Below are 52,825 nucleotides of genomic sequence, written 5' to 3'. Positions count from 1 at the left end.
CCTGATTCTGGCAGAAGTCTTACATTGACCAGGGCTCAGGAGCAGACAGCAGCATTAGGGAGAAAGAGGAATCTGAGATAGTGCTGCTGGGTGTCTACAATTTGCAGATGACTGTCCCCCACCAGATCCAAGCAAGAAACCGACAGTCTAGTTGGCCTATTTGAATTTTGGCAAAAACCAAATCACACCCTTGCAGATCTTATCGGACCCCATCCTTCCATGTGGATTGTGAAGCCCCTGTGAATACAAATTTGGGGAATGGGGGAGTTACACTCCTAGGCAAATACCCAAGAGAAATGAAAGCATATATCTACACAGAATTGTACAGGAATGTGCACAGCAAAAGTGTGTGTCTCAATAAAGTTGTTTAAAAAAGTTATCTCTGGGCATAGGCTAAAAAATACCTGAAAAATACTTGTAAAGGTAAGGTAAAGTACATATAAAATTTCAGCTGGAGTATGATTTGATTGTGGTGGATCTAGACAACGTAAAAAGGGGAATGTACAAAAGTTATTCTACTTAAACTTCTAGATCAAGTTTTAACACAATACTGAGATATTTTTGTTTATTACTTTTAAATTGGTCTTATGCACACTACACCTCTCTATTATGAAAAATAAATAATGACACATGTTGAGCTTATTTATTTGTCAACAGAATTTTTTATATCCTTTATTTTTCTTGATGGTATTTACTTGTATTCTCCTCTGCTAGCTTTTATCATGATCTTCCCCTGGGTTCCTATTTTACAGCCAAGTGTTCCAGAAATGCCCCTTGAATGACCTTAGTCAAGAGGTATAGATAATCCTGACCTGACCGTAAACAGCCCTCATTTCCAAATATAATGATGCCTCTGGTGGCCTAGACTAAGCCTAAACAAATAATGCTCCATATATGTCAGGTTTCAAAAATCAATTACTTCTCGGAGTACTATCCCTGACATTAGAAGTCTTATTTGGACTTCACAATGGTGCACCCATGGCAGACAGTGGGATGGTGCCCCTGCAATCAGATCTCGGATTCTTCCAATGCAAGTGAACAGGGGATTTTAATTGGGAAGAACAGTCTTCTATAAATTCACTTTGGCAGTGAGGCATACATACCTTGTGCATAACTTTTATTCTCCAAACATCTCCAAACTCTTGTACTTTGTGTGGCCATTATGTTTCTCCTTCTATGCTTACAAAATGCCTTCTTCATATGTTCAGAGTAAACTCATCTAGGTTTGGTGTTCCTCCCCAGCTGAACAGCACATCACGTCAGAAGAGTCATAAATGTGCCTAGAGAAGAATTTTTCACATTACAAAAGGAACAGAAGGAACAAAAGGAGGAGAAACTGTCAGGGAATTTTCTGTGCTGCTTGTATTCTGTTCACTATAGACAAGACCAAGTGGAGAATCCGAGTAGTCAGATAATATGTATAGAATGAGTTTGGATCTTCATGACCTAAAATACAGGCAATCTGTTTCAAAGTTTAAAACAAATCATAATGGGGAAATGATAGCTGGGAACTTTTTTTGGTTTTTTGTACTCAATCGTGTACCGCTTGTACAATGTTGACATTTATATTTTGTGCAAAAAAATTTATGCGACAGCATAGAACTAAGAAGCTGTGTCTCTCCTCCCCTTGCTTTGTCACTGCATCTCTCTCCTTGTAACTAACTCTCTCCTTTTAGATGTGGCATTCACAACAGCTTGGCAGACTTCACATCCATTCCTAACTCTTTCTCCCTTTCCTTCTTCTATAGAAGCTAGAAAGTTAAACACTCAAGTTTCCTACCCTCCCTTGCAGCCAGGAGTGACCATGTTGTTACCAAGTCCAAACTCATTCTGCTCGCCACACGACAGGCCAATAAATTGGAATACAAGGTATTGGGACCAGGAATAATGACTGTATTCGGAAAGCCGGCAGACTGAGAAGATGGCAGACTGATGTCCTGGAGATGTCCCAAGTCAGAATTCAGGCTCCTTTTATACTAAAAGGGGAAAGGGTATGGTCTTATGGTTGGAATCCTTTGTTCGTGTGGGTCAGGTCATGTTGTCCCTGTAAACCTCCAACAAAATAAATGCTATTTTCTATTCTGCAACTTTTTATCTTTATCTGAATGGAAAACTGTTAATACCCTTAAAATTCAAAGCCTTGAGAATAGGCTATCCCATATATTTCAAACTGTAGGCAGCATTCCTTTACAAAAGGTGCAGAACCAGCACAACTAAGCCCAGGAAACAGAGCACAGGGTTAAAGCCAAAGGAACAGACCTAGTATGGAGTCAGATTTGTTCTTTTTTATTACAGTGTGACTAAGTTTTAGGCAAAAAGATGAAATCACAAGTTCAATGAATAAAAAGAGAGACTCCCAAAGAAAGGGAAGAGATGTAGCTGGCCCTGCCTTGGTCCTTTTGTCCCCTTCTTCCTGCCTTGAATTTGGATGTGATGCCTGAAGGTACGGCAGCCATCCTTCAACCAACCTTCAAGCCAACACCTTAAAAATGGGCAGAAAGAAAGCAGGAGCCTGGGTCTGTGAGGATGGTGCCAGGCCTGGACTGCCAGCTTGCCTGTAAGAAAAATATCATTTGTCTAAACAACTTGTAGCCAGGCTTTCTGGTATTTGCAGCCAACCACATTCCTATATGACACCCGAGAGTTCTTCGGTGTGTTTCTTTCCTTATCTTCTTCAACTCCTCTGTTAGTTCTTTCTCAGTCTCTCCCCCAGGTCCTCTTTCTTGGCCTATGCCTGAATACTGAGGTTTCTGTCGCTTCTGTCCTTGGTCTCTTCTCATTTCTTGAATAATTTTCTCCTTGTGCATAGCTTCAGCTACCCCTTACACACCAATAAATTCCAAATCTAGACTATGAACTTGGGCCTTCATCCTGAATCTGGACCATTATTTTCAAGTGCCTTTAAGACACTTCCCCTTAAAATGCCCTGAAGCAAATTCAGCCTATCCATGATGAAATTCATTCTTTTCCCCCCCTCATTCAAGGCTTATTTTTCTCCTTTCTTATCTATTTTGGTTAGTGGTTTCACCATCCACTCAGTCATCTGAGATAGAAACTTTGAAATCTTCCACCCCTTATTTACCCTCACAGGTCACATCCAATTAGTCACCGGGTGTTACTGAATCCTTAGTCACCAGGTGTTACTGAATCCACCTCCTAAATTCTTCTTAGGTCATCTCCCTCCCTCTTATTCCCTCAGCTGTTGCTCTGGTCCAGGTGCCCATCCTCTTTCACCTGGACTCCGGCCATTGCCTCCTAATTGGTGGTGCTGCCTTCCTACTCTCCCCCTCTAGTGCATCTCAACTGCTGGGATCAACTTTCTACAACACACATCTGATCACCTTGCTCTACTATTTAAAACACCACCCAATGCCCTGCCCCCATTACCTAGGACCAGTGATTCTCCAGTGATTGAAATTTTACTGTGCATCCACATTACACGAAGGACTGTTTAAATACAGATTATTGGGCCCCTCCTCCAGAGTTTCTGATTCAGTAAGTCTGGGCTGGGCCCTAAAGTGTGCATTCCTAACAAGTTTGCGGATGATGCTGAGCAGGGACTGCATTTTGAGAACCAGTGGCCTGGGCTAAAGTTAAAACTTATTAACGTCAGGTTTAAGATAGTTTACAACTGACCTTCCCAGTTTCTGGCTGCTGCTCACCACATACCTTAAGTTATTTCTGAAGTCACCTTCCACTCTTATGTCAAGGTCCTGACTCACTCTTTTCCACCTGCCTGGAATGTACGTCCCCCTTCTTATTCCTGGCCAACTCCCCACCAGTACTTCAGGGAAAGTCCAGCTCCAGCCTTTCCCTTCTGAAGAATTAACTCATGCTTCCTTCTCTACACTCCTTTTGCACTTCATACATAGGGTACTTTTTGGTCTTGCTACTTAAGTGATGGACCTCAACCAACACTAGGGCCATCACTTGGGAGCTTGTTAGAAATGCAGACGTTCAGTCTCCACCCAGACCCACTGAATCAGAATCTGCAACTTAACAGGACCCTCAGGTGATTCCTATGCCAACTGAAGTGTGAGAAGCATTGCTGTGCAGGGTCTTGAGCTATGTATTGTGATAGCCACTCTGATTACAGTATTTCCTTTAATTCCTTCAGCAGTCCCAAGGCTTATTATGATTGTCTACAATTTATAAAAAAGGAAATGGTGGCTGGTAGTAACAGAGCTGGGGTTGAAACCCAGGTCCATCTGGCTTCAAAAATCTGTGCTTGCTCTGCTTACTGTACCCATTGTCTGCTTATTACAGGTCTTCACACATAGCACTGTAATTATCTATCCGTAAGTGTGCCTCCCTGTCCACGTAAGATGCTGAGCAGGGCAAAGTCCTATTGTCTCTAGACCTCAGGAATGAACACCAGACTGAAAACAAGGAAGAACCTTTGTTCTTTCTCACTGTCAACTCCAGTTCTAATAGCAGCTTTAGGTAGGATGAGGCTTTTTTGAAAAAAAATTGAAGTATAGTTGCTTTACAGTGTGTTAGTTTCAGCTGTGCAGCAAAGTGATCCAATTATGCATACATACATATATATATTTTCAGATTCTTTTCCATTATAGGTTATTATAAGCTATTGAATATAGTTCCTGTGCTATACAGTAGAACCTTGTTTAAGGATGGGCCTTTTGAAGGAGTTTACATGAATTTTAAAAATATAACAGCTTTATTGAGATATAATTCATATATCATATAATTAACTCATTCAAAGTGTACAATTCAATGGTTTTTAGCGTATTCACAGAATGTGCAATCATCATTACAGTCAATTTTAAAACTTTTCATCGCCCCAGAACAAAGCACATGTCCATCAGCAGTCACTCTCCTTTTCCACCAGATCCTCCGTCTCTAGGCAACCACCAATCAACCTCTGTCTCTATAGATTTGCCTATTCTGGGTATTTCATATTAATGGAATTGTACAATAGGTGGCCTTTTGTGACTGGCGTCTTTCACTTAGCATAATGTCTTTAAAATTCAGCCATGTTGTAGCATGTATCAGTGCTCCGTTCCTTTTTGATTGCTGGATAAAATGTCCCTTTTTACTTACCCATTCATCAGTTGGTAGACACTTGAGACACACCTTTTGGCTATTACAAATAATGCTGTTATAAACATTGATGTATAAGTTTTTGTGTGGACACATGTTTTCATTTCTCTTAGGTATACCCCTAGGAGCTGGGTTATATGGTAACTCTATGTTTGACTTTTTGAGGAACTAACAGACTGTTTCCCAAAGCAGTTGTACTTTTTTAAATACTCAGCAGCAGTGTATGAGGATTCCATTTTTTCCCACATCCTTGCCAGCATGTTATTATCTGTCTTTTTAAAAAAATTCAATTTGTTTAAACCAACCAACCAAACAAACAAACAAATCGTGTCTTTTTTATTATAGTCATTCTAGTGGGTATGAAGTGGTATCTCATTATGGTTTTGATCTGCATTTCCCTGATAACAAATGATATTGAGCAACTTTGCTTACTGGTCATTTGCATATCTTCTTTGGAGAAATGTCTACTCAGATCTTTTGCCTTTTTTTTTTTTTTTTGAGGACGGTAATTAGGTTTATTTATTTATTTACTTAATGGAGGTACTGGGGATTAAACTAAGGACCTTATGCATGCTAAGCATGCAATCTACAAATTGAGCTATACCCTCCCCCCACTTGACCATTTTTAAATTGGGTTTTTTAGTTTATTGAGTGGTAAGAGTTCTCTATATGTTATGGGTTAAATTATGTCTCCTCCAAAATATTTGTTGGAATCCTAGCCCTTGATACCTCAGAATGTGACTTTATTTGGAGATAAGGTCTTTACAGATGTAACCAAGTTAAAATGAGGTTTTAGGGTGGGCCCTAATCCAATATGGTGGCTGTCCTTATAGAAAGGGGAAAACTCGGACATAGAGAGACATGCACATAAGTAGAACATCATGTGAAGATGAAGGCAGAAAACAGGGTTGATGTAGCAGAAGCTAATGGATGCCAGAGATAAACAGAAAATACCAGAAGCTAGATGAGCAACATGGAACATTTTCTTCCTCTCAGTCCCCAGAAGAAATCAGCCTTGCCGATCTTGATCTCACACTTCTATCCTCCTAAACTGTGAGGCAATACATTTCTGTTGTTCAAGCCACCACCCAGTCTGTGATACTTTGTTAATGGCAGTCTTGGGAAACTAGTACATTGTATATTCTAGATACAAGTTCCTTATCAAATAATATGACTTGTAAATATTTTCTCTCATTCTGTGGATTGTCTTCTCAGTTTCTCAGTGGTATCCTTTGAAGCACAGAAGTTTTTAATTTACATGAAGTTCATTTTCATTTTGACTCCTTTGCAGGGTTGGTTTTTGAGGCCAGTCTTAGATTTATTCTGATCCCAGGAGGCATTTTCTTAGCTGTTTCTTTCCCTGGTTCTCACTGGTAAACTAGCTGGCCTGTGATGTCGTCTGTTGATCTCTTGGAGCTACCAGCCTCCTGTTAACTGTCTACTACTACTGTTCTCAGGAGCTCCCTTAGGCTTGAACATCCTCACACTCTGAAATAAAGTCAGTCAGCTTTACAAGCAGGGTGCTGTGCTGAGGTGGTAGCCTCTGGTCTGCTCGACTTGCCTTTTTTGGTGTGGAACCTCTGCCACACCAGTGGAGCTAGCTGGAGGAAGGGTGCCTCCACCTCTCAGCGATACTCACCTGGAAATTAGCCTAGGGAACCTGGAACGGTGGGGGATGAGAAATGCTGGTGGCCTGCCTTTCCCTTGGAAATATCCTTGCCTGGGGCCAGGTGAGCAGGAGCCCTACCTTCTTGACCACACCCACTTCGAGTGTAGCTTCTGTCATGTTGAGTTGGGATGGGGAGAGTGAGGTAGAAACTGTGAAGTGGCTTAAGTGCTATACACTCTATCTGTTCTTACTAAGTTTCAGTAGATTTTCTTGAATAAATGTTTCTTATTTACACACTTAGGAGAATTTCTAGAGACTTTAAATGTTGTTTTTAAAAATAATTTTCGCCAATTACAATTGTTTTGCTGAAGTGCGGGCCCATGGAACTCTTCACAGCACTATTCTGGAAGTAATTTATGTTATTTTGATTAAAAATGGGATCATTGCAGATGTGGGTACAGGTTGGGGTTAGGGATAGCAGTAGCAGAGTAAGTCAGGAATAAAAGATTAGGTAACAATCCTTTAGGGCTTCCAATTAGCATAACAAGAGAGAAGCAGTAGGTGAGAACCAAACCAGGGACCTCGAAAGAACTTTGGAGGCCTTATAATTTCCCTATTTGTCTATTTTTCAACATACCCCTTCTGCCCACAGTGATTATCAGTCAAATATATTTCATTACTTAATCTGTGCCAGGCACTTTGCCAGGTCCTGGGAATAGAGTTAGGTTAACAAGACAGACCTGGTCTTTGCCCTCGAGGATTAAAAAATAAATCCATTTGGGGAATCAGGAAAGGATTCATAAATGAGGTAGCATTTGATCTGGACTCAGAAGCAAGGAGAGGGTTACTACTGAACCTAAATTTAGACAGAAACCCAAAACCTAATGATAAGGTCAGAGAAAGTCACTGTTATGTAAATGCCAAGAAATCATTAAAACTACTTTAACACATATTGATGAGATTTTTCAGTTCTAGGCAAATTCAAAATAGGCCTTTTGTCATTGGCCCTCTAACAATTTTCTCTCTCCTTTCACTTCCTAGTGAACTTGGGTTTATCAAAACTACCTACAAAGTCATCTTACCCAGGCTGGTCCTCTCCCCTGGATTGGATTTTTGACTAGATTCTTGGACCTCATCAAATAAGAGATGGTTCCTGATTTTGAAGAGTCCATAATCTGGGAGAGAAAGATAAAAAGTCAAGTAAACTGAAAAGTTCTCTCACAGAGGTACATAAAGGAGGCAATGAGGGCACACAAGTGCCATCTAACTCAGACTGGGATGGGAAGAGAATGATCATGGAAGCTCCCCTGAGGAAATGAACCCTATCTCTTTCAGAGAATGTAGGGCAGATGGCTGGAGGCCAGGCTATATTCCAAGAGAAGGAAGCCAAAACAAAGAGGTGGGTAAGTCCATGAAGCATTCCTCCTCGCCCCCCACCCCATCCAAGATTTGGGGAATTCCATATTGTATTTATTTTGGCAAGAAGCAAAGCCTTCCTCTCCCTAAGGAATTCAGATGTCTCCCTTTCTCTCACTTTCCCTCTATCTCCATCTCCCTGGCCCTTAGCAGCCAGTCAGCGACGTGAACTAGTGTCGGCTAATTGTTTCCACTGGCAATTTCAATCAAGGAGTAAGTGAGGTAAAAATAAATTTATTAGCATGGTGGATGCATAGGGATGTTCTATCCAGGTTATTTCTGCTGTCTACTAAAATAAATGCACAGTCTAAAAGTTGAGAGTTATGGTTTATTTGACAGACATTTCTGAGGATTCGAACCCCTTTGAACCCAGGATGACAGCATCCCAGATCGCTCTGAGGGACCGCTCCGAAGAGGTAGGGAAAGAGCCAGGATATATGAGTTTTACAACAAAGACCAGGTAGTCGGAACATTAAAAGATTACTTATTTACTGAAGAAAACCAGACATTTTAAGTTAAAGAATTCAGCATTTTTCTACATATGGGAGGGAGGAAACATTTGGGCTCATTGAAATCATTCCTTTGACAAGCACCTAGCTATCTAGGGCCAGTACCCTGTCCTTTCTCATTCTGAGTCCCTTCAGGCTGCTGAGGCTGGGCTGCCTGCTTGTTTTCACTGTGGAAGGTGGCGGGCAGGGGCTGATAACTTGATAGCTTCAGCATTCTTTGCTTACTGATATGATTTGTAGTATTTTTCATTCACACTGCTTAAAGATCATTGTATGTGTCCTGTTCCCTGGCTCTCTGGAGCTGCCTCAGTTTCTGCCTGTTTTCCAGGTATGACACTTGTCTCACTCATCAACTCTGTGAGCCTCTGCTATCTTCCAATAAATTCCCTGTTCACACAGAGTTGTTTCAATCATATGCCAACAAAGAACTTTGATCTTGGGCAAACCATTTAGAAGGCTCTTCAATATCAGAGCTGATGAAGGTGTGAACTAAGGCACTGGTAGGGAGGATGGGAAGATAAATGGATAGACAACAATATAAAGAGGAAGATTTCCTTGCACAAGGTAGGTATTCAATAAATAACAGGAAAAAATTACTCCTAGATTTCTGGCTTTGATAAGTAGCCAGTTTTGTTGCTATTAACCAGAAAAGAAAATACAAGATAAATATTTTTGGATAAAGAGGTTTTTGAGTTTCAGGTTTTAGTAGTCCCATATTAAGGACTCATACAGACATTTCTGGAAGTCATTTGGATATAAGAATCTAGTCTAAACATTTAGATTTAGGAGTCATCAAATATACTGGAACCATAGCACTGGATAAAATTACCTAGGATAATTATCTACAGGGTAAGAAGAAAGCCTGATGATTGAGAATTTAGGGCCAAGGTGGAGAAAGGGCCCATGAAAGAGAAGTAAACTGAAAAGTGTGATGATAGCCAGGATAGAACAATATCATCAAGGAGCATTAAACTTGTTAAATAAGAAAACGACTTAATTTAGCAACGAACATGTAATAGAGCTCTTGGCAAGTGTGATTTCCGTAGTGCTGTGAGTATGTGAGGCCAATTGTGGTGTATTAAGAAGTGAGGCAAAGGAGAGACTTAAAAAGAAGGTAGAGTTAGAAAGGAACTTGGGGCTGCAGAAAGGATTTTAAAGATGGGAGAGGCTAGAGTATGCTTAAATGCTTCAGGAAAGCGCTCACAGGAAGAGAGGTTGAAAATCAGAGAAGGAGAGAGAAGGAAGTCCTTAAGACACTGGATGAATGGGATTCAGAGTTCAGATGGGGGAGGGGCACCTAAACCCTGAAGAGAGAGGATAGTATAGGAGTGGAGATTCTACTGCATGTCTTTCAATTCTTTGAAAAGAAAGGAAGATCAACTGCTGAGAACAAAAGAGAAGATAGTGGAGTGCTGCAGGAGAGTGGTGAATTAGCTGGTATAGAGATAGGAAAAAGATGAGAGCAGGTTCACACTGAATAAAGCCTGGCTGAGAATATCTTGCCCAGCTGAAGTTGGAGATGACAGAATTTTAGAGGTACAAATTTGCAGCTAATTGATTTTCTCTACCTGTGCTCAATAACTTGGGAGAGGAGCAGAGAGGGCCAATAATTGGGCTGATAAACATGGATGCAGTAGGAGAGTAAGTGAAATGGGAGATCAAAAGGTGAGCAAATCTTGAGTGCTGGTGAGAGTGTTGGAGTGACACTGCAATGATGGAATGCAGGCTGGGAAGGGATAACGGGTACCCCAGGGGCCTGCATGAAGAGATGTTAGAAGACTGGAGATCTGGGTGAGCTCACAAGGAAAGTCATAGAATGAGAGAGGTGGAAGGAAAGGAGGGCTTTAGAGTTTAAGGTTTCATTGGAAGAGTAATTCTGGGTGATGAAATGATCTGAGGAATGGCCTTGTGTGTTGGAGTGAGTGGGAGTGAGGGTCTGTTGACTAGAGGTCAAAACAATGTGAGGTTAGAGCAAAGGGATGGGTCCTATATGCTTAAATGACCCAGGATAATGGCAGAAATCAAATTTAAAGAGCAAGACTATGAGTCATATGTCAAATCTGCTGATAAACAATCTTATGAATGGTAGGTATCCAGAAACCACAGGTTGAGAAGTAGAAAATTTTTTTACTTCTCCAACAAACTAGGACCTTAGTGTAATGTTATTTCTATGTCTCAGTAAGCAGCCCTTCCCTGATTGCTATGTATTTCCTCACTGGACAGAAAACTCTGGAGGGCAGGGCCTGTCTTATTAGATTAGATCCCACAGCACCTTATCCAGTGCTTGACAGCAATTGGAAAGAAGAAAGCATACAATCTCTTTACTCTAGAAAGCGGTGATTCCTTACCATTTGCACCATTCTCGGTACCTGGAATCCTCTAACTTCCTCTATCATACTATATAGAATTTATCTGTTCATATGTCTGCTTCTCCCATCAGTCTGTAAACTTTGAGGACAGGGACTTTCACATTCATTACTGCAGTCCCAGAGGAAATATTCTGTCTGATCCACATTAAGAACTCCAATGTTTGTCAAATAAATAAATGAATACATAAATGAATGAATCTCTCAGCTGTTAATAACTACCATTCCTGATTAAGCCCCATTGCCAATTATTGAGCTTTGGTCTTTTCTCTCTAATTGCTGCCAGACACTGGGTAAGGTGCTGTGGAACTAATCTAAAAGGCAAGCCCTGCCCTCCAGAAGCTTTCGTTCAAGTGAGGAAATAGGTAAAAATCAGGGAAGGGCTGCTTGCTGGGACATTACGTGCTTTTACATTCTAATGTAATCCTCACAAACAAGCCTAAGTAGGAAGAGGGGAAACTGGAGCCCAGAAGGGTTGAATTATCTTGCCCAAAGACAAACAAGCAGTAAATGTTAAAGCTGGCATTTGAACACAATTCTGACTTCAAACTTACTTTCACATTATGTTGCCACCAAGCCTAGCCTAAGTGTAACAACTAAGACTTTTCAGAAAATCAATTTAAGTGGATGGCACCACAGTGCTAGCTTTATCATTAAGGCAATGATTTCCAAGGGATTTTTTTTTTAATTGCTATGTATTTTAGTCCTGTGTCCTCTGAAAAGCAGACACCAAGATGAGATCAAATGTGCAAGAATTTTTAATAAAAACATGCAAGAAAATGCCTATGAGGGAAAACACGGAGGGAGGGAGAGAGAAGCCTGGGAGAACCAGTGGATCCCAAAAGCAAGTGAAGAAGAGAGGGAAAGAAGGTTGGATAGAAGCATCTTACGTTGCCACATAGTCTCATGAAGGTTGGACAAAGCAGAAGGAAAGTCCTGGAGCCCAAATCCACCATCAGAAGAGACCTCTCTCTTAGGAAGAAGTGTGCCTCAGTATCCCTGCTACAAGTCATTGGCTGAAAGTAGCTGGTGGGAGGTGTGGCTTAGCGCAAATGCAAGTGCATAGCAAAGCCAGCAGCGGGGCATTATTTAGTCAACTGTACTCCCTGTGACTGGAGTTCAGGCAGGCCCTTTTCCATAGCTGTCACACTATGCTAGAAAGGCTGCTTTCTCTTTTGTTTTACCTCTTCTGTTTACCTACTTGAAGACAGTGAATTCCTTACTATCTCTAGTGTCATTCACCAAATCTCAGTAGAATGGAGTATGTGTGTTAAGCAAGTAACTATCATTTAAAATCCTCTTTCCTCTTTCCATTTGGACAAGATGCCTCCCTTTGTCACATTTTTCTCTAAATAAAAAGAAACGAATATTCAAAGCCTTGACTTTTTGCACTGATTCCTCTTTAGCACTTTGGTTATATTACATATGTATTATTATGTGTATTAAACTCTGACTCAAAAATCCTGTTTTAAGGACTATACAGGCTCTTGTATAAAAAACAAAATAGTGAAGCATTAAGGACCTCTGTGCTGAGCGTGCTATTAAAATATAATAATGAACAGGTGATTTTTTTTTTAAAACTGAAGTATGGTTGATTTATAATGTGCTGGTTTCTGGTGTATAGCATGGTGATTCAGTTATACATATCCTTTTTCATTATAGGTTATTACTAGCTATTGAATATAGTTCCCTGTGCTATGCAGTAGGAACTTGTTTATCTATTTTGTATATAGTAGTTTGTATCTGCTAATCCAAAACTCCTAATTTATCCCTCCCCCTTTTCCCCTTTGGTAACCATAAGTTTGTTTTCTATGTCTGTAAGTCTATTTCTGTTTTGTAAATAAGTTCATTTGTGTCATATTTTTAGATTCCACATACAAGTGATATCATGATATGTCTCTATATGACTTTACTTATGATGGTAATCTTTATGGCTGAGTAATACTTCATTGTGTATATTGTGGTGTATATATACACCACAACTTCTCATCTGATTATCTGTCAATGGACATTTAGGTTGCTTCCACGTCTTGGCTATTATAAATAGTGCTGCTAAAGAACATCATGTATCTTTCTGAATTAGAGTTCCCTCCAGATATATGCCCAGGAATGGGATTGCAGGATCATATAATAAGTCTACTTTTTGTTTTTTGAGCAATTTCCATACTGTTTTCCATAATGGTTCACCAAACTACATTCCCATCAATATTGTAGGAGGGTTCCCTTTTCTCCACACCCTCTCCAGCATTTATCACTTGCGAACTTTTGTTTTTCATTTTTTCTTGAGTTATAGTCAGTTTACAATGTTGTGCCAATTTCCAGTGTAGAGCACAATTTTTCAGTTATACATGAACATACATATATTCACTGTTGCATTATTTTTCACTGTGAGCTACCACAAGATCTTGTATATATTTCCCTGTGCTATATAGTATAAACTTGTTTATCTATTCTATATATGCCTGTCAGTATCTACAAATTTCAAACTCCCAGTCTGTCCCTTCCCATCTTACTCCCCCCAGCAACCACAAGCTTGTATTCTATGGTTGAGTCTGTTTCTGCTTTGTGTTTATGTTCATTTGTCTCTCTTCCTTCCTTCCTTCCTTTCTTTTCTGTCCTTCCTTTTTTTCTTCCTTTCTTCCTTCCTTCCTGTTTTTTTCTTTTCTTCCTTTCTTTCTCTTTCTTTCTCTTTTCTTTCTTTCCTTTCTTTTTCCTTTCGTTTTTTTAAGATTCCACATATGAGCAATCTCATATGGTATTTTTCTTTCTTTTTCTGGCTTACGTCACTTAGAATGACATTCTCCAGGGACATTCATGTTGCTGCAAATGGCGTTGTCATTTTTAATGGCTGAATAGTATTCCATTGTATAAATATACCACATCTTCTTTATCCAGTCAGCTGTCAATGGACATTTAGGCTGATTCCATGCCTTGGCTATTGTAAATAGTGCTGCTATGAACATTGGGGTGCAGGTGTCTTTTTGAAGTAGAGTTCCTTCTGGATATATGCTCACTTGTGGACTTTTTAATGATGGCCATTCTGCCTGGTGTGAGGTGATACCTTTTGTATTTTGATTCGTATTTCTCTCATAAAATTAAGCATTTTTTCATGTGCCTATTGGCCATTTGTATGTCTTCATTGGAGAATTGCTTTTTTAGGTCCTCTGCTCATTTTTGGATTGGGTGTTGTTGTTGTTATTGAGTTGTATGAGCTGTTTTTATATTCTGGAAGTTAAGCCCTTGTCAGTTGCATCATTTACAAATATTTTCTCCCATTCTGTAGGTTGTCTTTCCGTTTTGTTTATGGTTTCCTTTGCTGTGCAAAAGCTTGTAAGTTTCACTAGGTTCCATTCGTTTATTTTTGCTTTTATTTCTATTGCCTGGGTAGATAGGCCTAGGAGAACATTGCTAAGACTTATATCAGAAAATATTTTGCTTATGTTTTCTTCTAGGAGGTTTATAGTGTCTTGTCTTATGTTTAAGTCTTTAAGCCATTTTGAGTTTAGTTTTGTGTATGGTGTGAGGGAATGTTCTAACTTCATTGATTTACAATGCGGCTGTCCAGCTTTCTCAACATTACTTACCAAAGAGACTGTGTTTTCTCCATTGTATATTCTTGCCCCATCTGTCAAAGATGAATTCACTGTAGGTGTGTGGGTTTATTTCTGGGCTATTTGAACAAGTGATTTGTGTCTTAACTTATAAATGAGACTGAGTGACAACATGGAGGGAGAGGTCAATGCCATTGAAAGAAAACTTTAATGTTACTTACTCAGAGTTCCCCTTGAAGCAAGAGGCACATCATGTCACACAGAGCCCACAGGGGAAGCACCAGTGTCCAGAGGCAGAAAGAAATTAGGAGAAAGCCACAGACTTTCCTGGTGTTTCCATGAGAAAAATCAAGGCATGGCAGGATAAACAGTTTACGATTGGCTTGTTTGAATAATTCCAGGTGGTTTGGGGACAATGGGGGCAGTTCTGTCTTCTGGTACCTGGCCCCAGGGTGATAGAAGGTAGAGGAAATGTTAGCTTGGTGTGCTGAAAGTTAAAGGAAGTGACTGGGGGTTTGGACAGGAGATTGGTTGGTTTATATACCAAAGCTGGGCTCACCCATGAGCTGCTTGCTACCCCTAGGAATTAGCTAGTCCTGGGAGGAACAGTTTCTCCCCAGCCAGCAAGGCTCTCTGAAGATGTCAAAACATCATAAAATATAGAAAATAAAAAAGACCCCAACATAATTAGGAGGAAATCATGCCTTCTGATTTTCTTAGCCTCCATTAGCAGTTAATAGCAGAGAAACAGAAGACAGGTTTAGCTCACTTTGCCCCTGATTCTGTTAAGAGCACACTTTTTTTTTTAAGAGAAAATTTAAAGAGGCTTCTATTCTTTACCCATTATCCGTGATTTTCCAAATATAAGCTAACAATTACTTTTAATTCTTTCAACTTCTTCCCTGATTGTGCATACGGTACTTTTATCCTAAAAACAAAATACACGGAGGAGGAACCAACATTTATATTCTCCTCTTCTGTGCCAGGACTGTTCATTCTTCAACATACATCCCATTATCCAATAAGCCTGTAAGGTGAGTACTATGACTACATTTCCTAGAACAAGGAAAATATGGCTCAGAGAGGTTAAATGGCTTTTTGGCAGAGCACTGGCTGGAATCAGATCTGATGAAGCCCACCCACTTTCCAGAGGAATTAAGTACAATGAAAACACCTTTACTTTTTGTGTGTGTGTGTGTTTCTAAGTTTCCATTTTTTTTTAAATTGAAGTAACAGCTTTAATATTTATTATTTAAGATGCATTCTAACTTGCCATTGTGTTTTGATGGCACAATTCAAAGACTAAGCATAAAAAGCTAAGCATTGCTTGTGCTTCTGTAACATATCTTTTCAAAATTGTACTTTTGCTAATGTAAAATCAGACATCGCCTCTATGGTTGATAATGTGCCCCCTCTTTGACACTTGAAATAAAATTTAAGTTCTTTACTCTTGATATTATTACAGGGGTATTTTTGCGACCCAAATCAAAAGAACACTACAGTGAAAATGTTATGGATCACTTTCCAGGAGTTAAAAACTTCTTTGAATAGGTAACACTTTCATGTGGCTCAGATTAAAGTAGATTATATACATATTTATATATATAATTACACATAACTCTATAGGAGTATACAATGAAGTTGCTTTTTACTTGTCCCTAACCCACCATTTCCTCATACACACCAATGTTTTTAGTTTTTTGTTTATCCTTCTAGTTAATTTGTGGGCATACCAGTAAATACACATATTAATTTGTAATTTCCCCCACTTCTTTTTCAAACAACCATTCGAATATATTTAAGATAAGACAAAACAAAAAGGTTTTGGTAAATAAAATTTAATACAACCATAGTCAAGTAATAATGGTTAAGAGACATTTTTACTAGATACAACAACTTTTAAAAAATTAAAGAAAACTATGCACAAAGGATATTTAAACAAGACATATAAGTATTAGTGTGCTGCAACTGAATTGAGAAGAAAGAAATACAAAGCTTTTTTTTTTCCACTGTGAAGACTCTGGAGCCTCTGAAAGCAAATGACATTTGGCTGCCTCAGGTCTGTACAAGTTGTAAAGCACATTATACTCTTGTTCAACTCTGTAATTGTGTTGTCTTAGGTAGCTCCAGAAACTCTCAGTAAGAATTTAAATAAAGAAACCATGGGGAGGGGTGTTGGGGAAGGAAAGAGTAAGAACTTTTTCAAGAAAGATAAGTAAAAGAGCTTGTAGAGGAAAAAAAATAGTACGTAAGAATGGAACAAAAATAAGAAGATTTACTTTTTTGATATTAGATGTAGATACTGCAAATAATGTTTACAAGGGTTTAATCAATGTAAGATAGATGTTTTTCTAAATATCTTAAAAAGCACCTTGGTATCAAACAAAAACCCTCCCAAGTATAATAAAACTCCAAACACTCAACAACCTTTCTTAACATTCTCTTTCTGCCAAGCAACCACATGATTGGTGCTCATTAAAAAAATTAAGAAGAGAAATTTATAGGAAACAAATATGAAACTTATCTAAGATAAGCTTTATTTAGATTGAAAAAATGTTAAAATAGCACTAGAGAACTTAAGGCACATAAACAAATTCAGATGCAGTTATTTTGAAAACATTAAAACAAATTCTTTTCTTTGGAACAATATATAAAATAAGTTATGACTATTGCTATTTTAAAAATTTTTTATGATGATCATCTTTAGCACTAAGTAAATTTAATATCTAAGGCAATCTCACAAATGTAAAACATTCATAAAAAACATTAAAAAAAAGTCTGAAGTATGTTGCAAATGTCTCTGGAATTATCAATTCACACTCCTGGCTCAAGTGGTTTCTGATGCCTAGCATTAGATGTGACAGTAAGTATAGCTAGCTGGTCAAACCTACTGCCTTGAAGGCCAATCAAACTGCCCCATTCTGGTTTCTTGGTATATGAATTTATTTATTTAACTAAAAGGAATAATGGGATGTGGTGATGTAAACCTGGCTTTCAGTATAATGGACAAGAAATCCTAATAAGGCCAAAACTATGTTGAGGTTAACTGGTGTCTTGAGTTTAGGAAAATAAAGGCGGTCCATAGGAAGCCTTTAAGAGACATTATCTTATCACTTGGCATCACATAAGCAGCAATGTCTTCTCTTTAAAAATACGGTCTAGAGTAGAAGATGACTTTTCCACATATAAATCTCAAGAAACCAAAGGCACACACAAACGATTCAACCCCTCTCTTTTCATATATGGGTTCTCACAGCAGTTCTTTAAAAAAAATCTATTGCCATATCAAGACGGCAGGGAAAAAAAACACACCTGGTTTGAATATTGACAAAAGTAGTATAATTGAACCTTTGTCGTTCCTGAGTTTCAAAAAGGGTGTATGACAGTAGAGATACATAAACAATTCATTTTCACTAAGAGGAAATGTGTCAGTCCACAAACACTTTCACCTTTCTAAATATAAAAGAATGAATGTTTAACCACCATCATGTGTGAAGCCCCTTTACCAAATTAAATTTACTCTAGAATCATGAACTGAAGTTAGTTATGGCACTTTAAACACTCCAATTAGGCAAAAAGGACAAGTTAATACCCTCCCTGAGTATTTACATCATTTTTTTCCTTAACACCTGGTTTAAATGGAGTCAATATCTGTATTTCAGTCATCTAGGGAAAAAAGGGTTACTGAAGATACAACAGGCTACCATTTCATACCTGTGCAGTAAAGACAGTGGGAAGAGTAGAGTAGAAAATGAAGGCCTTTTGTTGTAAAAATTAGACCACTTTATAGTTCACTCACATATAGAAACACACGAAAAAGGATTAAAATTCATGAAAAAAGAAACTACTTTTCTGTTGATCCACAAAACATACTTTTAAATTTCCTTCCCACTGAGGTATCATGGCTAGGGTTAGCAAACTTGTATCCACCTCCAATCTGTTTTCTGATCTTGTAAAACTGTATGTATCATATAGATTTTGACTGTATACAAGCCATCATACTAATACTTATCCTGTACTTTCATATGTAAAGAAGTGTTCTAGAAATGCCCAAATTAAAAAAAAAAACCTTCTGGAACTGAATTTAATAAGGTCAGCTCATTTTTACTTTATGTGCCTTTTTCTGATCATCACAAACTGATAAAATTCTTGGTGCTTGTATAAATGTGTGTAGATGAGCATACTATCTATCTACATATATATACATGTATCCTAACCCAAAGGCTTCTATGAGCATCACCCACCAAAAGAAAATCTGTCAACTCTGTGATGACAGTATGAATACAGTCTGACACCAATGTAGTTGATAAATCCCTTTTGATATACTAATTATACTTTAAAGTTCTTTATTATTTTATCAATGCTAACATTACTATTTATCAAAAATCAATAAAGGAAGATAAAGAATTAAAGGAAAGTAAAGTATCAGGTAACTTTAAAAATTGTTACTTTAATTTCATAGGGTTCAAGCTAAGTTCTTGGTGGCCTACTTAATTTATGTAGTTTTAAATTATGTAGAGAAAAAAATTAAACAATATTGGCATGAGGTCTATGTTTAAACAAATTCAGTTTTATGGGATTTCATTTCAAATTTACTACAATAAACACATGAATATTAAAAATAAATGTATAACAAAATACAATAGTTAATACTTTTATAATAGACAAAAATACTAGAATACAAGTTATGTTGAGAAAGTCTTTTTGTGTGAAGTGTCTGTATTTATGGATGGGCATGATCTTACAAATACACATGAAAATAACAAGTATCATTTACATAATCCTCAGCACTTACAAAACACTTTTCTCATACGTTATCTCATATGCCACAAAGAATTTCTGAACTAAATAGGTTCCATTATCTACAAAAGTTTGATGCAGAAATAGATGTTTACTCTAAAATTTAAAACAGTATCCCAATTGTATCTACTATTGCCTTTCAACTAAAATGGTAGAAAACTGTTTTCTAAATTGCTTTGATAATTATCACAAAAAGGTATATACCATTTCATATGATTTGAAAAATAAAAATTCCCTAAAAATTTAAGTTTTTTAGAGTTTTCCTCAGAATTCAGATTCCAGCTAAGCATTAAATTTGATGCCATATAGTTTATTTGAAATCTCTGTATCATTCTAAAATGAGGAAAAAAAAGTAGTTTATCAATGTTAGGTTTTTGATTACTACCTTGGTTTTAACAGAAATCTGGTGACACTATAATCACATATTAGCGTCATTACCCCTATGACAAGGAGTATGTAATCATGATGTGAGATGACAGTAATGCCTGGGAAGTCGAAATACAGCAGGCTACCTGGAACATCCCTAAAATGTTGTAAATTTTATCTGTCCACCCAGAAATAACAATAATCGTCTATGCTGTAGTTTCTGCTATTCCATTTGCCTTAGAAAAAAGTTTTACATTCTTCTCTGAAAACTAGTAAGCTTTATTAAACTGAAACTGAAACATCTAGACAAAGGCAATTTGATGCATAGAAGCTTGAGAATGTTGATCAACGTTTTACACCATGGGTACCAGATGAAAGAGATATTATAGAAGACTGCCAACTACTGCTGTTAGTTTCTTCAGATAGCTAATTAAAAAAAATTATGGACCCACTGAGACAGGTGGTCCCCGCTTTATCCTGTAAGGACAGCTTAACAGTAGAGACTCCCAGGATTTTCAGCTGTTCACAAGAAAACAGGGTAACCAGGAAGAGGTCCTCACCCAAAGCACCATACTAATGAGGTCAAACCATACTGGGCTAGGGAGAAAATCTATCCCAGTTTTTCACAAGATAATATTACAAAGTGGATTTCAACTTTTTTTGCCAGGTTCAAGAAAAGGCGCTTCCTTAGAGGATTTAGAGATGATACATAAAGACTTTTGTGAGCCACGGTGGGTCATTTTCCTTTCAATGGTCTTAGGTAGCTTTTTTCTTAGGAAATAATCTGTAATTTTAATCCCCATTTTAGGGGCACCTGCTTTTATATCTCCTCCCTCCTCAAAAATCTTTAATATAAGAAACCAATTCAAAGAATGAAGTCACAATAATTCAGTGTTTTTTGATACTCAAATTGTTGTCATTACATTTTTATCAATTATAGGGAAAAAAAACCCAGTAAAATTAATCATTTTGGATGTATTTTTTAGTGACAAATTTTTAAAACTGATTTTTCCCCTTTAGAATGATTCTAAGCATTATGTGAGTCAACCTAAATGAAGCCTTGTCATGAAATTTTTTCTCTATATATATACATACACACACACATATATGACAAAATAAGGAATATACAGTCTTGCAGATAAACCTACATAAACGAAGAGACCATTCACAAATTCCTAAAAGGTATGCAGGCAGACATTATTTCCTACTTCACATAGGTTTCTTACAAATACAAAGATACACTCTCAAAGCCCAAGCAAAGACACTATTACCTTCAACATATTTTTTTTTTTCAATTACAGGAAAGGTTTTATTACAGTTTGAAAGATTGATATTTTGGGGAGAAAGGCACCACAATTATTATTTTTACCTTTTTGTGCATATGGTATAAAGGAAATATGTCAAGTTCCCACTCTGGAGTTTTTAAAACCTCTCATCTTGGATTGGTGTGGCTTCTTGGGTGAGGTATCCTGGCTTTAGAGCTTAAAGCATTTCTCATTGTATCTATGAATAGTCACACATCCGTGATAGGACACTGGCCTGGGCATTGCAGCTACCCCTGTGATGATACTTGTTGCAGGATCATAACAGAGAATAGTGTCTGTAGCTTCTCCATTTTCCCGTCTTCCACCCAGGATATATATTTTACCATTACACACAGACATACCACAGTTTTCCTGTTCAACCAAATTAAAAAAAAATTAGCTGTTGAAGATAGGGGATTTGGTAGCAAACTGAAAAGTAAAATAAGGCATGCTTTAACACAGTCAAAAAGGAGACATGAAATAAGCTCCCTTTTGCCCAACTCCTGCTCTATATGTGAGTACTAGATAATTTTGCATGGGTGAAGGGAGTGTTAAGATAGAATGTATGTCAGTAATTGGGATCAAGATACGGGAAGTGAAGTGGGGGTGGTGAACTGAGAGAAGAGTTTTAATTATCTTAATAGTAGTTAAACAAAAACATCCTTGAAGAGTATGGCTTGCTTCTCCTATATTACAGGGAAGTGGCTATTACATGACCAAGGGATAGGGACATTATTCATTATATGGGATTACCCACAAATTGAATGAATGAATGAAAGAGCTATAACCAAATTAACAAAGATGTTATTAGAGGCCTTGGCTGGGGCATAGAAACTCCCCAGATAAGATTTTATAGTTAACATTCCACACAATGAGATTCTAAGCTAAATTTTACTCCTGTGTCAATAACTATAATTATTATACAAAACAAATATTCTTGCAAGGATAAGAGTGATTCTTCAAAGAAAGAAATCACACTAAAATTGTCTCACTACTGCATGAATCTGGTTATGCTATAGGTCAATTATTCTTCTATTTACATTTTACTTTAACTCAGAAAGTTATTGATCTTATTTATTATCCTGTTTCCACATAACCAAAAATGAAATGGGTTCTACCAATGAGTACAATAAACATTTTTACTTGATCAGATTTGCTATATAAAAATTTTGCTCTGGTAGAAAAAAATTAAATCTTGGTGGACTAAAATAATAAAGGATAGTATCTTAGGGTCTAAAAGAATTAGGGAGTATTTAAAAATTCTTACATTAGAGTTTATATACACCCAAAATTACTTGCCCCATTATCATGTGAATGACAAACTTTTATGCAGAATACCACCCGTGAATTGTACCAGTTATGTGCTAAACTACAACATTTTTCATCTAAAGCAAAATGAGCTCTTTTTATAAATTCTAAGAGTTCTGAATACAATAAAAAACAACACCCTTAGTTTTTAAGTACATGTTGACTTGTACTACTGAACTTTAAACTCACTTTGATGATGATTCTTAAGCTATATAATTATAGGCTTTTGTTATTAACATCATTTCATAAATAATTCTCAGAATTAAATAAAGCAAGCAACCATGAAAAGAGTTATTCATTCATATCAGGAAATTACTTGTATAATAGTTTATTTCACTCTGAGAATCTGAAGAGTAATGGCAGCTAGTAAGAAAACTAATTTATTAATATATGAAGTTTTAATGTTATTTTTCTGACTTCAATGAAACACAATGAAATGAAATTGTAAAAAATACCCCTCTCCTTATTTTTTATAATGCTTAAATGTTAAAATGCCAACATAAAGAGAAAGAATCAGATTTCTTTTATTATTCTAAACTTCAGTGATATTTTAAATATCTAGTCCACAGAAGAAAGGTTAAAAAAAACAGGGAGTAAAAAAAAAAAACCAAAAAAACCCCCCCACAATTAAAAAAAATATGTTCCTGATGAAAATTAAAAAGCAAAATATGTTTAAAATAGTATGTTGTGGCTTTTGAGAATTATGCAAAGTCCAAAGGCAAGGAAATGGTGAAGTACAGAAAGAGAAAAGGCTGGGTCTATCAGGACTCATTTTTTAGCTCTTTTTTTGGTCATTCACTATTCTAAGCATTAAAAAAAAAAACAAAACACAACCTTTGACTCAAATAGCTGTCTACCATGGTAGGCAAACACTTACAGATGGTTCAAAAATTGCCTATCAATAATATGCACTTAGAGGTACTGGTAATAAGAAAGGACCAGGGGAGAAAAGATAATCCCAGAAATCTCAGTATTTTTTTTGCTTCAAGAGATTTGATATGGAATACTAGATTTAGATTTTAATGATCTGTCTTTGTTATAATAAATATACTTCTGATCTAAATGTTCCTTGAAATATCTGAAGTATCAGTCATTGTTTAATTAGGGAAAATGTGCCAAAATGTATGTCCCGTTGTTTTTCCTTAGTTTTACCTCAATCATTTAGTTAAATTTATTCATTATATACCCTGTATTATGCTAGATGCTGGCAATTATCTTCCTAAGCTCTCCTATTGTCTTATACAGTATAGTCAAGTTTTAAATGAACAGTAATTCTTAGCAGAAATGCACTGTGCTTTAAAATATGCACTGTAATAAATCAATAAAGAATAGATTTGGTTAAAAAATTCAGAATTAAGTGTAAACACTCTGTCACACAGGTGAATGTAACAGGGTTCTTATGTGGCAGGGTATACCTCACTTACAGAGTTAGAGACTGTCCTTTCCAGGAGGCCACTGAACTAGAGAAATGTGGTTCATTTTACTTAAATGTGATATAAGAGGGTAGAAGATTATGTTCCCACTACTATGAAGCTTGAGATCCTATTATATCCCTTCCATTGGTTGAGGCAATGTTTCTCTGAATATATTACTAAGTGGAGACTATATACCTCAATGTCAACAACTTTAGAAAAATTGTGTTATACTCAAACTCTAGTCTTTATCCTTATAGTCTATAATTCTTACATATCTTGCATATAAAATTGTCTTAAAATTAGGACCCTCTGTTACTTCACTCTTATTTTACTTCACTATTATTTATTTACTTATTCAATAAATATTTACTGAGCACCAATAAATGCAAGATATATGAGATGAGTTAGAAAATACAGTATCCTAAAGAAGACTGAATTCCAGTATGGAAATAAACAGTTATGTAAGGAAATGTATGACGTCCATAATAGAGGTATAAATGTAGTGACAGAGCAGGAAAAAAAAGATACAAATTCTGAATAGGGCAACCTCAGTTTGTTGTAACTAAACCTGGTCCTTGAAAGATGAGTAGAATACAAGTAGAGAAGGTAGAAAAGGTATTAAAGGCTAAGAGGACAGCATAAACCAAGGCAGGAACACACATCATCTGTTATAGCAAATGCAAGCAACAGATACTTAATGTAATTGGGGTAAAGGTGAAGAAAATGAAGCTGGAAAGGCAAGCAGAGGTCAGACAACAGAAAGCATAGAATGAAGTGGAAAAACTTTTGGATTATACTCAGTATGTTTCCAATCAGACGAGAGACATAATTAGATTTGCGGGAAAATAACTGGTGGCAAAATGGGTTAGAGAAGCAAGACATTAGAGAAAGGATCACTGATTAGAATTTGTTGTTTTAAGTTTAGGTAAAAACTGATGAGAAGTTGAATGAAAGCAGGAACCAAAGGAATGGAAAAGAATAGGCAAAACTCTTTAAGGACACAGAACTGATACGCTAGACTGAATCAGTTGAAAAGAAAACAAGAAAAATCTAAAAAATTGTGTCCAGGTATGCAACAGAAAAATATATATTAGTAATATATATTAGTCTCTGCCCCTAGTTCCTGACTTAAGAGCTCCTAAATCCCTTGGAATTTCCTGGTTGATGGGAGTGTCTTTTGTTCTAATGAGGTGGCTCTTGGTGGGCTCCAGATGAGGGCTGGTCATCAGAAAGATCAAGCCATAATTAGAAACTTGGAAGATTCACCCCACCCTCCCTTCTCTGGAGAGGAGAGAAGGGCTGGAAATTGAATCAATAACTGATCATGTCTACAGGATTACGCCTCCATAAAAATCCCCAAAGTAAAGGATTTGGAGAGCTTCTAGGTTGGTAAACACATCCATGTCCTAGGAGTGTAGTGCACCTCAAATCCATGAAGACAGAAGGTCCCGTGCTTGGGACTCTTCTGGGCCTTACCCTAGGTACCCCTTTATTCAGCTGTTTATTTGTGTCCTTTATAATATACTTCATTATATAATAAACCTGTGAACTTTAATAGGTGTTTTCCTGAGCAAATTACTGAACCCAAGGAGGGGGTTGTGGAAACCTTGAGTTATAGCTGACTGGTCAGAAGTATTGGTGACAACCTGGGAATTGCGACTGGCATTTGAAGTGGTGACAGTCTTGTAGGACTGAGGCCTTAACTTGTGGAATCTGAAACTAACTTCAGGTAGTGTCAGAACTGAATTGAATTGTCAGACACCAACTGGAGATGGAGAATTGGTTGGTGTGGAAATAAACCCACATATCTGGTGTCAGAAGTGTTGTGAGTAAGGGAGAAACAGTTTTTCCATTCAGTAGGTTGCTTGGAAACAGAAAAAGTAGGCTTGGGGAAGAACGTGAATTGTTTTAAGTTTGAAGTCTTGGAATACCATAGAAAATATCAAATAGGCAGTTTGAAACTTGAGTCTGGTGCACAGGAGAGAGGCTATAATGGAGAGTAATATTTGAAGTCATCAGTACTGAGCAGTAATTGTGATCACTCAGGAATGGAGTATAAACTGGGATGAGGGCAGCGGAAAGAGGCTCAAGGAATACTTGTATTTAAGGGTTGGGTAGAAACAAAAGAGAGAACGTGAATGAGACTCAGGAGATTATTAGTAATGACTTTGGGAGTACAACATCTCTAGAGTGGTATAGGTAGAGCCAGACCTCCAGCATCAGCACCATTTCAAGTAGTTTGGTGGTAGAAGGAAAGAGGGTAGAACCCTGAGTCAAAAGGTGGAGGGAAGCCTTTCTGGAGCTGTGGTGGAGGCAGAGTGAAGGTCCAAGCAGGGTGTGGGTGGTGGAAACCCAAGTACAGCCATTTCCTTTATAACAAAAAACAACAAATTATCTAGTTTCTAACCACAGAAGGAAAGAAATCAATTTGGGAGCATTTCTTCTCTTTTGAAATATACAAGAGAGAGGGATAAGGACTGGAGTATGACCTACAAAAGGTCAAGGGGGGAAAAACCCAACAGCCCAAGTGCAATACCAACTTTACCATGGGATTGTGAAGAGTAAGTTATTTCAATAAGACAATTCCTTGGAAGGAGTTCAAAACAAGTATACCATATGCTTTAGGTGGAGTTTCAAAAAATTATGAAATAACTCAAGCATACATGAAATAGATTAACAGTGAAGTTACAGTGTACTCATACTGGTCTTGTACTTGGTCCCACCCAGACTGATTTTTCTTTTGGCCTATTTTATGTTATTACCTGCCGGCTGAATGTATTCTGTACATGCATCCAGTAATCTTCAACTGGGTCGTAACAGTATATTGCCTTGGTCAGTCCACCAGCAACATATATCAGGTTGTTTAAGGATACAGCTGTTATACACCTCTTGGCAATTGGGATAGCTGCACGAAGTAGCCAAGAATTGGTTTCTGGATCATAAGATTGAACCTAAGAATGTATAGAAATATTTAATTAAAATTTCTCAATAAAAATGCAAATTTACTTAATAAAAAGTCTACCAATATGACTAAAAATAAAAACCCATTAATTCAGACTTAAGGGAGGTTAGTTTGAGAGTAAAATATCTGAATATGAAATTCTCAAAAGAAATGCAAGTTTATTACTATCAAGCAGAATTGAGTTACAAACAGGGATTGTTTCCAGGATGAATGGCTACCAGGTTTGCTTAACTTATTTCCATTAAAATTAAGAGACGAGATTTAAAAAAAAAATGTATTATATAGGAGAAGTATGCCTCAATTTGAATACAATTTCTTTACACATTTAGGAACTCCTTTCTTCAAAAGAAAACAAGTGAACCTCAATTCAGTATACTTTGAATTATCACGAATTCTGAACTAATGAATTCTAAATATGTAACATTTGACATTATATTAAAATTTAATTTAGAAAAAGAATTTATTGATTGACAAAATTCAGTTAATTATTGCTAAATGAATTAGGCATTAGACATTTGTTTCCAGAATAAACATGGTATTTTCTGTCATGTCATGATGGCACATATTCTTTTGTCCCAGGAGTTCAATGAACTGTAGCAGCTTTGTGCTATATTTTATTTACATTAGAAAGGTTTCTTTCCTTTTCTTTGTTCTAAAGAATATTTTCAGAGTATGCAGAAAATGACCCAGCTGGAAGCAGTATAATTAGTTATTGTCTCACCCTTTGCTAATTCAATTCCCAATTGTGTTTTGTGTGAATAATTTTTTGATTCTGTAAACTATACCAGAAAAGGTTTTAAAACTGTCTGTTTGTTTATAGTTTATTTTAAAACTTTTTTGGCAGAGGAGGTATTTGTTAATTTATTTATTTTGATGGAGGTACTGGGGATTGAACCCAGGACCTTGTACATGCTAAGCATGCACTCTACCACTGAGCATACCCTCCCCCTCAACAAAACAGTTTATTTAGTACAAGATCTCAACATTGAGATTAGTCTCATTTCAAAAAGACTGAATCACACTTTTTACAGAAAATGTAGGATACATTAAGATCTCACTTTAGTAACTTGTAACTCAGTGTTTTCCCTACAAAATATAAAGTACCAATTTTTAGAAGGCCCCTCACACTAAGAGACCTAACTACCTACTTGATAAACCTTCTGTATTTCTCTTCTAGTGTATGTCATTAGTAATTTATATAAGACAACAAGGCTTACCTTATCAGAACAAGTATTATCATCAGGTCCTCCACCAATCACAAACAATTTGCCTACACAGCTAGTCACAGCAGGAGAACTCACTGCTTCCTTAAGGGGAGCAACTTCAGTCCATCGATTTGAAAAGGAATCATAACATTCTACGCTGCTAAGTCTGTTTTGCCCATCATAGCCTCCAACAACATATACCTATATGTAAAAAACATGGAAAAATCTTAATTATCAAAAGTTTTAATTTTTAACTAGTTGGCTAAAGAATTAAGGGACCTCTCCCCTTTTTTAAAAGTCTATGGTAACTGTAATAGCAACATACTTAGCTTAGTTTCTGGACCTTTTAAAAGAAATTATCACTCTCTTACCACCACCAAGGAGCCCTTTTAAAACATTTTTTTTTCATAATAGCTCCCTCTGATGAACATTTAATACTACAGATATACTGCATATCTGTTTATGTACTGTATATACATCTGTGCTTTATACGTGAAACAGTGTAATTTTTTTGCCCCACCAAGAACCAATCTTCACCCTATTAGGGGCAATATTGCTTGCATTGAGAATTACAGGACTTAGCACAAATGCTCACAATCGTGGATGATGAAAATATTCAAATATTATAAAGCAATGAAGCTATGAAACTAAAATATTAGGTAAGGAATTTCTAGACTGTGAAATCTTTGAAGGCAGGGCCTATCTTTTACAATTTAGTCCCTACAGTGCCTAGAAAAGTACCTGATACATAATGAACTCTATACTGTATGTTTCAAAGAACTTTCATGTACATCTTCTTTTCATAAATATAAGGAAGGTAGGCAAATAAATATCTTTCTATAATAGATGAACTAATCAACATGCCATTTATTAAATCACTTATAAGCCAAATAATCCATTAAGCATCATGAGATAAAGAAGAAACTTTTAACCTATAGAAACTCTCCAAGTTTAATATCCACATTCTTTTAATGGACAGCCATCATCAACCCTTCTCTCCCTCCATATCTAATTAACTATTAAGTCCTACTGAGCTTTCTTTCACAGCATCACTCACATCTGTCCCTTCCTTTTGTTTCCCATTGCCACTATCCTACCTTGGGGTCCATATCATTTCATACTTCTCAAGCTCTTGGCCTCCACTCTTGTACTCACTCTTTAAACCACAGATTAATCTTCCTAAAACACTTCATCAACTCCTTTTAATAGTTCAACAGTGAATGCCTAAGGGTCAAGGCTAAACTTTACACACTATCATTCAAGTCTGTCCACAATCTATCTTTCCATGCTCTTCCAAATTTCCTCAGCAGCCAAAACTATTTCAATCTTGCATTTCTCACGTTATTTTAAAACAATCAGTTGGTGGGTCTGTTCTCCCAACATCATGCATCTTAGAGAAGTTAAGTAGCTTACTCAAGGTCACGCAGCTAGAAGGGGTATAGAAACTGCGGTACAACGTACCAATTAAGTATGTAGCTTTGAAGTCAGGAGAGGCAGGGTCCATATCTAGCTCTGCCACTCAAGTTAAGACCCTGCTTGGGCAGTTTACCTATCCTCTCTGACTCAGTCTTAACTTCCTCAATTTAAAAATGTAGACAATAATAGTACCTACCATACAATGTAATTTTGAGGATTAAACTTTAATACTACTTCTCTGCATGAAGAAACTAAAAATATACGCTGTGAGTCTCAAGATAAAAGGCCTCTAGATTAAGAAAACCTGAGCTTTTGCCCCTGCTTTATCACTTCCTGTGCAACACTGGGCAAACGACTTGATCTCTCTGGACTCAGTTTCTTTGTAAACCGAAAAAGTTACATTAAGCATTCTCTAAGATTCCTTTTTGCTCTGACTATATTCCAAACCATCCTATGTTTCCCTAACAGAGAGCATTTATAACTTTAAATGACTTTATAGGTTTGAATTCAGACTATACTATAATTTTTAGGATAATAGTTTTCCATGAATTGAGTACTTGCTATGTAAGGCAGGAAGGATTCCCTTTATTTCTTGAGTTAGTGCTTCCTGGTTTTGGGTATATTCAAGTCAAAAATACTAATATTTGTCAAATAAATTTGTGTTCATCAATCCATTTATGATATTTGAGACATCAGTGATTTTAATTTGCCTTTGTATGTCCAGATAAAATGACTATAATGTTTTTAGTCAGACCTCATCTCTTTCTAACCCCTTAATTATTTTAGCTGTCCCTGTCCAGTAATATTTTGTCATTCTTGAGGTATAGCTACCAAAACCATATATAATATAGTAGGTACTAACAAACCAGTGGTTTTTAGAAAATATTCTGTATTAGTATTTTATTTCCATTACATCTATCTCAAGGTCTTCATTATTTCACTGGTGTTGTCGACAGCAGCAGCACACTAGATCAATACCCTTAGGAATTAACAGTAGCTTTCAAACTGTACTTTAGTATTCCATGGACTAGAGATTTCAAGAAGCATCTGTTGGGGGCAAGGGGAGGGAATGAGAACTGATAGAAGGCTGAGTGGGAAGGGTTCCTGGCATCATCTGTTTCAACAAGAGCAGTTCTGCTTTCTCATTGGTGGCTCTAAAATGTCTTCATGGGAGGACTTAAGAGGCAGCAAAGTTTTTAGAAGGGGGTACTAGGGGACTGGTCAAAAATATATGTGGGATACACCCAGTATCTTGTGATAACCAATACTGGAATATAACAAATGAACAAACAAAGCCCTAAAATATGAATCACTAACCTGTACACTTGGAACTAACACAATACTGTAAATCAACTATACTCCAAAAAAAAAAAATGTGCAAGCAAGTGTGCTGTTTTCACTTAGATTGCTCATTAATTTTGAGATGGCTTTCAAGGAGCTGATACAGATGGAGGCACGGAAAGGTTAAAGAGTCCAAGTTAGCCCTTGGTACACTGCTGTATTCTTATCTGTTTTATGTAAGGCTTTTTATATTAGATTTAACTTCAAAGAAGGGTGTAGTTGCTCTTAAAAAGTTTGGAAGCCACTAGTCCACAAGTGATTCTCAAGTTTGTAAGAACAGTGAATGGTTCAGAATCAAATTATTGGTTTTTTTAAATATTCATTAGCTGTAGCCAATAAGAAGTTTGCTTTAAATTATGTTGGTGAGTTTATCTTAACACTTACTTGTTTTGTCCCTACCTGTACAAATAAATAAGATAAAATAATATCACTCTAGATAAATATATCTTGGCCTGACTGCTTGGATTAGACATTGGCTTGTTTTTGTACTTGATGTAACTCCTTCATTTTCCAATGCTTCTCAGGCATTTAGACTCCAGTGGTGCATGAGAAGAGAAATGTGCTGCACTGCTACGAATTGCAAATTGGGAGAACAAAATATCCATTCAAAAGTACAGTGTCAAACTGTTTATATCTTCAGTTTATGTACTGAGGTTAGAAATGGAAGGAAATACAGTCTGAATCCAAAACACCCAGAGGGTGAGTAAAATGAAGGATTCATCTGTGGTATTTATTCTGGACATGTACCAGTAATAAGAATAAAAAGTGGTTTCTCTTACTTTACCAAGGAGGACAGCCATTTTGTGACGCCATCGGCCTTTATTTAGAGAAGCAACTCTGATCCAAATATTTAACTGCGAGTTATAAATCCAGACATCACGGCCATTGATTCTTCCACCTTTAAATGCAAAGCAATGCACATACACTAATATGTATACCACCAAGGGATCTATGCCAAAGGTATAGATAATGAAAACAATGATTTATTCATCCAGCCAAGAATTCGAGGGTTCAACTCAATAAATTAAGCAAGGACCCTCTTAAAGCTAAATAAAAATAGTTCTACAAAGCAGATTTAACTTTGTCAGCTGTTATCTCAAGAAATAATTTTATGCCCCAAATAATAAAAGGCAGATTATGAATTTTACAAGTACGTAAGATTTTTCATTTAGGAGTCAAACAAGAGAAGCACCCAAACAACAGAATTATTCTAGAAAAAATTTTAAAAATCATCCATTTTTTAAAAAGCATACTATTGTACAGTGGTTCAATGTGTAGTAAAATAGTAATCTGCAAAGCTGGTAAAATTATTTAACTAATTAACACATTTCAGACCATGGATACTGTAGTTATACTTTATATAAGTCTGTCACTTTACTATCTATTTGATTTTAGAGGTAACATTACATATTGTAAAAAAAAAAGTTCAAGTTAAGAATTTTAAGGAAATTTCTATTTCATAAACTTTGGGGAGAATTTCAGTAAACATGGGTGAAGATGCTTAATTCTGAGTACTTTTCACTTTGCACACTTTACTGTTCCTTAAACAAGTAAAACTTTAAAAAATTATGCCATATTCTATATGCATTTGAGAGCACTTAAAATATGGCACGGTTTAAGGCATTTTCTGATGAATCTTTTGAAATCATTCTGCATCATCCTGTGCCTGTTTTTAAGGACAAAAAGTCATTTGTTTTATAATCTGATCTACCTAGAGTGGGTATATCCACTTTCATTGTTTCCTTTTGAGACACTGTTATGGTTTAAAATAGCCGAGCTGTGTTTAAATTAAAAGCAGCTACTGTAATAATTCTTTATTTACCTGAAACAAGAATGTCATTCCTTAGAGCACAGACCGCATACTCTGATTTGGTAAATTCTGGAAGCTTAGCCAAAGACTTCCACTCTCCTGTCACAGGATCATAACACTCAGTGTAGGGAAGATTAAATCCTCCAACTCGTTCACAGCCTCCAACGACAACTATCACCTCAGAATAGCCAGTTGACCTAAAATAATTATTATAAGAATGCACAAATAATAAATTAAAATACACTCAAAATTATTTAAAATTCTAAAAACAAAATGTTGGGTGGTCACTAAAAATGTTAATAGAGTTTATAACAAAGAATGGTAAAGGAAAAAAGCAAGATGAAAAATTGTAAAGAAGGTCTGATCAATAGTATGTAAGTAATGTGTCTGGAGAGAACATACCAAAATGCTAATGACAGTTTTCTCTGAAGTGTGGCTTCCTCCTTTCTATCAACACAAATTTTCAAAATGATGATGGACTACTTTTAGAGTGAAAAAGACAACTTTTAAGAGCACTAAGGGAATACTAAGGTTTACGTTAATCACTGGCTTCTTTTACTTTGTACTTTAAATTTAAGATAGAGACAGGAAAAACCAAAAGCTATCCCAGCCTTTTCTTTTTGTTCCTAAGACTCATGGAAATGAAAAAGTCTTGTAATTGTGTTTTATGGGTGCTACAATTTTAAGTCCCTCAAAGACAAACATAACAATCCCCCTTCTCTTACTTAAATGGGGAGAGCAAAAAGACCACATCAGAAAACTGATTTGTAGCTTTAGTCAATGTGACAGTTTATAACTACACTAGAAAAAAACAAAATTAACCAACATTGCTGTATCCCTTTAACAGAGCTGCTATACTACACTTAATCGCAGCTATTCCAACTAACGATCATTCACCTGGTCCATGCCAGGCATACCTTTTCCTTTATAAAATCAGAAATACATATTGTAGAAAAGAATTTTGTTCACAGATGCAACAAAAATTACTTTTAGGAACCCAGCAAATTATATAATCCTAACTCATCATAGAGTAAAACAGAAGGACTCAAATATCATCAATAATATTATTTTCAAAATTATTCCAAAATGAAAATATTAAAAGTAAATAGTGGATAGCACCGGACGCTTAGTAGTATAACTAATTTATCCTCCTTTCCGTAGAAGTATTATTTCCTAAAATCTCACTTAAAATACTTCTAAAACAAACCCAGGTGATAGTTTTCAGACTTATCTTATTGATTGAACAAAACCAAAAATTGCTAAATAATGTCACTGGGGTTCAATCACTCCTAATTGTTTTAATAGAAAATCAAGGTAATTACTACATGGAACTTTGATAGAATTTTGCTTTATACTTTACTTATAGCATTTTACTTGTTTTATACTTTCCCTTTGCTTGAACTTGCTTGATTGCTTTTTTCAAGACTTTTTTAGCCCAATGAACATATACTATCTGTTCTGTACCTTGGAACAAGAAGAGAAAACAGCACAAAAAGCTAACAGCTAAAACATTTAGTCCCACTAAATAAAGGCTATGTGTATTTATCTGAAAGGATCAGCAAACTAGTAGTTTTTCCTCCGCTGAAGGTCTTATTTGCAATGAAATGGCTTTTAACTTAATTAGAGACAAGTCTGGTGTTCTCATTAGAGACTAACTCAATAAAATTGTTATTTCTATTTCTTGAGCTTAGAAAAATACTTATCTCAGGCAGGAAAATGATTGCCTTAAAGGAAGTGAGTTGCTGTAACTGATAATGGTGACCAGAATAAAAAGGCAGCCAAGATGATACTATAGAATGAATAAAATTCTGAATACCTATGTAATCTATTTTTTAGAGTGAATGTTACTTTATTTTATTAATCTTTTAAAGTAAAAATTATGATTTTCCACTATTACAAAATAAAAAATATTTGCTGCTTTAGCATACGTCTCATCATTTGTTCCCAGGAAAGTGTGGCAAGCAAATTATTTTTTTTCTACAATGGTAAACATTTAAAGAAAGTCATCATTCTCTTTTATCATAAATTTGAGAAAAGATCAAAGATCACAGTCTTCGATTTATGTAAAAGATAAAATAATTATAACTCCACAGGACATTCTAAACCAAATCAACAAACTGTATAGCAATTACCAGGTTCAGTTAAGAATCTCAAAAGGTAAAATACATGACTTGCTAGCTGAAAACAGACCTTCTTATCATCAATGCGAAATATGCCAGAGAGAGATGAACTGCCAAACTAACTTTTATCAACAAAAAGGGGTCAAAAGGTGATTCTGGTTAATAAGAAAAATAACTGAATATATTAAAAAAAAACACAATAAGAAATGTTTCCATATAGTGAGAAGTTGGAAGGGAAAAAGGAGAGGTGTTAGTGATATAGTCTATTTACCATTCCAAGACTCAAAAATATCTGAAAACTAAGCCATCAAACCAAAATAATGAACTCAAACAGAGATATGAGACTTTTAAGTCCTAAAGAGACTGAATAGCTTTCTACTCTGCAGGATGTGACAGTTACTAAACTCCATGTATTAAGTATATATCAAAAGAGGGGCTTGGTCAGCCCTAGCAGCAATACATAAGTGAATGAACAAATGAATGAAAGAGTAAATAAATAATCACAGACACATTTTTTGTGTCCATTCAAGTTACTGTCTAAAGGAAAAAACCTTGGCTAAGCTAACTTGAACATTACTATTTCTTTGGTAAGAATATTTTATGGTGGGTGAGACCTTCTCAAGCTATACTAGCTGAGAGGACTCTAGTTCTAAAGATCTCCTAGCTCCCTCTGTTTGGATTCCATTCTTGCCAAACAACCTTTGAAAACTCTGGCTTCCCAACTGGTGACTTGCTCATAGTAAGAGAATATGCTGGACAGGTTGACCTAATATCTAGTCTTTTTGACAGTTCCATTTCTTATTGTAAATAAATCTATATAAACTAAAAGATAAGTTAATTGGTCTCTCATAATTAACATTAAATCTGCCCCTAATCTGCCCTTAATAATCTGATCTATTCTTACTGTAGCAAAAAAAAAAAAAAAAAGTTTCTGAGCCTAGAGGAACCACTGTCATGGTTCATCATTATAAATGACCCCTTAAGAGGCTATGCCAGCCACAAACCTTATGGCTTTGTAAACTTTGTAAGGACAAGTTTCAGCTTGTGTGGTAAGGCTTTCCACCTGAAACTGAACAGGCAGAATGGGTTCTATAAGGGAATGGCTGTACTGATCCAAAGATTCAAAATGTTTACTCTTGAAAATCAGCAGTTAACTAAGAATTTATTATCAGGAACTAATCACAGATATGCTTAAATAGTCACAAAGGTCTTCATCTCACTTACTAGTAAAAAATCAGGAAGAGTTTAAATGTGGGTGGGATGGTTATGTGCTATACTGTAGCTTCATATCAAGAAAATACGTTTACCGTAACAGCAGACTATGAAATAGATTACAACTCTGTGAAAGAAATAATAAGTTCGTAGACAATAAAAGAGAAGAATGAAGTCAAGTGCCACAGTGTTACCTCTTGGAGATAGGAATATAGGTGTTATTTTTTATCTCCAATTAACCATAAATCACTCTATCCCCTCCTCTTTACCTCAAGTTAAGAAAGAATAAAGGAAAAAAAACATATCTTAGTATTAATAGACACTACTGGGTTGTCTGCTCTTACATATTGGACAAGAATTTCAGCTACTACTTTTCTGCTACATGATCCTGCTCCCTGGCCAGAGGTAACTGTCCAGAGAAGGTTGTCTAGCTGAATCAGAGATTATCTCCCTACACGAGAGGGAGAGATTTTATCTCCCTGAGTGACTGAACTTGTAATATAGAGACCCCCAAACCCATGAGTGGCTATATTCAGCCAGACTAGTGAGAGGGAATGATGCAGATATGCAGAGAAAAGCAGAGGCAGGAGGTAGAGAGAGGGCACAGCTTGGTTTCTGATGGCTTTTCAGTAGCCTATTCTAGTCTTCTTGGAAGTCCTGTTGAATTTCTGCCCTTAGGTTCTTCAAGATAATGACTTCCTGTACCCTTTAAATACACTTATCTCCCTTCTATGTTTACACTGATGAGCTGGTTTTAATTACTTGCAATCAGAATTCTGATATACTAGAGTTCAATGAATTGCAGGAAAAAACCAACCTACAAATGGTTTTCCAACTCAGGAAAAGATGCTCAACCTTCCACATTAAAGAAATGCACATTAAAATTATGAGATGCCACTTCACATTCCAGAAAGATTTACAAAAATAATGATGCGCTGTGTCAGCAAAGCAGCAGAGAAATAGGGGTTTTCATATTTTTGAATGAAGTATAAACTGAAGGGCAATTTTTACAACATCTACCAAAATTTAAAATGCACATATCCTATGACTGAGCAATTCCACTTCTAGTAATTCATGCTATAAATTATCAGACACATGTACAAGAATATTCACTGAGCATTATCTGCAATGAAAAGATCTGGAAACAACCTAAACGTCCATCATTAAGAGATGGATTAAATAAATGATGGCACCTATATGTGGGGTACTATACATCTTTTAAAAAACAATGAATTTGAAATTTTCCATAATAAAAAGTAAAAAAAATAAAAGAATGAAAACCTATATGTGCTGATATAGAACAATCTCCAAGATACTTTTAAGTGATTGACAAGATGCAGAACTGTGAGTAAAGTATACTACCATCTATATAAAAAACAGTGGGGATGTATACGTGTGTACACACGTACACACACACCCACCCACCCATCCACCCACTTATATATGCAAAGAATGTAACAGGGAGGTATCCTTTGGGAACGAGAACTGACATACCAAGGGTTAGGCAGAGGAATATTTACATGTATATAGTACTTTTATGTAAAAATGAGTTCAAAATAATAATGAACTAACATGTGTAAAAATGGTAAACCACGCATCCGATGATATAGGAGATCAACACTCTTAAGAAGGACTGAAACAAAAATTCAGAACACTGAGTTCTAAAATATTATTTCTTAAAAAGTCTTAACCTTAGTCTTCTCATTGATTTATTCAATAGCAACTTGAACCTTGTCGTCATTATGGTAATTAGGTTCCTATTTTCATTATATAGTAATGGATTATTATCATAAGCGGTAGTAGAAAGTATTAGGAAAGACAAGTACTTAACCAATTCAATTAAACTCAAAATGATGAACTTATTAAATCCTAGCCAACTCTATTGCTTAATGGAGTGTGGCAAAGATTTTTTTCCATAGATATGAACAATTCATGCTTAAAATAAACCATTTGATAGCTAACATTTCTGTCTCTCAAACCACATTTCCCATTCTGTAAAAGGATAGCAAAAATTTAAATGTATTTTGATTATCCATGAAACCAGCAATAATTTTTATTAAGCATTTTTGTGTCAAATACTAGGTTATGCATTTTTCACATGGTATTTCTAACCCTCACAACAATCTTACAAAGTATATGGTATTATGCTTATTTTACAGATTAAGAAACTGACACATAGAGAAGTTAAAGTGCTCCCAAGGTCAAAGAATTAACTAGTTACATAGAGCCAGATTCTAGTCTAGGCCTATCTGATTCTGAAGCCAGTACTCAAGACGACATGAGGCTTGCACTTTGTTTATTAAAAACAGTATTATACATTAGTATAGAGATTTAAAGTTGCAATAATATATATTAATAAAAAGACAAGTATTCCTAAACTTTACTTCTTCTGTGACTGGTCTCCACTATTTTTTCTTTATGTATCTAAGGTTTACAACTGGCAAAGCAGATTATTAAAGCTTTCATGGTCTTACGTCCTATAATATATCCCCTTTCTAGGAAATTGCCATCACACTGTTTTTAATATAATGTACCTTGGGGTTTTCTCTGTCATTTAAGAGACACATGGGTATGTATAGGTACACTACCCAGTATGAATTGAACTCTGGAGAATATCTGGCACAGGATAAACACTAAAGAAACACTGGATGATGTGAGGACTATAACTCAACTGTACAGTGGTGGGATCAGACTGTCACTGCCCTAATCCAGAGCTAATCTTTGCATCACTAGTAGTGAAACAATCAGATATGCTGTATCTCCTAATGTGATGCAATGAGATACTTACATTACTTAGAATGAATTCTAGCCAAAAATATTTAATTTGTCTCCATTGACCTGAAGCTTGTCGAGCTAACTTTGTTTTCAGGATACATAGCTTAATGCAGCTAAGTGACAGCATAATGAAGTAAACAGACTAATACAGAAAGTGGGATATTTTCCTGGACAACATGCCCATCAACAAGTCAGAATCGTGAAAAAGAAACTGTTTCGGAACGAGAGACTTCATGGAAATAACCAGATGCAATGAGTGGTCCTGGACTGGATCCAGATTCTTCAAAGAACAGTTTGGAAAAGATTGGGGAAATATGAATATGGATTGGATATTAAATAATATGAAAGAATTATTCTTAACTTTGAGATGTTATTTTGCCTATGTTACTGTTTTAAAGATGCATCTACTATATATATTTATATATATTATATATATAAAGTATGTGTGCATATATATAAATATAATCTTAAAAAAACCATTGGCTGAATGAATGAATGAATGAAAGAACAAGTCAGGGCTGGAGACAGAGGTTTGATAGTCAATAGCATGCACAGTAATCAAAACCAGGACAACAGATGAGATCATCTAGGAAAGTATTAGGCAAGACAATGAGATGTGAACCAAGGGGAATATCAACATTTCAAAGACTAGATAAAGAACCATTGAATTGAAAAAGAGTAGCTGGAGAAGGGGACCATGAGGGAAATGGTATCCCAGAAGCTAATGGAAGAGTTTCAAGAGGGATTAAAGCAGAGCACCTTAAGGATTATTGGATTTAATAGTTTCAATGGCAAAACCATAATGAAATAAGTTACTATTTATCATCGTTCTCATTGTACATATGAGGAAATGGATTAAATTTTGCTTTATCCAAACTAGTGTACATTTTAAAGACATGCTATCTCACAATATGCTGAATTTTAATCACACTCCAAAATAATGATAATCAAAATCAACGTTAAAAATGTGGTTTGAGAGCAATGCTACAGTAAATTTATAGGAAAAGTAGAGATTGTGTGGGAAAAAAACATCAGTTTCACAACAATGTGAATATATTTACTACTGAACAGTACACTTAAAAAGGGTTAGGATGGTAAATTTTGTTATGTGTTTTTTACCACAAACACAAAAAGTCAGTTTTGTTAGAAAGATATTTAAGATTCTTTACTATAATATTTCTCACAATAGCCATTTTTTGCTCACAAGAAAATGTTTACTATTACTCCTTCTATTACTAAGGCATAGAGATTATTTTTCTATAGCTTATGAATTAAAATCTATAGGCTTTTTAAATCCAGTAACTGTGGCAGTAAGAAAGATCTGAAACCTGGGTTTTACATCGTAGGATCCACTCAGTCTATACCAGCTTACTTACTTCACCTCTATATTTCATGTTGTTGGTTAGGAAAAAGGTTAGTCTGTAAATGTGCAAATTGCTTTTTATAAGTAGAGGCAGTCCAGCAGAGTCTAATAAAATCTTTAGTTCCTTTATATCCAAAGACCCTTCGGAAAGAAAAGTGGAATGATTTGGGACCCTATAAAGGTTAGGAAAAATTAGAAGAAATAGTTTGAAAAATGCATAGTTGCAAAGACCCTTTGAAATACCCTCTCATAGCTCAGAAAAACAGTGTAACAAAACATGCTACTGTTGAATCTAGTCTTCACTGGGAGAGAAATGCTAATAATTTATAATCTAAAACAAATCTTAAATTATATAAAGTCACATGTAGACGATACATATAAATGACTACACTGAGATTATACTCAGGAGGTTTTAAAATATTTTAAAAACGAAAGCTTTTGTTAATTATGTTGTAGTTAATTTATAAACAGTCTTCTCACCTGCGTGGCCTAGTCCTTGGGGACATCATTTCATTCCCAAGTATGTGGTACCGTCTTGCTTCATGCAACAACTGATAACACTCAGGAGAATTCTGGATCAATTGGTCCACCTCAACTGTCTGAACGAAGTAGTTGGGATGCAACAGAGGGAGTCTCACATGTGTCAGGAGCTCATGTAACAATGGTCTTCTCAGATCAACAGCACGGTAGACCCAACGCATGACTGCTTCAAAAACCATCTCCTCTTTACCAATAACAAGTTCATCGCTACAAATATAATCAATAAGTTCATCTTTGTCAAGCTCAAGAAATTCTTCATGCTGGGACACATCCTCAAAAGTCTGCAATGCAAAATTCTTGCATTTTGTGAAGAGTGTTTTGAGGGAATGGGTATCAGCAAAGCGCTGGATCCCTAAGCAATTACAAGGATCAAGTTGCTCCTCCAAGAACTTGGCACATGCATCACGGAGAACACTAATCTGAAAAAGGCTTGATGTTTCAAAGAGATACTGTACATTCTCTGTAGTAATCTTCACCTTTCCAGTATAAACATACTGCAAAAAACATTCCATAGCTTCAGCTAAAATACCATTGATCTCAACCAACATTTCTCGGCTTTCCCTGTGGTCATTACAAAACATAGCTCTGAAGTAGCTACTACAGGCTGAGAGAACAGCTCTATGGCAAGGAAATTCTTTTCCTTCCACACAAATGATAACATCTGTGAATAAGCGGCTATCTCGGAATTCATTAAATATCTGAAGTATGTTTTCAGCATGGGATGATCCTGAAGAGAAGTCAAAAAACTCACGGCCTGTCAGAGATTTAGGGTCCATTTCAAAAACTTTACGCTTTGTTGCTGGTGAATCACGCACCCCGAGATCCTCTCTGTTTAGTCTTCGTCCCAATATTAGTACCATTGTTACATCAGTTGACTATATAATTGTTGAGAAATAACTGTTATGGATCTTCTTTATGTAGCTAAAAATTAAAAAAAATTAAAACATTTCAATATGTAAAATGTTCAGTAAAATTATATAATTTCATTTTGATGTAAACAGTATAACAAAATCACATAATTAATATATTTCATACAGGGTATAGAGTACTATCTCATCTTAATAAAAATTGATGAATAAAAATTTATACTATTAGAATATTAGAGGTAATTTGCAATAGTACTCTTTAAACCACCACCCCGCCAATTGAAAGGATACTATGTACTTTGTGAATTACTGATAACCTTAAGTTTCCCCTTTATACAAATGGGTTTCAACTATTGAATGTAGAGTTAAGTCAGAATGCTATAAGACACAGAACTTGACTATATTCAGAATCCTAATATAAATGTTTATTATCTTAATATAGTGTGTTGCTAGAGAAGAATTCGGGTACATCCATTAATGGCTTTTAAAAATATGTATTTTTTTGACTGAGCAAATCCCTTTCTAGCAATCTATCCTAAAGAAATAATCAGGATCATATGGAAAGATTTATCTACAAATATTCAATGCTGTATTAATAGAAAATACTTAAAACATCCTAAATACCCATCAATAGGGTATTAAATCACAGTGTATATAATGATGGAACATAGTCTATGCGGCCATTAAAAATTATATAGACTGTTTAATGACACCGGGAAGTATTAACCAGACAGTAAGTGAAAAGCAGGTATCAAAACATTTGCAAAGAAAAGAGAAAAATTTAAGTATCAGTGCATCTAGGCACAGAACAAAGGAGTCACATATGCCAAAGTATTAAGTGATTTATTTGTCTCCTTGCAGGTTATCCAATTTCTTGGGTTAAGGCTGTCCATGCATGCGTGTGCATGTCCGCAAGCACATGAACACATGTCTGGGTGAAATTAAAAAAACTCGCTTATAATGTACATATATGCACTTTCAAATTCCAAGCTTCTGTATACAGGCAGTAGCACAAATCTCAAATATGCTTTTAATCTGAAGTTATTATCTCAATAACAGTTCATTTTATAGAAATCTATCTCCCATAGAAGAGACATGACTACTGTGCTTGAATGTCAATTTTTTATTATTGAAACTGTAAAAAGTTCAAAGCGGGTAATGTTGCAAGTGATAAATATTCAATTATAATAAATATAAACTGTGGTATGACATATAACTCATACTTTAATCTTAAAGCTTTAATCTAAATTAAAAATATAGTTGAATTAGTCACAAATCAGCTTCCCAAGTCAAGAACTTATTCTTCAAATCAGCTTATTTAACTTAAATTCTTATTGCATTTCAGATTTAAAAAATTCAAACCATTGTTTCTGACTAGTGAAATAATTACTGGCATTAAAATTCAAACCATTGTTTTTGACTAGTGAAATAATTACTGGCATTAACGACAAAAATCTTGAGACTTCTGCCTCCATACATTTTTGTTTTCTTAATGTTTAAACGAAAATTTATTCAGACTGCAAAACAAAATAACATACTGCAAGTACTAAGAATTTCCCTTTTAGCTAAAAGGGACAAGTAAGAAAACAAATGAAAAGTACTCTGCTTTCTATATCCAATAATCTTACTGTATCTGGTATTTGTTATCTGTTATCTCATTGTATTTGATAAATTTGGGGGTAGCATATTGAATGAGTTGTAATAGTAAGGTTGATTAAAATTTTTTATGAGTTAAGGGTTTTTTATGCTGTTTTCTGCCCCTTAATTCTCATGGCTATTTTCCTTGATTGTTAACTGACAGGTCTCTAACTGCTTTACCCAATGTAGAATGGAAAATCTTGAATAAGAACAGCTATAAAATCACCTGCTGTTACAAAATATTCAACAGCAACAAGATATTTGTTTACTGCTTTGTACATAAAAGAGGCTATCTCACAGATCTGGGCTATTTCCTTCCAAACCACTTTTGCCTGGCTTTTTGGATAGCCTGGTCTTTCTGAGAACTCTCCTATTAAGCAGTCCACAACAGCACGAAATATAAACTCTTTATATTGATGACAAAATAAATGAGTTGCACAGGAGTTTATCAGGAATAGGAGATGCATTTCAGAGTGTATCTTTTGGGCTTCAGGTGTAATTCACTAGACTGTATTTTCCCATTTTACACAAAGTATTTTATTTCAACTAGTAATGGTTAAAAATTTAAAGACACACTTAACCACATCTCAAAGTACAGCATCTAATATAGGTTTAAGATTTATCATAAATGAACTCATAAACAATCAAGCAAATGAAACGTAAAATTACAGACTGAATTCTTCTAAAAATTTAGCAAATATCAAAGCATCATTATTCCTATCAGGAAAAAAACAGCAACTAAGTAGGCTTCTCTGGACAAAACAAGAGAAAACATTTGTTCCAAAGAAATATAACGACTAAAAGTTATAACTATGTAAGTTAGTGGATTCAAGGGTGACCAGACTCTGAATGACTGACTGCCAAAGTCACATGACTTGCCTAGAAAAGTTAGTATCCCTTTCTCTCCCTCATTTTCTTCAGGAGCTAAACTCTCATTTGAAAGGTAGATTTTTAAGAGAAAGATTCTTCTAGTTAAGGGTACTTTAGGGTTTATTTCCAACTGCGGAACTCATAAACGTTATAGACCTAGTTTCTCATTGCTAAGTAGATTTAAAATTACATGTTTTTGGCCCATGTCCCAGAAAAATGAGTGGAGATAACTTACTTCCTGTACTGTCTCTAAGACTGGAGAAAAAGGTAGAAGAGGGATGGAGGATATTCGAGAGGAGTAGAAAGGAGTGTGTAAATGCTTTGTTTGATAACAGAAATGTCTGTGGTGCTGCCTTTCTACATGATCTTGAGAATAGAATTGTTCCCTGTTCCTCTGATGGCATAAGTGATCCCTGGTTAAAGGAAAATGACTTGTACTTTCTAATGTTTAGAGAGTTTATAAATATTATAAATATAATACCTTTTCAGCATTTGCTTGATCAAAGCCCCAGTTTTTCCACACCTAAAATAAATGGAGAACATCAACATATAAATCAGGTAGTAATCACTTCATGTGTAATTAGCATTAGTTACTAACATGTTGAAAAGTGTTAAATTTCAGTTTCTGACTGGAAGTTTACTTTTGCTTAGAAAACCAATACTGAATAACAATTTCTTTAAGCAAATTAATAATTTTATGCTATTTTATATCTAAATCAGTTTATCAACTCCCTTACTTGATGATTTTATCCTGCAGTAAGGTTTCCTGAGTGAAAGATGAGTAAACAAATATTCATGTCAACAGCAAGCTAATGGTGGCATTAAAAACATGTATCCTATGATAATTCTGCAATGGATATTTGAAGAGTGTCTGGTAACTGATGCCTCATCTGAGTTTGGGGCCATTAAATAATTCTGAGTTGGTCTATCAATATTACCAAAAGCAAACTGTTCAGTCATTATATTTTATATAACTATGAAATCAATTCGAGAAATTCTCCCCAAAATTCCAGTTTTTAATTCTTAGTTATCCAGATTATCCATATAGAGTCACCATGCTTATCAAATAATAACAATAATAATAATTTTTTAAATTGAAGTACAATTACAATGTGTCAATTTCTGGTGTACAGCACAATGTCCCAGTCATGCTTATACATACATATGTTTGTTTTCATATTATTTTTTCATTAAAGGCTATTAAAAGATATTGAATATCGTTCCCTGTTTAAATCTTTTAGAATATAAATGCATATTTCTTCTGTTTTGTTGATCCTTATAGGGTTGTAGAAACCAACCAATTCAGCACCTTTTTTTTTCCCCTTGGTGGAAGGGGAGAGGAATGCTTAAAGGAGAATACTAGAACCTTGAACTGTGCACAGAATACCAACAGTATTTAAACACAAGTGGTTCTGGTTTCTGGCCTAGACATCTATAAATAGAATTCATAAATCTAAAGTTTAGGCGAATTCAAAAGTTGATCCGGAAAGCCAAGATATGGACTACTGATTTTTTTCTACATGTATATACAAACACATATCTCTATAGCCCTTTCTGCTTTGATTGTGAAGTGAACGTTATCTTGCTTATTTCCTTATTTGCAGAAGTCAATCTAGCTTGGTAAAGAATATTTCAATGTGGTCAAATTGAGGAATTGTTAGTCCTAGCTAAGTTAAGTGTTTCTTCCCAATAAAACAGTAAGATCCTGAGCCTATGCAGGGGTTCAGGTCAATCAAGAAACAATTCTAGAGAGCCTACTCTCTGTCTCGCACTGGGGTGGTAAATACTGGATTCAGATCCAATTTTAGACTCTGTGGGGTTGGCTAAGATTAGACTCAAACAAGAACTTCAAGATTGATACTAAAATAGATTCAAATTCTCAGTGTTTCTCTAGCAGAAAACACAGGTGCAAACTGGAATAGATTCTCTCATGACTGATCTAGTCTAGAATTAAACCTTAAGGAGTAGAAGGACAAGGCAATTCACCTGGGCATTTTCTGCAGGGTTTTTAGGTAATACTCACTAACCTAATAGGTAAGGGCAAGGGACAGAGAAGGTCAGAGTACAAAGTCCAAAGGAGATACATAATGTCAGAATTGATCTTAAAGTGTAGTTGTACTGCAATCAAGCTTATTTTTCCTTTAGAATGCAGGAACCGTATACAAAGAAAGTAGTTACTATCAGCCTTAAAGATAGTATGCATTAGTGAAGGGCTTATAAAGACTAATAAAAACCAGATAGCAAAGGAAACCAACATTTTGACTAACATGGTCCCTACAACTTTCAGTAATGAACTGCCACATGCTATGCTCTACACTACTCCATTTTCTCAAACCGAACTTTGAAGAACAACATAGCAGAAAGAGCAAAAAGACTAATCAAGAAGAGGTTTATCTTTAAAGATATACAGTAACTCCAAAGAAGCCAGAAAACAATTGTAACATATTAAACCTATTATTTAAAAATAACTAGAAAATTATATTTGACATGGAATTGTCTGAAATCAAGCAGTTTAAAAAATAAATTTCAGACATTTTCACCACATTTTCTCAAAAGCTGATTTATTTGAATCATTCTATTTAATGACCACTTTTAAAAAAATGGTAAATTTATACTCTTCAGTTTTCAATTTAAACCTCAACTTTTGGATTAGTGGTTCCCAAGCCAAATTTTACAAATGTAATATTTAAAGTCCAGTCTTCAAGCTGCTATTTTCAGTATTTCTAATTTTTTAATGAAACCACCAGGAACATACTCATCCACAAGATATCAAAAACTTTAAATTTGTCTAGAATTACAGCAAGTGATTATCCCTTGTTTACTAGAACCTCAAATAGTTAATATATTATTACTTTGATTAATGAGAAAAAGAAGTAAGAGGTATCTGACAATGAAAGTTTAGGAGTGCTTAAACTATGTGTCAGACTAAATTATTATGGTTCTATAAGTAAAAAAAGAATGTCTTCTCCTAAATCTCAGAACAGAAATTTTGAATTTCTCCATTCAGTGTTTCTCTCCCTTGCTTTAAAACTTTTAGCTACTAATACTCCCCAACCCCTAGAGGAAGAAAAAGTTAATCACAAGAATTAACACCTGGTATAAGGCAGCCCTACTGAATCTACTTGACACCTAAACTTAATGTCCTTTGGTTTCATCCTACTAGAAACATGTTTCTTTTAGGTATTTAATACATTGTTTTATTTTAAAATCTTAAGACCTATAGATATATAATATAGTATCATTTCTTTTAGCAGAATAGGTTTTGGTTCTCTTACTAGAATTAATTAAATATGCAAGAACACTACCCAGTTCTGTGCCACTTGACAAGTTTGAAATCTAGTATTTTAGATGACTTCCCTATGTATAAAAGCACTTGTAAGTCAGTGATCTTTATTTACCTTAGTGGTAACACAAATTATGTACAGAAGTGAGTTTTAGAAACCATTGAGTAAAGAGCAAAGCCTAATCACCTTTAAACATCAGTTTAGTAGACTTTAAGATTTACCAAATGCTGAAAAGTTGTAGCCCCTGGGTGATGAATTTAGGAAGAGTAACAAATTGTTTAATTTTAAAAAGCTACTTTAGCTATTGCGTTTTTAACAGGAGAAAGAATATGGGTTTTAAAATGTCAACAGTGGTCAAGGAGCCACATACTCTGTTTCAGCCACAACAGAAACATAATTTGTATATACTTATACATTTCACATATTTATGAGAATACATTATGAGGATGTTTTATTTATATTTTTCATTATACAGTCCATACCTAAATATTTATTGAAAAAAAGTGTCCCAAATTCCTAGGTAAGAGAAAAGTATACACAAAAATAACTGCAAGTCACAGGCTTTGTCTGGACAAGCAGGCTTATGAGCAGTGGTTTTATTTTTTTTAAAAGGTTAGAGGTTTGCATCTTGTACTTATTTAGAAACACTATATGCCTTCAATGCACAAGCGATGAGACAGTCTGGGATCACAGAAGTTGCTCCTTCTGCTGTAGTCATCCCAACTTCAATTTTAAAAATAAATTAAGAATGCATAACCAATGAGAACTGTTCATATTCAATTCCTGCTTCGGCCAGGGAGCACAATCTACCTGCTACAGAGATGCATTGTCTTGGATGAATACCTACAGATTTATAAGGAAAAGGAAATCTCACAAAACCCAAGCACCCTATTAATTTAAGAGATTAGGAAAATCTTCAACACACTATGACTAAAATGATTGTTCATACAGATTTTGTTACTGTCATAGAAGAGTGAGCTATAATCCCTCAAACAAGGAAACAACTCATCTAAACCAGAGTATGTAAGAATCTTATTTTTTCAGGATATCTTCAAGGTATTTCTTTTAAAAATACAATTCTAATTTTACATCCTAGTCTTTAATAAAAACCAACCTCACCTGGTGGATCTAAAGTCTGTAACTGCAAATATTAAGACACGATTTTAAAAGGCTGCTCAAGAGAGCAAGTGATTAATTATTAAAATCCACTAGAATGAACTGTTACTAGTCACTGCCTCAGAGGTGACTGTGAGGCACTCTAATATGCAGCGTTAGAGGCCTTATTTAGCTATTTAAACTTTGTTTACCGAACAGGCAGTAACTAATTCGCCTGAGGACTTTCTTCCACTATCTGGGCAGATGAGGCCACACGAGTTAAAGAGGGCTAATCTGCCGGTCCTCCGAAGGCCGGCCGCGGCTGCGGTCCGCTGCGGACCCCAGAACTGCCTACACACTCAGGCAGAAGCCGCGGAGGCCACCAAAGGATGTCCGGGCTGCTGGGCCTTGCGCTCGAATCCTCCAGAGCGGGAGCGCGCGCCGCCGGCTCCACTCCGGCAGCAGCTGCGCGAGAGGCGAGCGCGCGCTCTCGCGCGTCCTCCAGATCACCTTCAAGGGGGCGGGGAAGAACTGCTAGGGCAAGTCCACCTAGCGACAAGACACCCGCCAATAAACACTCGAAGCTCGCCCCGTCGTCCCGCCTGCAAGCCGCCGCAGGCCCCCAATCCCCGCTGTGTTAACAGTCTTCGCTCCGACTGTACAGGACCTGGAGGCGGGGCCATTAGGAACTAAATTAAGAAACCAAGGCCTGGAGTGGTGGGAAGGTGGGGTGGTTAGGCTGGGACTCAGCCGGCGGAACGCCCGCTACCCCGCCCGCCTCAGCTCCCCGGGGACTGTCGTTCCAGGGCCGGGCTCCCGGCGCGGGCCCCGCGGCGAGCGGTGGTAAACAAAGGCTCGCGGGCGGTGGGGGCGGGCGTAACGGTCAGGTGACAGAGCCCAGCATATTTCGCAACCGCTTTAATGGGGCTTCTCTGGCCCCCAGCCCTGGGACCCACCTTGACCCCGTCAGTCCTCCCCGTCAGAACTAAACGGCCTCTCCCACCAAAAGGGAAGGCTTTATTTGAGACTTTCGCATACTCAGACCTTCCTTCAATTAAAAAAAAAAAAAAAAAAGCAGCGGCCCGTTCGAAGCCCATCGGCAACATGCGGTATCCATCTCCCCAGCCCTGTCCTCCAGCTGCCCGGGTCCCCGAGGCGGCAGGGTGACCCACACCTGCCACCCCCGGCCCCGGCGGCCATGCCCCTCCCAACCCGCCCCCAGCGGGTGCGCCAGCAGCGCCGCGGTTCCGGGGCGGCATTGCCAGGAGGCGGGGGTGCCCTTCCTTTCAGAGTGTGGTTACGGAACCGGGGCTGAAGACTCCCAGGGAGGCCCCGGAGACCGCCTCGCCCCAGATAGGGGCCCGGCAGCCTCAGCTGCAATCTCTCCTCAGACCCCGCGTCTGACTCCGAGAGGCCGGCCGCCGATGGCTTCCCCCTTGCAGACACCCCCGTGGTCGGGACCTCGGCCGACCCTCCACCCCCAGCTCTGGCCGGTTGCTCGTCTTTCGGCCGGTCCCGGAGCTGTCATCCCCGGGTACCTCTCCACGAAGGCTGGAAACGGCCAGCAGTAGTGGACTGCAGCGCCGGCCCCCGCAGTCCCTTAGCGGCCGGCGGCGCTGCGCTCTCTCTGGCGCCGGCGTCTCCTCGAGCCACCAGTCTCTCCGCAGCTCACAACAAAGGAAACATGTGACCGCCCGGGCCAAAACACTGAGCGTCACGGACCCCTGGCCAATCCGAGTGGGCGCCCCTGCCCCGGGGCACCCTGGGAGATGTAGTTCCCATTCTGGGGGTAGCCGCCAGGGCCGCTTTGGGTTTCCCGCTCTAGGGCGGGTTTTGGGTGCCAGGAGTGAGAGATCCAATCCAAGGAATGCTGATTCGGAAACACTTTATTTTAGGCAGAGGTAGGTTAAGGAAATGCATCCGTGTTAGGAGGCTAGTGAGAGACCTGAGTCGTATGTTTATTGCCACGTCCCAAGGCAAAAGCACATAACCAAGAATTCTCAGAACCCTGGAATTTGGGACTAGGTTTAGAGACCTTTTTATTTGACTCCTTCATATACAATCGGAAAATCTGAGGGCCTAAGAAATGAAAGGGACTGAACCCTGGTAGCCAGACGGCACAGGGAAACCAGCTTTCTCTGTGAATCTGTTACTGTCACTTGTATCATCCTGGGTTACCTTTTTATTTTAAACGTACATGCAAATCAGAAAAAGTTGTCGCAAATCCCTGTTTTCTGAGGCAGAGTCATCAAAGGACATTATTTTGTCTTTTTGTTTCTGCAAATATTTTTTCCAAGGTTGAGTATACCTCTAGATTTTGAAACATTTAACTAGTTTTTGGTTTCTGATATCAGAATTATAATTTCTCTTTCTTCCATACCTTATGAATATAGCCATGCCTTTGTTACATAAGGGCGTGTGTTCCTATGATCAGAGGTGTATATAGTATAGAAGGCTTGTGTCCAGGCCTTTTAGACATGCTTTTTGGTTCTCTTTTCCATCTGTTTTTTAAAAACGAAAATACTTACCATTTATTGAATTTCTATTAAGCTCCAGACTCAGTGCTAGACACTTTTCATATATCCTTTACTCTTCATAATAACATAGCAAGATAGTGTTATTATCCCATTTTACAGGTAAATAAACTTAGCCACAGAAAGCATAAAGAGTTGGCCCTGGTCACTCAGTTATTATGCAGTGAAGCTGGGGTTAACACATAGATTTTTAAAAAAATAACTTTTTTTATATTAATATAGGTACACAATTATCTTTCTAAAAAGTGTATTTACAAGGCTAAATATTACAAGTCTAGTAGTACAACAGTAGTCCTGTCTCCCACTCTTCTCATTCTTGATTCTCCAGAAGCAACCACTTTCAACTATTTGAGCTACTCTGATATTTACATTTATCTTTCTGTATAATGTGTGGCTATTTCCTATTAAGGAAGCTGTCATCCCTATCCCCCATCCTTCCAATGTCATAAATTTCTGGTTAAATAGTTAATGTTTATGTTATTAAGATTATGTATTTATTATTCAACTCTAAGTTAAACAACATGCAACTTCCTTTCTTGGGTGGCTTTTCATTTTTCCTGGAGTAGGCAGGCAGCTAAGCACCTGGTAGGTCTTCACTGCTGTCATAAAGTCCCAACTCCCTGACAGTACTTCTAAGGTTGTTCTGGATGGACCCTTGGGCCCACCTCTGCAGCCTGAACATCAGCCTCAATGAACTTCCCACAGTTGCTCAAAGTACTCTTGCTCCAGGCTATTCCCATCTGTATCCTGTTCCCTATGCCTCTTATGCCTCTTCCTTCCCTTCACCCCATTCACTCAGCTAGCTCCTGCTCTTCCTTCCAGGAGTCAGCCTGTGGGTCCTTTCTCTAGGAAACCCTCTATTCCTCCTCATTGCCCTCTGGGCTAGGTATCTCCCTTCTGTCTTCCCACAGCAGCCCGTCCTTACCTCCTTCCCAGCCCACATTTTCAGCTGACCCTTGAACAACACAGGGGTTAGAGGCTCTGATCCTCTGTGCAGCTGAAAATCCTTGCGTAGTTTATAGTCGGTCCTCCACATACCCGGGTCCTCCGTATCCCTGGTTCCACATGCACAGATTCAACCAAACCTGGCTGGTGTAGTACTGTAGTATTTACTACTGAAAAAAACCCACATATAAGTGGATCTGTGCAGTTCAAGCCCTTGTTTAAGGGTCAACTGTATTTGCATGCCTTTCCCAAATGAGTACTCTGTGAAACCCCTGAGGTCAAGGATCATGTCTTATTCATTTTGTGTTGCAGTACACATAGTAGATGTTCAATATGTGTCTGTTAACTGGTGGAGTAATCTCTACTTCTTGAGTTTAGGGGGACTTGAGAGAAAAAAGGTGCCACCAGACCCCCTGGGATCCACTTGGGCTGGCCTGCAGGATAAGGTCCTCAGACTCTCCTGGGGCAGATGAGTACATGGTGATCAGTCACAACTCTGAGAGTGGAAGGGAGTGAGGGGACCCACAGGACAGCAGCCCTGGAGACAGGCAGGGGCCTCCTAGTGGGTCTGGGAGCTCCTCAGGCAGCCACCAGAATAAAGGTGGTTTCAGCATTGGTAAACCCTGGAAGTTATGCCTACCCCACAAATCAGTGACCCTGAGAGTTATGCTGACCCCTCAAACCAGTAAGTATGCCCACAGTCAGCCTTTTCCTCATCTTGTACTGAAATAGAAGCAGAGCTGTCAAGTCCAGGGGCAGTCTGCTGAAACTGAGTGAGACTGTAACATGACTTATTTTATGCAGTGTTTACAGTCTGGGTCGGCTTGTCATTTGAAGGAGGCAGCTACTTGGAGTGAGCGGAGCCAGAGGGTCTTCAGATCTATTCCTCTCCTTTTTGGGATATAGCGTATTGTTCCGTATTCTGTCTTGCAATACCACATGGAAGCCCTTGTTTTGCTCTCCAGAGCATCCTGACAGCTTTAAGATTTGAAGGTGGCCAAGCATCCATAGATCCTCCAGCCATTCTTTTTCTCTCTCCAGCCTGCTCCTCTTCCCTACGCAGACAACAGTTGGGACATAGTAAATCATCACTCAAACATACCGAACACTTTCCACCCTCCCTGCCTCTGCTCTAGGTCTCTTG

General features: G+C 36.9%; 1 protein-coding gene across 2 annotated transcripts; it reads right to left on the bottom strand.

The window, feature by feature from the left end:
* Positions 1 to 16,334: 16,334 nt before the first annotated feature.
* Positions 16,335 to 49,884, bottom strand: KLHL24 (kelch like family member 24). 2 transcript variants are annotated; one of them, XM_010976212.3, is made up of 8 exons: positions 49,741 to 49,884; positions 44,305 to 44,346; positions 40,390 to 41,370; positions 32,452 to 32,636; positions 31,409 to 31,527; positions 27,885 to 28,073; positions 26,468 to 26,656; positions 16,335 to 21,354 (listed from the first exon to the last, which is right to left on the bottom strand). In XM_010976212.3, exons 3-8 carry the CDS (start codon positions 41,307 to 41,309, stop codon positions 21,154 to 21,156), a joined length of 1,803 nt encoding a protein of 600 aa, XP_010974514.2. In that variant the 5' UTR covers positions 41,310 to 41,370; positions 44,305 to 44,346; positions 49,741 to 49,884; the 3' UTR covers positions 16,335 to 21,153. The 2 variants fall into 2 exon arrangements, with proteins under 2 accessions (XP_010974514.2, XP_064349327.1); XM_064493257.1 differs by having other exon boundaries at positions 47,294 to 49,881.
* Between the last annotated feature and the right edge of the window lie 2,941 nt (positions 49,885 to 52,825).

Source organism: Camelus dromedarius, chromosome 2 (genome assembly GCF_036321535.1).
Source record: "Camelus dromedarius isolate mCamDro1 chromosome 2, mCamDro1.pat, whole genome shotgun sequence".
Taxonomy (NCBI): domain Eukaryota; kingdom Metazoa; phylum Chordata; class Mammalia; order Artiodactyla; family Camelidae; genus Camelus; species Camelus dromedarius.
This window is presented reverse-complemented; position numbering and strand designations above follow the sequence as displayed.

Coding starts and splice junctions, on each gene's coding strand:
- KLHL24 (XM_010976212.3), bottom strand. CDS start 41,309: ATGGTACTAATATTGGGACGAAGACTAAACAGAGAGGATCTCGGGGTG. Junction 28,074..31,408: donor TGGCTGTCCTCCTTGGTAAA/GTAAGAGAAACC, acceptor TTTTACATATAG/GTATATGTTGTTGGAGGCTA. Junction 26,657..27,884: donor ATAATACTTGTTCTGATAAG/GTAAGCCTTGTT, acceptor ATACATTCTTAG/GTTCAATCTTATGATCCAGA.